Source organism: Grampus griseus (genome assembly GCF_964374135.1).
Source record: "Grampus griseus genome assembly, chromosome: 7".
In the NCBI taxonomy this organism is placed as follows: Eukaryota; Metazoa; Chordata; class Mammalia; order Artiodactyla; family Delphinidae; genus Grampus; species Grampus griseus.
In genome coordinates, this window is record NC_139001.1 from 5762007 (window position 1) to 5834095 (window position 72089).

A 72089-nucleotide genomic window follows, 5' to 3' on the forward strand; every position below is an offset into this window, starting at 1 on the left:
ACACCCCCAATTCTTTGCATCAGTCCTTATCTGCTGTGTTTCCTATCCTGCCTGTCTCTCGGTAATTTATGGGCAAGCTCCAGATTGGAAATGAATCGGGTCCTTGCAAAGCCCCTGCCAGGCTTGAGCTCTGCGGGTGGTCTGTTCTGCAGAGTGGAGCAGAGCGACTGCCGCCTTCTGCACGGAGAACAGACCTGCTGCTGGGGTGGCTTTGGAGGCGATGAGCTTTCCTGGAACTTCATTGCAAGTTTCGCTAAGTAATCCGGTTGTCCTCTCAAGCCTTCGTCCTAAGTCTTCTTGTGATTTCTTCACATTGTGTTGACCTTTGGCAGAAATCAAACCTCGCTGAGCTCTTCCCTGCCACGGCTGCTACCTATCCTTTGTGCAGATCCAGGTATGAGGTTCAGCTCATTTTCTTGACTTCTAGAACCATCTGTTTCTATGCCTGGCTTAAGTGAGCCCTGGGACTTCTGGTTTCTAAAGTCCCTGACTACTGTCACCAACCTGGACTCCTGTGTCCTCCCACCTGTTTGCTCTCTCCTTTCTCCTCTGCTAGGGTGCTCTCCCCGCTTGCAGCAAACCCCCAGATCTTTCCCCCTTTTAATATGCAGAACGGTTGTGCTCTCTGTTTTTTACCCCGAAGCGAGGCTCTGAACCTTTCTCTGCAGCCCACAGACTGCTCAGTGTCCTCTCTACGTGATGGGGCATCCACTTCAAGTGGTCCTCTTTGCCCCTCCTTTACCAATGTCCTCAAGAAGAAGGGGGTAGAGAGACTTAGTTCCACCGCTATGTGGATTATATTCTCGATTCCCACCGTCTCAGCAGACAGGGCTGTGGTTATCAGCTTCAGGTTTCGTTTCAGATAACAAATGTTTCCTTCCATTACCATTAACGTAATCAACTTTGGAAGTCTTGAAGGCGTTTCCTGTTCTCCAAGGAAGTCTCTAGAACATTCCAAGGAGCCTCATTGGCCCCCAGCACTGCCACGGAGTCAGAGGAGGCCTTCTTGCTGCTTCACAGGATCAGGGGAATGGTCATTTTTGTGGGGTGTGTCCTTTGCCACTTTTACCCAAGGCCAGGAATGATATCTAAGAGGTTAATATTTACACTCTTGGTCAAGGTTCCAGGAATACCATGTCGGGAAAAATAAATTCATAATTGTCTGAGAACCACTGTGGTTTGGAATCGTTCTTCTGGACTCCAGGGGTCAAGTTGGATTCTCTAGAGGTTTCTTTAAAGGAACTTGGATTTGTGGCCATGTCCATCTCCACTCCTTAATCCAGCCAGTATTTATTGAGCACATGCTATGATCCAGGAGCTTGGACATGCACTAGAACACAGCAGGGAATGACATGGAGTCTTTGGCATCATTGAGCTTAACAGCATCGTAGGGAATACAGATGCCAGAACAAATTAATACAAGTGTAATGAGAGTTACAACACAGAAAATTCAAACCACATATTAACTGCTCCCTTTAAGGAACATGATATGTCTTCCTGTCTGCAAATAAATTTTAAAGCATTCGTCTAGGACTTCAACACACCTCAGGAGAATTGTTCCTGGGTATTTTGTTTTTATTGTTATGACTGTGTATGGAATTTTCCTCCCATTACATTTTCTGCCAGGTTATTATTGGTGTAAAACAAAAGCTTTTGATTTTTATAGATTTATTTTTGTAAACTGGATACCTTATTAAACTCTTTTATTGTGTTTTAAAATTTGGTAATAGCTTTTCTACTGCAAGAAATTTTCACAGACCTCTGGATAATGTTCTCTTTCCAAAACTGCCTTGTCTCTTCAATTGCATTGAGAGTAAAAATTGTGTATTAAAAGACACTTTGGAGATAATTCTGTCCCGCTCCTTGGAGCAAGTCCACGTCCTAGGGGACATTTGTTCTAATTCATCAGAATCGTGCCCTTCCCTGTAACTCCTTCGTCTCTTGTACATCTGGTGATTTTCCTGCTTTGAATTCTCATCAGAGAGTGTTTGTTCACAGCAGGGCTTTGAGGTGGCGGATTTCATAGATCCTGTGTGTATGTGTTCAAATCTTCAGTCTTAAGCGAAATAGGTGTTGGGGAGTGTGGGTTTTCATGACTATGGAGGTTAGACCCATAGCACTTGTGTGAGCGTGATTCTCGCCATTTTATTTAAGCAGCAACCTCTGTCATCTTTACCCTAAACTCTCACTCCCTCACCTGCTTCTCTGAATTTCCAGATATTCATCAGTCGCTGTCTCAGGACCTACTCAGCTGTTTGTGGCCTCTGTGAGAACATAATCCTCACTACGGGGGACTCAGACGCTCAGTTCATTCCTGAATTCCCAGGAGTTCAACCAATGCTTGGCCTTCTCTGGGCTCTCAGTAAATATAGGTGAAATGAATGAAATCAACAGCCCCTGAGTACCTGCTCAGTGCCATTTACTGCGGGGGTTCTGGAGATGGCCGGTGAGCAATCAGACGTGGGTTTTCCCCTCTTGGAGAGGCAGGTTCTTGGCCAAGCAGTGTAGTGCTGGGGCCCCCAGAAAAGTTTCCTGTCCCTGTGTGGTTGCAGAGTATCCTCACTTCTGCCTCAGAGACGGCTAGCAGCAGAACTGAGCTGGTTCGGGGTGAGGACCCCAGAGCCCTTGCTGTGCTCAGTGCGTCTGTTCCCCACAGATCGGCCGCCATCTTGCTCTAATGGTTGGTCCCTGCTGCTCTGCGTTTGGAGATTTGAGGGCAATGTCGACAGAAATAATCAATAAACAATCTATAATAGGAATAGAAAAGAGTTTCATTTGAGCCAAACTGAGAACTGTAGCCACAGGAGACAGCTTCTCAGATAACTCTGAGAAATTGCTTGGGAAAAGCATGGTTTTCAGCACAGTTTTATATCTTGTTAGAACAAAGGACAACAAATAAGTCAGGGATACATTACTTCAAGGTTTCAAAAAGCAAACAAAAAAACAACCAGACAGTAGCCAGACCATATGGCCTTGGCACCTGGGAAGGGAGTTTTATCATTGAAACAGGACCAGCATTGGTGTCCCAGGAAGGGAGGCATTTAATCTTTATTTTCAACACAGACATTCTTCACTTCTGGTCAATGCATCATTTTCTTTAACGATTAAAGCAGATGTACAATGTATGTTTGAGAGGCCACAAACAGGCTGCTTTAGTTAGCATAAAATTCAAGTTAACTCATGTATAAGCCAGAATGACTTCCCCAGACCTCAATATGTGAACATTTCTTCCATTAGCATCCTGTCCAGTTACTGTCTAGGTGGACTTCACTCTCGAAGGTGTGGAATCAGAGTGGCTGGGATACCCTCAACCTACTTCTATCTCTACCGTATCTCATATCAATTCCAGCTTCTATCTACATCTACCCCACATCAAACCCTCAAAGTCACTAGCTTGGTTATATAGTGTTCTGTTTTCCAGCCCATATACTTTTCATATATCTAAGTCTTTGGGGACATTAATCATTTATTGGGAATTTTAGGAGAAAGGAGAGTTCAGAAATTGGCTCCAGTTATCTTCAAAATCTCGACTGTGATAATTAATGGTGATTATCAGATATGTTTCTTCAAATTGCTAGTGGAATAATTTCATTCAATTGCCACTACCGTTTCTTCTCCCCTCTTCTATTTTTAAGGCCAAGATTATCTCAGATACCATATTTACTTGATTCAAAGATGCACATTCCTTTACATCTCACGTTTGAAATTGGGATGCATGCTAATTTGGTGGCTTCCTACAGTCTCTGTTGTCCTGACAACAGTTAGGGTATCTTTGTCATTGACTGCACAGTTGTGAAGTGAAACTGCATTTACTTCTGATGGACTGTTTGGACCATGGTGACCTCCCAGTGTTTCAGTCAACAACACATTAGTTGGGCACTTGAAAAAGTAATTTAAGCGCTGGTTGTTGCCTGACAGCCTGTCATTGACACCTTCTGGTGAGATCCAGAGAGTTCCAGTATTAAAACCTGCATAATTGAAAGGAAAACCCAAGCATTAAAAAAAAAAGAAAAAAATGTTTCAGCAACATGAACATTGATGACACTAAACTGGAAAGAACTCTGTAAGTGTTAGACTGTAAATGTGAACAAGTTTTAGGAGTACCTTAACCAAATTATGCCCCTTATAGGATAAACATCTAAATCTAAATAAGCCTTAAAGAGTTTTTTCAATAGCATAAAAATTCCAAGGTGCCAGAAGACATTGTTTCACAGTTTAATTGACACTTTCTTTCTTTCTGTCTTAATGATACATAAAATTATGGCTCATCTTATAATTATTAGTATCTTAGATTTAATGGAATACATGATACATAGCCATAAATTATATTTGCCGAGATTTGAATGATCTCTCCCCTGTTTTTTCCTTCACACACCCCTCTACCCCGTGCTAGAATACTTATCTAAGGAATAATGCAGTTCAAATTAAGAGATCCATCTTCCGTCAAATTGGAAAACAAGTGGATGCCCTCATACATGCATGTTTTTATATCTAGACTTATTTATTTATCCTGATTGGAAACACAAGGTTTCTGGATTTTTAATTACTGACCCGGTCATCTTCGTGCCAGCACCCCATGCTCCAGCCTCCCTCAGGGAGCTGTGCTGAGATCCAGATGTGCTGTGCGTATCCGGGGGTTTGTACCACAGGAGAGGGACTCCAAGACTCTGAATCTTGAAGCTGATATAAGAGCTGCAGGTACAGCTGCTCGTCTTCTCCCAACCCAGAGAGAAAGAGAACTTGTGTTCTGGGATAGAAACAAACGCTCTGCTCTCCAGGAGAGAACAGGAAGGTCTCCAGGTCCATTATCCTTTGGAATGTCTACACCTGTCTCCAGGGGCCAGAGAGCTGTCAATCTCCCCAGGGGTCATGACCTTCAACTTCCAATGCTCATTGCTATTCAAACATCTTCCACTAGGGTTGCCACTACTCTACTCAGAAAGCCGTGACCATGCAGAAACATGAAAATAGTCATTGTTTCCCAACAATCATACTATTTTTATTTACAGCGATTTCTAAAGAATAGTCCTGTGGATGGGGGGAAGGGGAACAGGTAAGCTCCACTGCGTATTGGTTTAAGTGAGACGGAGAAACTGCAAATCACCAAAAGTCTGTAATGAGAGAATGAGAGCGAGCTCTGCATTTGTTCAGAGGAATTTTATTAACGCCCTGACTGTGGGTAGAAGCTAATACCTTAAAGGGACTGAGGATACAGGATAGACCCAACTATGGGGCCCAAATCAGGTGGGGAGTGTCTTGCTTTTCCTGGAAGGAAGGGGGAAGAGAGGAGGGAAAGCAGTACAGAAATTCAGGAGATGGTCTCTGTGTGGTGTGCATGGGACTGCTTCTCTGACAAATAAAATCTTCAGTACACGTCAAACAAAAATCACAAAACGCTTGATGTGAATGGAGTTCACAAGCGAAACTGCTGAAGAGGCAGGATTCTGTGTCTCAGGGTCCGTTGGTGCTAGCCTGTGAGGTCACAGGGACACAGAGGAGAGAGAAGCAGGGAAATCAGGTGAGGGTTCCAGCCAGTCACATGCTATGGCGCTGGGATGGGTTAAGTTCAACCAAATCTCTCAGGGGTAGAGGCCCAGATAATGTGTGGGTTACATTTAATAAGTCTACTTCTGTAGAAGGGTGACATGATTGATTTGTTGTCTCATGCTTTGAGGCACAATTTTTCTGGGTCCTGTTTGTCAGCACACTGGGGCGGTGAGCCCAGGACTATGGACCCAAGCCTGTCCCAGGCCGCTGGTCCTTCTCAGTCTCGTGGACGCAGGTTATACCTTTGCAGCCAAGCATCTTATGTACGGATCCTCCTGTTCTTAAGGCAGTGCAGGGGTCAGGCAAGTGTCTCCTACTAGAAAGACAACTCAAGTCCCAGTTTCTATTAATAACGATGGAAGAAAATGTTCTTTGTGGATAAAGTGTGTACGTATCACATAGTCTTCATTCATTCCCTCACTCATTCATTCAACCAGGAGACACTAGGCATAAATGATGAATTCCAAGTCCTCAATTAGCTCGCATCTGGAGAGGGACCGAGAGGAAGACAGGTAGAGCCACAGGCTCCCTGTACGGACGTAGCAAGCGCCAGCAGAGGCACGTACGAAGTGACTATTTCTGCCTGGAGTCTCGGCGAGGCTCCGCTTAGAGCACAGCCTTGCAGTGTGGGCTGTGTGCTGACTGCCGGTGGGGAAGGGGCAGGTTGGCATTTTAGATTGGAATAAAACATGGGACGGGACAGACTGCCAGGGCAAGGTGGGACCCCTCTGTGGAGGGATGTGGGGGATGGGAGTGAGTTGTGTCATAAAACAAGAGTGCCTGCCCCATTTTTATTTCTGCAGGACGTTATGATGAAGGTTAATAGCAATGGTCTTCGTGCTTAGGATCAGGTCATAATCCTGCTGTTGATGAAGTGCCCAGGGTACATGGTGGTGGCAGGGACCACGCTGGTGTTCCTCGACTGCATCTTCCGGGTCTGGTACAGGGCTTTGCACAGACTCAGCATCCAATGAATATTTACTGAAGGAAACAAATGAAGCCTTTAGTAGTCTACTTTCATGTACCAGCAATTCTCACATGCATGCTAGCCTAAGTGGTGTCTGGGTACTATCTGATGCTCTTGAAGATATAAGAATTCCTTATTGAGTCCCCTGGTGCATATAAGTTAGGTTTCCAAGTCGAGAGATCACATCATAATTTTACACATCTCAATAAAAAGGCAGACGTGAGAGGAATCAACGGAACGTGCTGAGTGTAGTGACTTGAAAATCGTCCAGTTGTTCCATTGTTTTGGACTTTGTATCTGTTTTATAGGGACAAAGGCGTTCCCTGAACTTCTGGAAGGAATGTGCATCTTCTTGCCAAAAAGCTGACGATAGTCATGACATTTCTAGCAATTGAACACATCCTGGGCTGAATCCCAAGGTTCAGGACATAATCGACTGGTGGTCAGCTCTGTGCTGTTGCAATGCTGAGCTTTCCCGGACACCCCAAAGGGCTTTCCTCTGGATCAGTTGCTGACCGCCATCCCTGGAGGCTGCATCCTCCGACTGTAATTCTGCAGAATCTATTCCCACCACTCATGAGACAAATCTCTTGGGTGAAGCGGGAAGACTTGAGAGCTAAAGCTGCTGGGGTTATTCTAGCAAAAGTGTTTCTAAGATATATATTTATATATCATGTTATACATGTCACATTTCATATATATCACAAATATCATATATATGTGCACATACACAGTTAAGTGTAAGACAGCCATCCACCCGCTATGATTCTGAGGGGACCGTCCTGAGCCCCCAAAGAATAACCACACTTGCTTTGCTTGGCAATTCTGTACTGCGTTTAGACATTTTATTCTATAATCAGAGTTATGGCTTAAAATTTAAATGCCCTCTGACCCATTAATTTCACCCCAAGGCACATAACAACAGTTGACATGGAAAGACATTCCTGGAAGGATTATTTTAAATGAAAAAACATACAAAGTAGCCAGGTGCCCAGTGAGGAGAGACAAATCATGACATATCAACACATTGGAATATGTACAATAATTTAAAACGGTTCCAAAAATTTACAAGTAGGAATATTCGTAATATAATCTTACATGGCAGAAAGCAGCAACTCACATAAAATTGCGCTCACCACAGGATAACAGTTATGTAACACGTACACTCACGTGCACATGTGAACACACATGCCCAGCTTGATCCTGAGCTTACATTGACTTTGACCACGAGGCTGATGATGTCCTGCACCCCCCCTTCCCATGCTGTCTATTTACCTGAGTAATTGGCAAGGCCAGTGAGGAGGGAATTTGGGGAAGAGGTGGTGCAGGCGAAAATGTATGGGGTTATTTTCCCAAAGACAGATGACAAAGTACAAAAGAATTGGGGAAAAGACATTTTTCTGTTTCCTCAAGGAGTACGGCAGAGGTCCATGGCTGAGTGCAGCCTGAGGAAAATGCTGTTGCATGTGGCCCCTGGAACTTTGGGGGTATGTTAGGGGCTCCTTGGTGACGGACGTGGTGTCCTCCCAAGTGGCAATTTACTTCCTTGCCGTTCTGGAGGTGAGGAATTTAAAATGGGTCGGCAGGCTGTTCTCCTTCTCCAGGCTCTAAGGGAAAATTTGTTTCCTTGCCTTCCCAGCTTCGAACGCCCCTACATTCCTTGGCTTGTGGCCGCTTCCTCCGTGGTCAAGGCCAGGAGTGAAGCATCCTTAAATCTCCCTCTCTTTCTGTCTCTCTGTCACCTCTGCTTCTGTCCTCACACCACTTTCTCTGACTCTCCTGCCTCCCTCTTATGAGGACCCTCATGACAACATTGGGTCCACCTGTATAATCCAGCATAATCTCCCTATTCAAGACTCTTAATTTAATCACATTCGAAAAGTCTCTTTTGCCGTATAAGGTGACATATTCACAGGTGCTAACGATTCAGACATTGACCTCTGCCCCCACAGCCCCTCGTGTTGAGTGTAGGATACTGCTACTCCACTGGAGGAAATGACATGATACACAGGAATATCTGTGGATGGCTTGTCTTATCGACTGTAGAAGAAAAGCACTGATGACCATTCAGAACTGGAGGAAGGGACTTCCCTGGTGGCGCAGTGCTTAAGAATCCGCCTGCCAATGCAGGGGACATGGGTTTGAGCCCTGGTTCGGGAAGATCCCACATGCCGCGGAACAACGAAGCCCATGCACCACAGCTACTGAGCCTGTGCTCTAGAGCCCTCGAGCCACAACTACTGAGCCCACGTGCTGCAACTACTGAAGCTCGCGCGCCTAGAGCCCGTGCTCCACAACAAGAGAAGCCACCGCAACGAGAAGCCCGTGCACTGCAACGAAGAGTAGCCCCCACTCGCCGCAACTAGAGAAAGCCCACGCGCAGCAACAAAGACACAACGCAGCCAAAAATAAATAAATAAATAAATAAATAAAATTTATTTTAAAAAAAACTGGAGGAAATGTCAACCTCTTTAGAAACAGATCTATGGGAGGAGGCAAAGGAAACCTACTTGTGTTGAGCACAATAAACAAGACAATGAATTCCACTAGAAGACTGAATTTCTCGAGAGGTTTCATTAGGGGGGAAAAAAGCCCAAAGAGAAAAAACAGCTAGTTCTCACTTGGGCAATTTTTTTTTCTTTTTTGAGATCTTGTTTATCTTAAGTCGGAGCCACCAAAAATGGGGATTTTGAGTGAGTCCTAAACAGTTTCTTCTTATACATAGAGCCCATGAAGACAGAGTGCAAATGGGCTGTTTGCTGGTGCGTCCAGTCACATTCCCCCCAAAGATATACATAGATTTCTGTGCGAACATAGATATTCGAATGCAAATGGATTCATTTAATAGATGAATGTTCTCATATGTCAAGCTCTGTGTTAGGTTTGGGGGATATATACATGGATAAGACAGTCCTGACACCTCCCCCATGAGGGGTTCACTCTGGTGGGGTGGAGAGGCAATGAAAAATGTACAGATAAATATGCATTAGTTAGCACTTTGGGGTTTTTTTGTTGTTGTTTTTAAATTTTTTAAATTTTATTTTTTTATACAGCAGGATCTTATTAGTTATCCATTTTATAAATATTAGCGGATGCACGTCAATCCCAATCTCCCAGTTCATCCCACCCCCACCCACCCGCTGCTTTCCCCTCTTGGTGTCCGTACATTTGTTCTCTACAGCTGTGTCTCTATTTCTGCCCTGCAAACCGGTTCATCTTGGATATTAAGTTCCTAAAAGGTAGGGCAAGAAGCAAGGTGAGCAATGGTGGAAATAATGCTAGTTTACCAGGAACGGTGTCACCTGGAGTATGACGACATAGGTGAGATGTGGGGACAGGGCTCGTATCCAGGTGCACTTCCATCTTGTTCACAGGTACCCGTTTGCTGAGACTTTGGGGGAGCTCTGGGTGGGTGGTCAGCACCTGGGCATCACCTGCTCCCCCGACCCCTTGTCATACCTGGGAGCGGGGCTGAGGAGGTCTGATGATCAATCATCTCAGGATTACTCAGTTCCCAGCGGCTCTGCATCTCCCCCTCCTGTCTCACGCTGAACAAGTTGCCCCAGTTTTTCACACTGAAATCTAATCGTGGCCAAAGCAATTTGAGACGAAGCAGAACCACCCCACCCCCCACCGCCGCCCTGCTTTTTTTTTTCTCTACAGAAACTGGATTCTTCAGTGGCATGTTCTCTCAAAAGAAAGCTCAATTTTTCTTGAATATGAAGAAAAATTATGTGATTGTATTTGTGAAGCCTGTGTCTACAGCTTATATTGAAGTAGTAAAGACCTAATACTTTACAAGGGAAAAGAGGCCATGGTGTTCTCAGCATCTGTCCAGATTACAAAGAACTCATCGCTTTTGGATCTCATTGGATTTGAACAAGAAAAACAACTTGAGTTAATGGAAATTATATAGAAACAGTTACAAATATTTAAGCATGGACACACTCTTAGAGTTTCTATCCTCATTTCTCTGCTCTATTATTAATAAACCAAACTCCCTTGGTACCCCTCTGCTACCAAGTCATCCACCTTAAATATTGTTACATTTGATTTGTAAAAAGAAATACTTCCAAAGTTATTGGACTAAACTACTGATGAACTCAAAACACTTGGTCTGCCCTCGTGACTGCATTGAGGGTTTGTCTGTGTCTTTTCTAGAAGCTTGTTCTTAGCCGAAGTGTATGAGCATCTAAACAACCACTGAGGCTTTGGGTGAAACTGAGACAGGCTGGGACCTGGGACCCTTTGCTGCAGTGCTTGCACCTGGATAAACCTCTCCTCCGGCAACAAAATACAAGGAAACTATATGGGACCAAAAATAACTGTGTGCATGTGCAGTTGGGGCAAATTCTGGACAAAAGATACAAAGAGACCAAAAATAACCCTACTGCCACTTTTGAAGAGCCCGGAGCAAAAGCAGGGCGCTGAGCACGCCCCCGGCACACAACACCACCTAAGGGGTGGGCAAAACACCCAAGCCACCCCTCTGGCCTGACCCCTGGACACACCCCTACCCTCACACCCTATAAGAAACAAGCTCGCCCCGCCCCCTCCAGGAGTGGGCAAGCAAGGGAACCTGTTGTTTGTTCTCGCTCCCCGTGCTGTAACAGGGGCCCAAATAAAGCCTTGCCTGAATTTCTTGTCTGGCCTCTAGTCAATTTCTATTGATTGGGGAAGGCCAAGAACCCTGGTTGGTATCAAAATGACATCAGCTTAGACACCAGTTTTCAGCCTTGATGCACATTCGAAGCACCTGGGACCTGGGAGCTTTTTAAAAGCACAGCTGCCCCAGCCCAGATGAATCCATCCTGAACCTCTGGGGACGAAGCCGGGCACCTGCAGGTTTTGAAAATTCCCCCAGCGCTTCCGACGCACAGGGAAGATTGAGGACCATTGGAGTAGAAGATGCAATTTTTCAGCTAGATGATGATGGTCTATATCCTAGTCATCTGTAAACTCAAAACAAGCCAGTACCACTAGAGAATCTAGGGTAAAAAGGAAGAAACATTGGTACGATAACAAAGTGAAAATAACTTTTACATTCTGCTGCCTACTTTCCTTTTGGATCAAATTTATTTTAGGGACAGACGTAGCAAATTTCCCAGGAAGACACTTGTACTGATTTCCACGAGGTTTTAAGAACCGACATCACTGTCCATATACTTAGAAAGTCCACCCTGGTCTTTGTGGAGAAACGCAAACCAGGCTCATCCTCACCAGCCCCCAGCGAGACTCAGTCTCTCTGTCTCCCCTCCCACCACCAATATAAGTCCATTAGGCCGTTCACTAGTGAGTGGGGGGTACTTCCCGGGAGGGCTTGCATGACAGGGGTGCAGACATTGGAGGGAGAGCAGAAACGGATGCTCAAAGGCCCCAGAGGGTCCTTGCCTGGGCTGGCCCCTTGCCCTGCTGCCCCCTCCAGCTTTCCTCCCAGCTCTCCCTCCCCCTCAGGTGGCATCACTTTCCCTCGCCCCCCCAAAGCAGGTGCCCAACCACAGGCAGCCTCAGGGGACGTGGCTGCCCCCACCCACCCCCTTAGAGGGAGCTGAACACTGACCGGCCTCTCCCCTTCCCACGCCAGATCTGCAGATAACAGAAGTTTCACCGCTTCACACACCCACCGCCCCCCGTTTATGTGTCTGAGCTTCTCTTTGCCTCTGGCCTTTCCCCTACTCCCAGCCTGTCTGGCTTCATCCATCCATCCATCCATCCATCCATCATAAGTTTGTCAAACACCATGTGTCCACACTGTGCACGCTGGGCATGAAATGAGGGGTTGGTGGCAGCAGCAGGGCTGTCCTTCCGCAGCTCACCTTGGCTCAAAAGGCAGGTCAGAAATTCATCCCATAACCCCATGAACAAAGGTGAAACTGCGGCAGTGACAAGGTCTCCAAGAAGAGGGATGTGGTCTTCCCAGGACTTCTAGGGAAGGTCCTCGGGGATCAGTGCAGAGCCTTGAAGGAGGGGCGTGTCCCGTGGGACAGCTGACTGCAGGTGGATGGAGTGGGAGTGTTTGTCAAGTGAGTGTGTTAGCGAGAGGAAGGGTGTGTGTACAGGGCTGACAATGCAAGCATGTGAATGTGTGCAGGCGTGTGGGTGTGCAAGCAAGTGTGCACGCTGCGGGAGCGAGCACACAAATGCAAGTGTGTGAGTGTAAGGATGTGTGCGAGTGTGTGGGATGATGTGTGTGCAAGAGTGTGTGGGTGCAAGGGTGCGTGTGCAAGTGTGTGAGAGGATGCATGGGCAAGTGTGTGAGCGTAAGGATGCATGTGCAAGTGTATGAGAGGATGCGTGTGCAAGTGTGTGAGTGTAAGGATGTGTGTGCGGGATGGTGCGTGTGCAAGAGTGTGTAAGTGCAAGGGTGTGTGTGAGTGTGCGTGTGCAAGTGTGTGAGTGTTCGTGGGTGCGTGTTTGCACATATCTGAATGTGTGGGTGCACGTGGGAGTCACATCTGGCTGGGCAGGGCCAATCAGGGAGCAGTGGCTGGTGGTGGGGTCAGGAGGCAGTGCCAGGGGCAAGTTGGGCTTGGTTTAGGGTGGTGATGGGGGATCTGAAGGGATCCTTCCACTGGGGACTTACCCGGAGCACCCTTCGCCTCCTGCCACAACAGGCAAAGTCTAGCCGGCAGGGACCTGGTCCCGGGCATCTTCTGAACCCAATTCCAGGCGAATCCTGCTCCTTGGGGTGTGTGAACCTTGTTCTCTGGCTTCAGTTTCTTGGGCCCAGGGGTGGGTGGGCTCCAAGCACTGGCCAGCGCCCCCTTCTCTGCTCTCCTTGCCAGCGTGTCCCCATGGGTGGCGGTGAACCCTCACGGAGGTGTGTTGGCTTCCCGGGCAGCCGCTCTCTGCTCCCACGTTGGCCCGTGAGCTTTGCTCTAAGTGCAGGAAACAGGAGGACACGAGCCCAGGTCCCCTTCACCTCCGAAGGACGATACAGCTCTTCCCCCACCCCTGTGGCCCCACCTCCTCCATCCCTTCTTCCCAGGGCCGTCCTGGTCTCTGCTTCTCACCTCCTCAGCTCCGGCCCCTGCAAACCCACGGCTTCTTACAGTGTGGCATCGGCCTTGACTCAAAGACTCCACTTGCTGGGGTCACAGGGACCTTGTGGCCAGGGTCCCCTGCCTCTGGCTTCTGGGCAGGCTGGCCACGCAGAGGCCCTGGTGGAAGATTATAGAGCATCAGGGGAGGGGAGGCGCCGGGGATGCGTCCTCCGCTCTGCTCAGCCGATCCCACCAGACTCAGCTCCCCTCACCCCACTCAGCTCCCACTGGGCAGCGCCACCAGGCTCCCTTCCCACAGCCCCAGCTGTCACCTCTGCCCCTCCAGCCTAGGGTGACAGTGACTTCCCATGCTGACCCCTGGGTTAATCCCTAGCCCCTCTGGGTCCTCACCTCTTCCCTCACCCCCATCACAAAGTCCCCTGCATTGGTTTCTCTCTGTTTGAATTGAAGACCCTGCCACAGTCTTGTTTATCCTGACGCTGCTCTGAGGGATCCACCTTTAAGAGATGCCCACGCATCTCTCCCTGGATGCTGCGTCACCCTCTGACATCATCTCAGCTCTCCCCTCTCTGGTACGAAACTTCTTGAGAGTATTAACACTACTCACTGATCCCCGCAGTTCTCTGCTGAAGTGGAGTCAGATATGGTCACCCCAACCTTGCTGCTCCTTCACGCTTAGCTCACTAGCCCTTTGGATTGCTGGGACATTTTACTCATGCCCCCAGGAGGAAATAAATGAGCCCATCAGAACGGCACAGAGTTCCCAGACTTTTATGAAGCTTTCGTTACAGTTCGGTTTTCTGACTTTTCCAAGTATGGTTATGATAAGAAAAATAATTGTCAACATGTAACACCTTTTCTGCACAGGGTGTGTGTTAGCACGGCTCCGAGTGCATCATGTGTATTAACAGGAAACATTTAATCCACACATCACTCCTGTTTACAGACATGGGCTTCTCCCCATCCCTTTAAAGGAGGAAATGGAGGCCACGACGGTTCAAAGGTCAGAGAGCCCACTTTTGGGGCTTTATTTCAATTTCTCCCTTCAGCGGGGCTCCTGCTTCTGCCATGGTCGCGCTCACCTGGTGACCTATGACCTTGTCTAGCCTACAGGTGTGCACTGAGGGAGTGAGTGGTGGCAGAGAGAGTCTCGCATCCCAGTCGGGTGGGGGCCCGGGGGCGAGTCAGGAGGGGCACCTCTCACCCAGGGCTGTAGCATGTGGAGTTGGTGGGGAGTTACTTTTAATCACCTAAAGGAATAGAAAGTGTGAGCTGGGGGAACACTGCAGCCAGGTCAGCAAGCCAACGGGAGCTTCCTGAGGCATGCAAGGCAAGCCCGGCGCTGATGAGCAGACAGCTTCGGCGGGCGGGTGCGGAGGAGTCCATAGTTACTCCCCGCTGCTGTAGGGTGTCCTCTGTGTTCCCACAGCGGCTTTCCTGACATTCTCCGACCCCTGACCTCTGAGGAGCAGGGAGGGCAAGGGTCACAAAAGGCACTAGGCGGCTGCCTGGGGGTGCTATAGGCAAAGCACTTGTCTCTGGGTGCCGTGGCCCTTGTGCAGTCCCTACCGTCCTGTGCCAGCTGTCCCACATTCTGGAATGTACCGTACCTCCCCCACTTTCCTCGTGGTCAGTCCACAGCCACATCTCTGGCCTCATCTCCTGCCAAGTATGCCCTCACTCACCGTGTCCCAGCCTCTTGATTTTCCTTTACCCGGTGTGCTCCGCTCTGCAGTTGCTGTTCCCCCTCTTCGTGGAATGCTCTTCCGCCACCTGCCTTTGTGGCTCACCCCTCACTTCCTCCTGGTTTCTCTGAATTGTCATATTATCGGAGATGCCTTACCTCAGCTGACACAGAGGCCTGTGGAGACTAGAAACCTCCCATCCCACACTCTCCACTCTCCTCTGTGCTGCCTTGCTTTTCCCGTCGCCCTTACCGTATCCCAGGAGATTCCATCCTTACTGGCTGCCTTTCTTCCCCCGTGGGGGCAGGGATTTGGGGTCTTTTTTTTTTTTTTTCCACTGCTGTATCATTAAGGCCTGGAGTGTACTAAGTACTCAAAAATATGTTTTTCTGGCAAAAATACAAAAAGACAGATGAGAGAGAGACGACTGTAATCCTGTTAGCAATAAAAGAAGACTATAAATCATAAATTCATGAATAGGCGACCAGTGGAATAAACTGTGGTAAATCCTGGGAATCCAAACAGATTCTGGGGCTAGAAAAATGCAGGATGAGTCTAGAACTTGTCATAACATCAAGTAAGGAAACCATCGGACTTCCCTGGTAGCACAGTGGTTGAGAATCCGCCTGCCAATGCAGGGGACAAGGTTTCTATCCCTGGTCTGGGGAAGATCCCACATGCCACAGAGCAACTAAGCCCACAAGCCCCAACTACTGAGCCCACGCACCGCAACTACTGAGGCCCGTGTGCTCTAGAGCCCGCGTGTCGCAACTATTGAGCCTATGTGCCGCGACTACTGAAGCCCGCGCGCCTGGAACCTGTGCACCGCAACGAAGAGTAGCCCCCGCTCGCCACGACTAGAGAAAGCCCACACGCAGCAATGAAGACCCAGTGCAGCCAATACACACACACAAAAGTAGGAAACCGTCACAGGTTACTATAGTCATGTCAAAAGAACTCAGGAGTGAAAGAGGCAACAGCTAAGCTACAGTGACAGAAAGTAAGTCAGCGTTTGCCCGGGGGCCCGGGTTTGGTGGAGGATAACCCACTGCAAAGGGAAGCGAGACCAAGAGCTCGCAGGTTTTCTTCCTGAAGTTCTAGGTCCTTCTGTGGGAGGCGAAGGTGCTGGCGAACCTGGACCACAGCTTAAAGGTGATGTGTCTGGGGAGCTTTGTGATAGGCTGGGCAGGTGACCACCTTTGGGTTTCCTGGTGTGGCCAGCTGGGGCACAGCCCGGACACGGGAAGCAGAGATGGAAAACTGCCCTGCATCAGCTGCCGTCTCTTCTCTGCCCTCCTCCCAGATGACTGATTTGTTTTCTTAGCTCCTCTTCTGTATTTTGAATGGTTTACTTGAACTTGACACTGGATGCCTCATAGGTTTTCAGCGTTCCCAAATCCCAGGCTAATTTCTTGATCTGTTTCCCCTGCCCCCTAAATGTTAAAATTACTTTAGGCTTCTCCATCTCTGGGAATTGTTGCCACCTTCCTCTCAGTTACTCAAATCAGGACATGGAGCTAACTTGGACTCTTTCCTCTTCTTCAGCTCCCAACACCCAGCCCATCAACGTGGGCTGTCAGTTCTGCTTTTGAAGCAGGTCTCAAACTGTCCCGTTCTCTCCCGGTCCACCAGCACCGCCCACTTGTCTTTTTGGACCATGACAATGGCTTTCAAATTTGTGTCGCTGTGATCCACTCTCCAGGCAAAGCCCGAGTACCTTATAGAACAAACCAGACTCTACCCTTCCACACCCTTAGTGGCTTCCTGTTGCACTTATTTAAAACCTCAGTGTGCCTTGCAGGGCCCTGCAGACACCCCCATCACTCCAGAATCACCATGTATGCTAGTCTCTTTTCTTTTGATTTCTTGAATATTCCAACCTCTTCATCTGCCAGAGGGTCTTCACTCTTAGTACTTGGAATGTTCCCAACTAGAGTTGCAGCCCCACCCGAACACATACTCCATCCTCCAACTCCTGTGGACCCCTAAGGACTCAGTGTGACGTCAGTTCTTCACGATGGATGCCTTCTTCCCCGTCCCCCTGACCTCAGGATAACTCAGGGCTCCTTTCTGTCCTTGGACACCACCGCTGTACCTTCTCATCCAGTGCTCACTTCTGCTTCTAGTTATACATGAACTTACGGGTTTATTCGTTAATGCTTGTCACCCCACGAGACTGTAAGGTCCACGGGGCCAGAGTCCTGCGAGTTTCATTTCCCACCACTTTGTCCCTCGTTGAGGATCTCAGTAAATATTTGTGAAGTAAATGAATAAATGATATCACACCTCTGATATCATATCAACCTTCTCGTTAAATGCTTTTAAAAGCCTCCGATTTCCCATAAGGCTCTAACTTGAGTCTGAAACCCAAGCTGCTTCCGTCCTGGCCTCCAATCTATTTTTCCAGCCTCTTATCACGTACTTTCACCACACACTCCACCGCCAGTTCCACATTAGCCTAGCCACAATTTTCTTGGCCTCTGCAGCTCCATTTTTCCTATGAAAACCGTTATTGTCCTTTGAAGGTCATCTCCAGCTCCACCTTTTGTGGTGACGGCTTGCCTGCTTCTAGAAGTCTGTAACATTTGCTTGTAAAGCTTTCACGCTCCTGCTTCTTTCTGCTTTCCAGTAAATCAGGTGCTTTCCTATCTTCCTTTTCTGCTGGATTGAAAAGAAAACTCTCTTGCTTGTTTTTATATATGTCATTTTAAAACTCTTTCTATGTTCTTCTAAGTTTGTAACTCATAGGAGTTGCTAGAGATGCATTTGTCAACTTAATGGAAGCATTATTTAATTACAGTATTGTCCTCTGCAGTTAATAAGCTTCTGTCAGATGGATCTTTTAAACTGTGTATATTTCTCAGTATAATGCTTTCGCAAAGGGATCCACCTTAAACCTTGCTAAGGACTGAGTCCCCTGGGGGCTTTGCTATTAATCATTCAGTAGTGGGGACCTGTCCACAACAGCTTTGGGGAAAAGCAATGAATGTAGAGAAGCAAAACCCTGCCCCCCACACACAGCCTGGTCTTTGAGTTGTCTTTGCAAGTGGAAACCATGGCATGACTCCAATGCTGCAAAGATAGACTATTTCCCTTTCTTTTACATTATACTTTAGGACCTAAATATAAATATTCCAGCTATTCATCTCAGCATGATTTGGTTATGGAAACATCATCAGAATTGTTTAAGAGGCGGAGGAGGCTTCTATTTTGGTCCTGACACAGGAAGTTCAGCCTTTGTTCATGTTTACAGTTTGATTTATGGGAGGTTAAAAATTCATAACGCAGGAGCTAACCTTGAGCAAATGTTGTTTTTTTTGCGATGAGCCAATTCAAACGTCCTCTCGGCTCGGGTTTCCTGTTCAAAAGGTTTAGAAATTGAAGCTTAGCTGCGGCTGATCTCTTTTATCTACTGCAAATCATTCGGCCTCTGTGTGTTCTGGGGTCAGCGAGGGCTCAGCCTGGGTGGCACGGAGTGGAACTGGGAACCATCCCCTGTTCAGGAGCAATTCCTGTGTCAGGTGCCTTATGTTGTTATCTTATTTAACCCTCCGGGAATCCCATGATGTATTTTCTGGACTTTCCAGAAGCAGGAACTGAGACAGGTGTATCTCCTGCCTGAGTTTGCCTCGTGGTGAATGGCCAAGCTGCTGGGCGTGACCTCAAGGCTGTGCGCTGGTTTGCGGCTGCAGCTGGGACAACAGAGAGGTTGCACCAGCCTGCTGCCCGGATGCTGAGATGCTCAGAATTCAGGGTGGCCTTTCCTATCCATCCAGAGACTCCCAACTGGGGGTGGTGTTGTCTTCATTTTCTTCCTGACAACGACACACCAGGCCCCTGTGCTTTATGAAGGGTGGACACGTGAGAGCATCCGACATCCAAAGGGTGGCTACTCCTCTCACTGTGGCTGGCGGACAGGTGACACCCCTTTCCCTGCGGACACTGTTGTGAATGCTTCACCATCCCTTCCACCCGCCCAAGGCTCCCGCTGATCCCGGGTGCAGCCCCAGCTCACACAATCCTCCCAGCGTCCGGAAAGAGCATCAGAGCCTGATGGCTACCTAATCGGTCCTGGGACCCCCTTGTTCACTCGGCCCCTGCCATCCTGCCTCCCGCCCCTCACATTCTGCCCGGAGGGAGCCCTGGGACACAGCGCACTGCTCCAGAGCTCGGGGCCTGCCAGGTCCTTCGTGTGTGAGTTCAGGTCCCAGAGAACAAATACAAACCACACCTGGTGTGAACTGTCTCCTAACTCTGGACCACAGAAGCCATGAGATAAGAAACATCAACCAAGAGAAACACCAATGTAACAGACAGGGCGGGAGACCAGGGCGGGGAAAGGGTGGCACAGGGGTGGCAGAAAGACACGTGTGAAGTTTTCCGTGTCATTCCTGGGCTAAGTCAGGAGGTGCTGGCCCTCGCTCTGGTGCTGCCACAGCAGAGGGATTTGAGGGACCCTCTGCAGATTCCTCTTCCTTCCCTGTAAACGAGGACAGAGATTTCATGGTTCACGTAGAGCTACCTGACCAGGCCTGATAAGTTCTCTTCCACTTCGCATTAAGATACCTTGGGGGCTTCCCTGGTGGCGCAGTGGTTGGGAGTCCGCCTGCCGATGCAGGGGACACGGGTTCGTGCTCCAGTCCGGGAAGACCCCACATGCCGCGGAGCGGCTGGGCCCGTGAGCCATGGCCGCTGAGCCTGTGCGTCTGGAGCCTGTGCTCCGCAGCGGGAGAGGCCACAGCAGTGACAGGCCCGCGTACCGCAAAAAAAAAAAAAAAAAAAAAGATACCTTGAAAATAAAAGCATCTTACAGCTTTGAAAATGAAGGCCCCCACTGGACCTGCAGTTTGGAGGGACTATTTTTATTTTTTTAAATTTTTTCTTGAAGTATAGTTGATTTACAATATTGTCCAAGTTTCAGATGTCCAGCACAGTGATTCAGTTATACATATATATTCTTTTTTTAGATTCTTTTCCCTTATACGTTATTACATAATATCGAGTATAGTTCCCTGAGCTATGTAGTAGGTCCTTGCTGGTTATCTATTTTATGCATAGTAGTGTGTATCTGTTAATCCCAGCCTCCTAATTTATCCCTCCCTCCAGCCCCCTTTCCCCTTTGGTAACCATAAATTTGTGTTCTGTGCCTGTGAGTCTCTTTATGCTTTGGAAATAAGGTCAGTTGTATTTTTTTTCTTTCAGAGTCCACATATAAGCGATATCATATCATATCATATCTCTGTGTGGCTTACTTCACCTAGTATGATCATTTCTAGGTCCATCCATGTTGCTGCAGATGGCTTTATTTCATTCTTTTTTATGACTGAGTAATATTCCATTGTATATATATGCCACATTTTCTTTATCTGTTCATCTGTCGATGGACACTTAGGTTGCTTAACAATTATTTTTTTAAACAAACACTTTATTTACTCTGTTAGTTAATAAACATTTAGTGAATGGCTACAAGGTTTCAGGCACGCTGATAATAAATAAAACTTTGAACAAAGCCAAACAGGTTTATGTGGAGCTCACAGCCCAGAGGTTCAGAGGAGATAAACAGGCAAACACACACCAGCAGGACAGGTGGCCTGGTGACGTGGGGACATGGTGTCTCGGTGAGGGACACAGGATACAAGTGGGAGGTCTGGCCCAGGGTCACAGGACGGCTTTTCTTGGAGAAAGTAAAATCTGGCTTGAACCTGTGGCTGAAGAGGATTTACGCTAAAGAACAGCGGGAAGAAAGAACACTGATCCCAGTGAAGAGCAAGCCCGATATCATAGGAGCCAGAGAGGGCATGGTGGTTCTGAAGGTCCAAATCACGTCCAGTGAGGCTAGAGTGCAGGGTGGGGTGAGGGCTGCAGTGGTTGAACACGAAGATCGCACAGCACCACGGTCCCTGAGGACCAGGCAGAGGCGTGTGCATCCTGATCACGCTTTTCTACAGCTCTTTGCTCAGTGCCTGGCACATAGTAGGTCCTCAGTAGGTATTTGTTGAATGAAAAAATGAGTTATGTAAAAATGGCAGCAAAAGAGAAGAAAAAAAAACAGTTTTTAATTTGAATTACTAAAATTAGCAATGGCAATATAATTCAGTATAGATTGATAATGCAAAATTAATTTAACAAAGACTAGGAAATAATTGAGAGCATAGGAAAAGGATCAAGGTTAATATATGTTGTCTTATGTAAGAAGGAGCCAAGGTAATTGCTTTATTCTTTTTTTTTTTTGCGGTACGCAGACCTCACTGTTGTGGCCTCTCCCGTTGCAGAGCACAGGCTCCGGACGCACAGGCTCAGTGGCCATGGCTCACGAGCCCAGCCACTCCACGGCATGTGGGATCTTCCTGGACCAGGGTACGAACCCATGTCCCCTGCATCGGCAGGCGGACTCTCAACCACTGCACCACCAGGGAAGCCCTGCTTTATTCTTGACTTAGATAATTAGGGGATTATACATTTAAACAGATATTTGAAAAACAATTAAAAGTAGCCATACTTTTAATACTTTTAAAATTAAAAGTATTGCAAAATGAAAAAGGAAGCTGCAATAAAGCAAGGTGAGAGACATAGGTCAAAGATTTCAGTTATGATAATAAATATTGAAAGTTTTAACTCTACTGTTTCAAAGAAAAGTCTTGTGACAGGAAGCAAAAATTGACTACGTGATACAAGAGATAGACATGAAGGAGAGCTCTTTTGCAATTTAAAATAAAGGACAAGGCAAAGAGAGAGTGAGGCTAGCTTACATAGCAGAAAGGAAGGATGACAATTTCAACATCAAGAAAATAAAAACACTAATTCAAAGAGGTATATTCACCTCTATGTTCATTGCAGCATTACTTACAGCAGCCAAGATATGGCAGCAACCTAAGTGCTCATTGATAGATGACTGGATAAAGAAGATGTGGTATATATACATATACACATATATATACATATATACATATATATATATATATATATATACACACACACACACACACACACAATGCACGATGGAATACTACTCAGCCATTAAAAAAGGAACGAAATCTTGCCATTTTCAACAACATGGATGGATCTAGAGGGTATTATGCTAAGTGAAATAAGTCAGACCAAGAAAGACAAATATTGTATGATCTCACCTATATGTGGCATCTAAAAAACAAAACAAATGAACAAACATAACAAAACAGAAACACACTCATAGATACAGAGAACAAGCAAGTGGTTGTCAGAGGGGAGGGGTGTGGGGGGGAGGAGTGAACTGGATGAGGGAGATTAAGAGGTACAAACTTTCAGTTATAAAATGAATAAGTCACAGGGATGTAATGTACAACATGGGAAATACAGTCAATAACATTGTAATAACTGTATAGTAATAGACGGTAACTAGACATAGTGGCGATCATTTGTAATGTATAAAAATATTGAATCACTGTGTTGCACACCTGAAACTCCTTTAATATTGTAAGCCAGTTATAGTTCTATTTAAAAAAATTTATATGAGAAAATATGACAGTAATCAAGAAGCCTTAGATTTCCAATAAGTCGTGTTATGTTGTGAAAGGTAATAATACTGGCAACAGTCATTAGCCTTCAGGTACTGATAAACGTAGTATTGGCATTCGTAAATGAATACTTTAAAAGTCAAGAAGGAATGATCACAAATACAATCATTGGGGAGAATTATCAATACCATCAGTCTATGATAGATCAACGGAAAGGAAATAAAGTTATCTGACTGTATTCATTGCCTGTGGCTGCTGTTAAGAAACTTCCACAGACTCGGCGCCTTAAAAGAGCATGCATTTACTCTCTCACAGTTCTGGAGGTCAGAGGCGGTAATCAGGTTCACTGCTGACATAAGGTGTCAGGAGAGCTGTACTCCCTCTGGAGGTCCCGGGAGAAGAATCTGATTCCTTGCCTGTTCCAGCTCTGCAGCTGCTTCCCTAGGCTTGTGACCCTTTCCTCCAACCTCAAAGCCAGCAGCACAGCATCCTTCTTCACTCATCACTTTGCCTCCCTCTTCTGTTTTGAATCTCTTTCTGTCTCCCTCTTATAACGATACTGTGATTGCAGTTAAGGCCTACCTAGATAATTCAAGGTAATCTCCCCATCTCGAGATTCTTAACTTAATCACACTTGCAAAATCTCTTTTGTCATATAAAGTAATATTCTCAGGTTCCAGGGGTTAGGACGTGAATAGCTTTGGGAGCCATTACTCAGCGTATCCCAATGATAAGAGTAGGAATTAAATGTAAAGATCAAGGTCGCATCTATGGGACTATTTACTTTCCAGCGTTCATGAAACATTCACAAAAGTGAGCATAAACTTGGCTTTTTAAACACCCCAAAGCAAAAAGTATTTGCCGACAGTCTTCTAAAATTCAAAATTTATCATACTTAGAAAGGATAATTACTTAGATATTACAAATAAAGTAAAAGCACTCACAAATAATGAATATGCCACCAAATATTATTTCAGATGATTTAGAAAATCATAAAAATGAGGACGGTACTAAGGCTGTCAGAGGTATCTGGAGAGGTTGAGTTTTAAAACTAAATTATTTCATTACCAGATACAAAAGAAAATAAATAGATAAATAATCACTTATTCCAGGGAATTAGAAAGAACGTGAATTCGATAAAAGCAGAAATTCATAAATTAGAAAAGTGGTGGGATTAATAAGTAAAACAAAAAGTGATTTATTTGCAAAGTCAATAGACGTCTCTGTCAGGAGTAATCAAGGAATAATGAGAAATCACAGCAAAACAAAGTGAGAAACGAGAACCGCTATTACCCCCATTATAGTCCAACGTTGTTTTAGAGGCTCTGGACATAGGCTAGAAATAAAGAACATACACTCGATACGAAGAAGATGAAAGTATAATTATTTACAGCCAATATGATCATATGCAAACACTCTCAGATTATCAAAGTAATACGTAGATTGTTGATAGAATTCAGTGGCTAAATAGGAAAGCAATAAATAAAAATCAAGTCTTTATAGTCTCTATAACCACTAAGAAAATAGAATAATTATTAATATAAATAGTATTATTACTCTTACCAAGAAATGTACAATAACACTATGTTATATAACGTGTCCTGGATAAGACTAACTCTTTTGATGACAGAATTTCCTAAAACTTTACATCATTAAAATAATTCCAAACAAAGTCTCTATCATATGTTTGGAGAAACTCACCAAAACAATTCCAAAGTTAATTTGGAAGAATAAAGTGATCAGGATAAATTTTATATATTTGGAAGTGGAAGTATGATGAAGGGAAGTAGCTTTTACAAATATTAAAAATACTGTAAGGCTGTGTTCATTTGTAGCCCATTTAGCTCTATTATTAGAGAAGGAATCTGACTATATGAAGTTGGCAAAGGTGAATCGAGAAGTTATGGATTATTTAACGGAGAATCAGATACTACTTGTCAGGTGGAAATGCACTGACTGATGAAAAGACACTCCCTGGAGCATGTTAAGGGGGGTGCAGCAGGGTTATCGATGTTCTGAGAGGTTTACTTAGCACCCCTACTCCCCCTTTCATAGAACAGGCGACCTGTAGTTACCCAGGCAAAAACCCTGCAGTCTGATTTCTAAAATAATTGATACTGTAACCACACAGACCATCAGCAGAGAGAACCAATACCAGAGACCCAGCTTTTTTCACGAGCTTAAACAGAGAACCAAGATTCACCAGAAGATAAGGAGATCTAGACCCTCAACTGAGAAAGGCCTGGGCCAAGGAATAAAAAAATAAATCCCAGAAGAAACAGGGTAATTCCGGTTACAAAATGAAAACCAAGAACAATACTCCAATTAATAAGGAGATTTAAATGTTGAGTTCATATACCAAGAACAAGATGATGTGAAAAAGAAAAAACAAGAACACCTTTTAGGGACTAAAAAAATAAAGTCAAAGAAATCTCTCCCAAAGAATAGAGAGAGGGAAAATAAGAGAGAAATGATAGGACGTAAGGGTCATGGAAAGAGAGAACAGTGGAATTATTAGGTAAAGTGTAGGAGTGACTCAAAACTGATGAAGGTTATAAAACATCATATGGAAGGGCTTGCTCCACAATGAATCATAAATGACTTCACCCTAAGGTACATCTTATGGCCTCTTTGATCATGGAGCTGATCCTTTCCCCTTTGCATGGATTTCTGAAAATTGCAAAGGTAAATTTTTTAGCCTGTCTCTAGAAAAGTGCTCAGGGATTGAACACTTTTCTTATCATGCCAGATTATCTACTGTCAGCTTATCACCACCACTACCACCACCACCAGCATCACCACCACCAGCAACAACACAACCACCACTACCCCCATCACCACCCCCATCATTATTACCACCACTACCAGCACCACCACCACCACCACCCCCATCACCACCACCATCATTATCACCACCAGCACCACCACCACCATCACCAGCAGCAGCATCACCACCACCACCTCCACATTGTCACCATCACCACCACTACATCCCTACCACTGCCATATGTGTCTAAGTCTGGAAACTACATTTCCCAGAATCCCTTTCCTTGTGCAGTTTTGGTTCAGAGTTTACCCATGAGAAGAACTCATGCAAGACTGTAAGATTTGGAAACTGAAAGTGATAATTGCCAGTTCTGAGCCTAGGCCTTAAGAGGCATCGCACATTTCCATTTGCCTTCCTGTGCTTTAGTCATAGCAGAGAGAAGAATGTGCCCTAAATGGCCCTGGGTCCCAGAAGGAGGATGGGAGGCTCCTGGAGCAGAACCACGGGAGCCTGAAGTAAGAGCAGCCCCTAACTGACTCATAAACTGAGTGAGAAAGATGTTTTTAGGTGAATGCCACTGAGATTCTGTCATTGTTCATTACACAGCAGTCTTGCAGCACTTGCTGACTAATACAGGTACACAGACTTTGTCTTACTTTTTTATCCTTTTCCCCATTATTCGCACTGTTTACTTCCCTTACTTAAAAAAGTGTATTTCATTATATGTATAATAGTGAGATGTCCCAAACACTTTTTGGGAAAAGGTGAAGTATAAATAAAATACTAAGGAAATATTTTGGAGAGTACTACTTTACCTTTTGATTTTCATGAGTGGCTCAGATAATTTTTAGAATGCCACTGTGTGACAGTTCTTAATATAGTTTGGAAGATAGCCATTAAGGAGAAGTCTAGGGTAAAGAGTCAAATGAGAATAATGTCAAATTACTTCGTCCATGGAGAGAGGAAGAATTCTGGAGCAGGAAGCCAGGTGGAATATTACAAGCAGGTGATGTATCTTAAAGTCATGCAAATGAGTTAATGATTGGGTTGACAGTTATCACTGGTACATGGATTTGCGCTATTCTTCTTTCTTTCCTGAAGGATCCCATGGTTATATATTTTTTATGTCAATGATTTTCTTCTGTTTTTATTCTCTGATTCCTTTTATTGCTTTAAGATTCATTTCAGTTATCAAATTCTGAAAGAAGCAATCTCAAAGTCATATCATAATGAAATCTTAAGCAGAATTGTTATAATTTATTACAATTATCTTCATTTTTTTAGGCAAAAGTGCTAACATGCTTCAGAATGCTTTTTATGTATTGTCTCTCATTCTCCAAATTTAACCTTTTACAGCTGTCTGTAAATGGAATTGGAACATCATTAATGTTCAATGATCTGAGAACATAGCATCGATTGATAATGATAGAAGAAAAAAATCAGTCACCACCAGTATGAAACCCCGGGGAAATCAACTGAAGTGGAAAACTACATATTTTGTGCAGAGGCTTGAAAGAAGGGAAAATTATGGCTTTATTGGATCTTCCCTGCATTCTGCAAGCATATAGCAGGCCTGTGTAATTTATTTTCTGAGGCTACTCTGTAAGCTTGTGCCGAGATGCAGTGAGTGCTTACATGAAATGGATCATTAATTCTCCTTCTGTTTTGCTGTATTGAAGCAGATGATAATCATTAACGTAGCAATAGGGGGAAACAACGAAAGCAATCTTAGCCCTTGGGATGGGGAGACACGGCTACAATAATTGTGTGGACAATCTGACGGTTCTTCCTCTTTGCTAAAGGTAACCTTTTCACCTTTCTGCTGCCGCGGTGCCGTCCATCGTAGAAATGTTTGTCCTGCTCCAAGAACCTTTTACATAATCGGGATTTGCGCGAGTGGGTTGGAGGATTGATTGAGAAGGGGCAGGTGAGGAGGGGGTGGTATGTATTGGGAGAGTTAGATGGGGGTCTCAGAGACAAAGCTGAACTGAGATTAGAAAGCAATTTGGAGCAGAGCCTCCCTGTTCCTCCCTACGAGCCTGGGCTGACGCAACGGCTCCACGCACGTGAGTCAACCCAACCAGCTGAGTTACTGGCGAGGGAGCAGAGGCTGGGCTATAGGTATGGCATCGGGGATCCCTGAGCTGCAGTTCTGCATAACAAGTCAGGACATGTGGCCTGCCGGGTATGCAGGTCCTGCCCAGTGGCAGGTGTGTCTGCACTGAGGGGCCAGTTGTGGGAGAGGGGAGGCCCTGCTTCAGTCTTATTGAGGTGTCAATCCAGCTTGCTGCAGAAACATGGTAAGGAACAAAGGGGAAGAGGCCGGTGGCCAGGGAGCTGGGGCTTTAGGAACCACACAGCAGCCCACACAGCAACAGCCGAGGGCTGGGGTGGCCAGATAACAGGATAGCTTTCCTGATTTTCTCTCCACCCTTGTGAACTTGACCGGTGCATGACCGGTGCATGGATTCAAGAGTGAGCTCTTGAATTCTTTGATCCCTGAGGGAAGGGGTGGGATTCCTGGAAAAGGAAAAAAAAAGTGTTCGTACAGAATAAGAAGAAGGTTAGAACCATTTAATTTTAAGAATAAAGGTTTGGCCTAATATGTAAGCCAGGCTGAGGCAATGAGATGTGTCTGTTATGGAGACTATATATTAATGAAGTACAGCAAAGCCTTCCAACACCTGGTACTTTTCTAATGCTGAGAGGTTCTGGGAATGGTTAATAAAACACACTGCTGAAAGGTTATGTCAGAAGAAGAGGATTTATATAATATCCTCATATAGATAGAACAAGAGTCACATTCAGAGTACGGTGAACGGTAAAGGAAGTTGGGGATGTGCTTAACTGAAGTTAGAGACTGAATTAGCTAGCTGTTACCACATAAGAAATTACCATGAATTCAGCACCTTAAACCTACAGTCTATCCTCATGATTTGCGGATTCATCATCTGCTAAAATTTTAACACAGATCAAATGAAATTTATTTGGAACCTCGAAAAATCAATCATCACTGTGCTTTCACAGTCATTTGCAAACATTTGCAGAGTGGGAAAAATTTGAGTCGCTGGAGGCACACGTTCCCAGCGGAGGTGAAAGGGGGCTACGTCTTGCTTTCTTTTTCAGCTCTCACACTGCAAACAAGAGTCCTTTCTGTGGTCTGCTTAATGTCATGGTTTTTGCATTTTTTGTGCTCTTTGTTGGTAATTTCGCTGTTTAAAATGGTCCCAAGCAGAGTGCGGGAGTGCTGTCTAGTGTCCTGAGCACAAGAAGGCTGTGATGTGCCTTGTGGAGAAAATATATGTGTTAGACGGGTTTTGCTCAGGCCTGAGTTATTGTGCTGTTGGCTGTGGATTCAATGTTAATGGGTCAACATGTATATTAAACAGAAACACACATAAAACAAGGTTATGCTGCTGATCAGCTGATGAAAATGGTGTGACCAGAGTCTGCCAAGAACCTACACCTGTGTTTCTCCGGAGCAACAGCACGAGTTCATGTCTCATGGTGACGTCATAGAACACAACCATCGTGAATAATGAGAGTCAACTCTACCTTTATTCTCTCCCAGTTCCTGTAGGTCAGGCAACTGGGCAGGGCATAACTGGGTCCTCTATTCAGGGTCTCAAAGGCTGCACCCCTCTTAGGAGCTGGGGTGCTCTCCAAGCTCACGTGGTTGTGGGCAGAATGCAGTCCTTGTGGATGCAGGACTGATGTCCTGTTTTCTAGCTGGCCATTAACTGGGCTGCTCTCAGCACAAGCACCAAGAGGCTGCAGCAGTTCCTTGCCACTTGGCCCTCTCACAGCCTGGCAGCTCACTTCTTTAGACCAACAGGAGAACCTTTTACTGTAGTTGCCTGTGAGGGAGTCTCATATATCGTAACATAACCATGGGAGTGATTATTTCATACAACATAACCTATTCCAGAAGCAAGTCACAGGTTGCATCCACAATCGGGGGAGGGGATTACATAGGTCGTGACACATTGGGGGGTCACACGGAGGTGTGTTTGCTACAGAGGTATATCAAAATCTTCCAGAAGATTCCATACAAACATGGGGAAGATGAGATGCCATGGTTTACTCAGGAAAGATCTAACAATTCTGAAATTAACATTGATAGAAGATGCATCATCAAGAGTGCACGTTGATGGGGAAAGATGCAGGTTGGACACTTGGGTCCTGTCCAGCTCTGCCACTAACTACCTGCAGTCAAATCACTGGACCTCAACTTTGTCAACTCTGTATAGTGGGACCTGGGGTTAGAAATCCATGGATGAGTGAACTGCAGATATTTTTAAATGATTAAAGCGGTGAACTCAAAGATTTCAGTCGGTCCACAAACCATTCAAACTGTGGGAAGCCCTACTCTGTCCTATTTCACTTTGCTAAGAATTCTTCAAGGACCCCTGGTTCAAGGTACAGTTTCAGTGGAATGGAAGTGTAAAGGCCCCAAATTATGGAAATAATTATATTCCCCTTCAGCTAGGTCTCCATCGGTCCACACTGAGCCCACAACCTGTATATCGCTACCTGACAGGCCCACGGATGAGGAGCTTAGAAAGGTCTGTTCCGGGAATTGTCTGGAGGTCCAGTGGTTAGGACTCCGTGCTTTCAGTGCCGAGGGCCCGGGTTCAATCCCTGGTGGGGAAACTAAGATCCCATAAGCCACACAGTGAAGCCAAAAAAAAAAAAAAAACAACCAGAAAGGTCTGTTCCAGGTCTGGAACCTGTGGTTCAATAAGAATTGGGGTGAAGGGTGGGCACAGGGACCAGAGTTGTTCAGTTATGTGTTTACATGTCATTACGGGTAATCGAAGGGCACCATCATTGTTGTCCTAATATCTGTGTGTCCTTGTAGTGCCAATGAGGCAGCTTAAGTTACTCAGGCTTCCTCCTGGATCTAGAAATAAAGACAGGAACTGGATTTTGGGGTGTCCCCCCACCCCCAGCGCATTTGTGTGTGTGGCCTAATTAAGCTCCATTTGGGAGGCATACACATCAATAGGTCTCTTTCTCTTCAAGAATTGCTTTCAGACTGCAGTCCTTTTGTTTTGTTTCTCTTTCGGAGTCCAAAATCCATTAGCCATTGGAGCTCCTGCTTCTTCAAGGGGCCTTCAGACACAGACTGCAGATGGCTGGACAAAGCATGGTCCTTGTGCTCTGGGCCGGATTTGCCCCGGGTCTTCCTCTGATAGAGCCTCTTTCACTAACATTTGCTTTTTCAAAGCCATCTTTCCTAAACAAAGGCTTCTTTCTATATAGATGACTCCTAGTAACCCTTTTTTTTTTTTTTTTCTGCAAGGATATTTGTTTCTAAGCCTTTACAGAAACAGTCCTAAGTCTAAATTCAGTCCAGAGGCAAGAGATTCTCTGCAGAGAATTAACAGCATCTCAGCCTTGCCTGATCAAACCAGGCTTGATCTCTCAGATTCAATGTTATTTCTCTGCAAAACAAAGAGGCTGAGTTAGATGATCGCTGGCTTCTTTTTTTCTAGTCTAAAATGCTAATGTAGGGAAGTAAACTTGCTGTACCTGGACTCCAGCACTTCAAGTCACCAGATGTGCTTACTCAGCATTCAGATTCCTGGGCCCCAGGGAAACCAGCTGGATCAGAATCCCGGCACGGGGAATCTGTATTTGTAGCGAGCCCCCCAGGTGTCTCCACGTGCCGTCACATTCAGGATCGACTGCACGGCATTTGTTTAGAGAGCACGCTGGAGCAGCATGTTTCGGCTTTGCAAGAATAAGCAATCCATTGAGAACAGCAGGAGGAAAACCTGCTAATTCTGCTGGTTAAACAGTCTCTGCCTTTTCTTCGGGACACAAGTGTGTTGGTATTTGGCCCAGGAAGAAAATACAGCAAATAGCTATGGACAACGGTGAGCTCTTACTGGCCTTCCCTACCCTCCCGCCCACCCCCTCCCCGGCCCCTTTTTCTCCAGGCTTCAGCCCCAGTGATGAGCAAATACAAGTTCAGGAGGTGCTGACCACTAAAAGTAGGACAACTGCAAAAAGTAGAATAATTTATCAATGCATGCTGCCCTTCTTCATTTTGACAACCATCCTTCTTGCCAGTCTATCTGAAGGTGATTGAACCACCCTATTATTTAGCCTTGTCCTACTGAGGGATTGGAAGTCAGCCTTCCTATTCATTTACTCAGTTTTCACCAATGAGGACACACATCAAAACTCTATCAGGAAAGTAATAGGCATCACTTATCACTGTGTTGAGGACTGATGGAGGCTCGGTGACCATCCTGCCATGGGGAATTGAAGGAAGTCAATATTTGTTGCATTGTCCTGAAGCTATTTCTCATGGAACTCGCTGGTTTTGTACCTACTCGGATTAATGAAAGACACTTGAAGTTCTGGCACCCTTTATTTTGGAGGAAAGATAAATAATGAAAGGACTCACCTGCAGCCGGCCTGATGATGACATCATGAAGGGGCAGTGCTGGGAGGTGATGGGACTGCTCCCTTCTCTTGGGTTGTTCAGATGCGGGCTACCTCACCTCTAGGAGGTGCCAGGTGTTCACAAGCACATCCAGCTCTCCCAGTGGGGTCATGCTGAGACCTCAGTGTGGGCCATACTGTATTCTTACAACTTGGGGGGGGGTCTTCTGAGGTTGTTAGCTTTCCCAGGGAACCACTGGGGGGCAGGATCTGCGCATCACCCCTGACGTGAGGTGGGGATAGATGCTGCCTTGCAGTATGGCATGTTTGATTTGCTTCCCAGGGGTGTCTGTTTTGTTTTGTCCTCCTGAGCACTGCTAAGAATGGTGATAAGTGAACAGAAAACAATCTAGTAATTCGGATTAGATGAGCTCGATCACATGGAAACTCCTACAAAGCTTCTCAAGAAGGGTTTTACAGTCTCGGAAAATGAGTCTGAAGTGTATTTTGGCCTCACTCAGACGCAATCCTCAATTCTATATCTCTTCTGTATGACAAAATCTTTGGGCTTTCCGAAGAAAGCACCCTCACAGCTTTAGAACAGGACCTTCCCAGGACACCTCCTCATCCTGTTCTTAGAAAGAAGTGGACGGTGAGCTGGTGTCCGCAGTCGCCCGCCTCTACTCTGGGCTGTGGGTGGAGCATTCTTATCTGAGGTAGGGGATCAGGGCTGGTATTTGTGGGGTTGGAGGTGAGATTATAAGATTATGGGCCAGTGGGCCCAGAAGCACCCTAATTCCACCTCTCCCCTTCCCAAGAGGTCTCTGAGGGGGGCATATACTCAGAGGTCAATCTCAGGGGATCAATGTGTCATTAGCTGTAGCTCTGATCCCACATGCTAAGCTCCAACAGAGTCTTTGGGCTGAGAAAGTGTGAAGCAGATGATGAACCAACCTTGACCTGAAAGATTAGGCCAGAGAAACCATTTCATTCTGAGGCTGAGACGTTGTTGGCCCTGGGTGTCCATCTCAGGCCACCCAAACGTCAGGGATGCTCACATGTGAACTTCTAACCTCAGCCACCTGGGGAGAAGACAAAGGGAACTTAGAAAAGCCAAGGAGAGGTGGTCTGGGAATTCAGCCAAGCTAGTAAAAGGAAAACTCCCAAAGAGAAAATCCATACCTTGTGCTTGACCTTTAACTTCTTGCTAAGGTCTGAGGGATGATTTCATTCACTTTACCCACCTCTCCCTAGATAAACGTGAAAAGCGGGGATGGGGAGGGAGATGGGGAGGAAGAAAGGCTTGAGCCAACAGTCTCTCCATCCTTGTTTTCTCTCTGAGAGGTCAAGGGACTTAATACCAGTCTTGGGCTCAGCAGGAATGTTGCTTTTCCTGTACTCTGGGATGTGGACATAGCAACGTTTCAGGGGAGACCTGCCCACACGTTCATGGGATGGCCTCCCCAGTCCTTACCGACATACCTCATATCCATAAAGGATCGGTGAATGCCTTTTGATCGTTTCACCAATAGCTTTCATGTCGGCCAGGATACACTTTCAGATAGGGCTGCCTGATGGACATCTATGCATGAAGTGAAGACGAGCCCTCTCTGCTCGTTGCACTTAGCCCCAGCTCCACAGAGATCCTCCAGGATGAGCTCCAGAGTGGGACTCCCAGCACATGACAGCACAAGTTAGATAGCACAATTCTGCAAAGGAAAAATGACACGGAAACACTACACACCTATTAGAATGGCCAAAATTTGGAACACTGACAACACCAAATGTTGGCAAGACTGTGGAGCAACAGGAACTCTCATGCATTGCTGGCGGAAATGCAAAACGGTATGGCCACTTTAGAAGACAGTTCAAGGGTTTCTTGCAAAACTAAACATATTCTTATCATATGATCCAGCAGGTGTACTCCTGGGTATTTACCTAAAGGAGTTGAAAACTTGTGTCCAAAAAAACCTGCACATAGATGTTCATAGCAGCTTTATTCATAGTTGCCCAAACTCAGAAGCAACCAAGATGCCCTTTACTAGACAAATAGATAAATAAACGGCGGTCCATCCATACAATGAAATATTACTCAGCACTAAAACGAAATGAGGGCCTCCCTGGTGGCGCAGTGGTTGAGAGTCCGCCTGCTGATGCAGGGGACACGGGTTCGTGCCCTGGTCTGGGAGGATCCCACGTGCCGCGGAGCGGCTGGGCCCGTGAGCCATGGTCGCTGAGCCTGCGCGTCTGGAGCCTGTGCTCCGCAGCGGGAGAGGCCACAACAGTGAGAGGCCCGCGTACCGCAAAAAAAAAAAAAGAAATGAGCTATCAAGCCATGAAAAGACATGGAGGAACCTTAAATGCATATGACTAAGTAAAAGAAATCAAATGTGAAAAGTCTCCGTACTGTATGATTCCGACTATGTGACATCCTGGAAAAGGCAAAACTATGGAGACAGTAAAAAGATGATGCATGGATTTCTACACTAGCATTCATGTATTTTCCTCACTGCAGTGCCAGTCGTTAACCTTTATTCCATCCCATGTGCCAGTTTTGATGTCAAAGGGATATATCAAAGGAAGGCAGTCCCTGTGCTCACAGACTCCCTTTACAGAAGCAGAGAAGGAAAAACACCTAACACGAAAAATAAAATCCATCCAGTACTAATTTGAATTGTAACTTGCCACAATATTTTCCCTTATTCTGAAGTATATTTTCCACGGATTTTTGTGTGGAGGTGAGATTCTGTGCTCATTGTGTTTTATTTCCCTCTTTATTACAAAGTCCGTGGTTACTTGTGAAGCACTCAGGGTTTGACGTTAATCACCTCTGCAAACATTTCCTGAAACATTGTGTGCACACAACCCGGATGACATGGGCAGCTTCTCTGCCCTTCCAAGAACCAGTACAGGTTGGTTCATATCCCCAGCTACACGGTCTAAAGAAGTTCACTTCCTGCCCAATGGTTTCTGTAAATTCCTAATCTTGCTTCCCTATCACCTTGGGCCAAATACCTCATCCTTTTTCTTGGAAGAAACCTATTCCCCAGAGATGTCTTTGGAACTGGAATTTCTTTGGTTGAGAGACGTCGTACCAGGGACTCATTGGGTTAGCACTGCTGGTCCACGTCCCTGAAATGGCGCTGGGAAAACAAGCTGCAGATGACCTTGACAACGCTTCTAGGTCATTGGTGCCTTCACTTCCTTGCCTGACTCTGCTCAGTGAGAGTCTCAACATGTCCACCCCATGTAAAGTCGGCTAATTGTTCTGTATTTTTTTAATTTTTTGTAAATTTATTTATTTATGGCTGCATTGGGTCTTCCTTGCTGCATGCAGGCTTTCTCTAGTTGTGGCAAGCAGGGGCTCTAGGCACGTGGGCTTCAGTAGTTGTGGCACATGGGCTCAGTAGCTGTGGCTCGTGGACTCTAGAGCGCAGGCTCAGTAATTGTGGCTCACGAGCTTAGTTGCCCCGCGGCATGTGGGATCTTCCCGGACCAGGGCTCGAACCCGTGTCCCCTGCATTAGCAGGCGGATTCTTAACCACTGCGCCACCAGGGAAGTCCCCGTTCTGTATTTTAGAAGGTATTCAATACCTGGTAATGTAATGTCAGCAGGCATTTTGCTGCCAGCACGCAAGTGTAAATGCTGGATAATGGAGAGATATTTAAAGACCTTCTAAAGATAAAACTAGAACGTGAGAGCCAGAAAGAAATTTGGAGTCAGCATGTTGGATGGTTCTTAAAATACAGGTTTGAATTCAAATTGTCTGAGAAGGAGTTTCTAAATTCCACATTTTAGGCCTCAACCCAAATTTGATTCGGTCGGTTTAGAGTAGGGCCCCAGTAACTACAGTTTTTAAAGGTTTACAGGTGATTTTGTCGCATACTCTTAGTTCCAAATCACTTAGTGGTTAAAAATTCCTCAGTCCACACATAAAGAAACTGGACACTTAGGAAATGAAATGACCTCACTAATGTCAGGCTAGCTGATACCGTGAATTGCTGCTTCCTAGGGGCCCCATGAGATGCGACAGCCTGTCCAGCCCTCAACCCCACTTCAAGCGGTGTCCTGCTCACAGCAGGTGGGCCCTAACTGAGAGCTCGTATGTGGCTGAACTGGGCTGAGAATGTCGGGAAAGGCAGGGCCAAGCAGAAAGCACCTGTTTTCAGACATCCTGGTTTTGCCAGTGACTAGCCGTGTGATCTTGTACAAGGAGCTTAAGCTTCTGATTTCATATTCTTGTTTGTAGCAACAGAGCTGTTGAGAGAAGGAAGTAACACAGTCACCTGAAGATGTTTAGGGCGGTGCTGGCCATGCCGAAACTGTTTTTATTTTTGTTACAACCCAGTGCTCTTTCTGCTAGTATGTTTTGCCTATAAAATTTTTCATCTTTGTGTGATAAAACTTCGAAGACTCAATTGAGATGATGTGACAGCAATGTGACAATGCTAACCGCTGTCTGGAATTGCATATTACACAGGACACAGACTGATGCTTTCCAATTCATGAGCCAATTTCTCATCGTATCTAATTTTACTTCCCTTCATTACTTCAAGAAATTTCCCCTCGAACCGCCAAAGTGAGAATCAGACCCATTTAGTTTTCCATTTTCTGTCTGTAGAGTGCACGGCACTTCAATTTTCTCCCCTTTTACGGCTATGATCATTTTTCTTACCATCTTAATCGCCGTCACACTCCGTAGCAAAACATTTGACAATTATAAGTACTCACGTAGGCAGGTTGGAAAACGCTGACGTTTCAACACTGTGGCTCGTTTGCAAGATTTCTGAAGGCCTTTACCTGTGTTAGGAATTAAAGAACGGTACTTACAGAATTCCAGAATGGTACTATTGGACCTAGTCTAAGGTTTGTTGTCCAAGTGACCAGAATGAAATTGTGTCGATCCCTGGTGAGGTAGGAGCCTCCTTTTTTGGCTAAGGTCAAAGATCAGACACTAACATGCCAGTATTTTCCCTCCTGAATTTTGTTTTGGTTTTTGTTTGTTTTTTGGCCGCGCCGTGGGACTTGTGGGATCTTAGTTCCCCACCCAGGGATTGAGCCCACACCTCAGCAGTGAAAGCGAGGAGTCCTAACCACTGAACCGCCAGGGAAGTGCTCTGAATTTTATATTATACATTTTCAAAAGACCAGAATTCTAAAACCAGATTCTTTCGATTCTGCTTTTTTTCTGGCGATCATGGGAATAAATGTTGCCCAGTCGCTATCACGGGACCCACTTCTGGGATCCTGGGCAAAGGTGACAAGGGGCCGTTCTCTGTATTTTCATTCGACTTCCTGATAAAACGGGCCTGGTGTTGTTCAAAGCCAGATGACAGTTGCCCATCTCTGTCACCCTGCCACCACGCTTCCATAACCAGAATTCCCCAAATCAAGAACAAAATCTCTATATAATAATTAAACAATAATAGGATGAATTAAATGATAAATGGATAATTAAAATGATGGGGGTATTGTGGGTAACTACAACAAAAATAAGTAAAACTCTACAGAGAAGGGGTGACCAGAAACCTGAGACCACAGGCAAAGGGGCAAACAAGTTTGTATCAAAGATGAGAGGTCTGTAGCCAAAGTATTGAAACAGTAAGCTGAAGGTAAAATAAAAAAGCCATGAACTGGGGTTTCTCTGGTGGCACAGTGGTTAAGACTCCGTGCTCCCAAAGCAGGGGGCCCGGGTTCGATACCCGGTCAGGGAGCTAGATCTCACATCATGCCACAACTAAGAGTTCGCATGCCACAACTAAGGAGCCCACCTGCTGCAACTAAGACCCAGTGCAATTAAATAAATAAATATTTTTTTTAAAAAAAACCATGAACTAATTGAGAAACCAAAACCTGCTTCAAAGAGGTCAATATAAACAAAATAACATGCCAACACCAGAAGCTCAAAGAATAGACTAAGTAAAATAGACACATTGAATTAAAACTTTGCAAAAGAGAAAGACAGAGGTAAAGTCATCAACCCAGGCCAGGCCAGGCTCCGTCCCACGGCCAAGCTCTGCAAGGGGCATGGGGTTCCCCCTGGTACCTGGGCAGCATCATGGTCAGAAATCCCAAAACAACCCCACAGGCAGGGTTAGGGGTGGCCTGCTTTTTAAAAAAATCATGACGTTGTCAAACTATGTGTCCATGCTGCTATCAAAGCAGACAACTTCCCAAGCCCTGAGATTAAAATGAAAAATCCATGCATAAAGGATAACAGCAGACACGTGCAAAGACACACCGGGAGCTGCGGTATCAGCCTGTCTAAAGAGGACAGTGCCCGTGGGGCAGCAGCACGATCCGGGGGCGCTTAGATAAAGGAACCTGAGGAGTTTAACTCAGCGACCGGGGCAAGTCACTTGCTGCGGTACAAACGTGAAGTGATGGTCTCTTTTCCTGTCATCATTGCTATCATTTCTCTTTGAAACCCAGCAGCTGGAGCATTTCACACCTGCAGCTCACCTTTCATTCAAAATCAGGACTGGTGGTCCCAGTTCACGGGACCGGGCTCTCCTCTAATGACTCTCCAGGCCCTCCTCCTGCCCCCACCCCAAGGCTTCCAGCAGCCGAGCCCTAACTGTGCTCACGTGAGTGTTGCCCTGCGACCATGGCAGGGAAAGGCCAGTGAACCCCCAAAGTTGTGCTCTTGACCTAAGTGGGTTGATCTTGGGTGGGTGTGGCACCAGCCCTGCACAGGCTTCGTGGAGAAGCACCCGCTGCGTGCCCCTCTCCTCGGAGCGCCACCATGGCAGCCAGGGCTCTGGCCCTTCTCCAAGGTGGGCTCCGTGCCTTGACTGAGTCCCACACAGTCCTATGACTTCTACCCCTTTGAAGCCGCAGGGCTTCCCCGGGAGACACCATGGGAACCCCTGAGGCCCCCTTTGGTGCTCTCCGAGAGACACAGGGGTACCGAGACCCTTGACATCTTCTCGGCAGGCACATTCACGACAACGCCTTCACGCCCTAATCCTGGGGATGTGTCTCACCTTCAGGAGTCTTCAGATAAGAGGCTTGCTCCGTGGTGTATACTCACATATGCCGCCCAATGTTGGGGTCCGATGCCCAGCGCTCCCTTCCCTGTCACAGCTCTCCTCGGGTGGCGCTGAGGTGGCATGGTGAAAGCCAGGGGCTAGATGCCAACCTCGCACCCTCATACCCCACGCGGAGCTCCCGTGGATTCTGCGGCCCTTCCCCAGAGCAAGGAAAGGGTGGAGATGGTCCCGGAAGGACCACCTTGCTCTCCCTCTCTATTCTTTCTTGGACAGAAGTGAGGGGGAAGCTGAGGCACCATCCCCCTCTCCCATCCCCCATGGGTTCAGGCCACTTCCTTCCCCTGTCCTCCTGGGTAGCGCCCGCGATGGGGGAGGGAGCTCCACAGACAGAGGAGGGCAGAGGCCAGGCCTTCACTGCACAGTTGCCAAAGTAATGGCATCTCAGGAGGCCTTTTTGTTGACAATCAGTTGACCTTCCCCTGGCAATTCGCACATGCCCATGTGTGTCTCAAGTTCCACACTGTCTAAAGTCTTCATGGTTTGTATGTTGAGTAACAGAGCTACGCAAACCATGTGCAGACTCCTCCTTCTCTTTGGGGCACAGTGGGGCTAGCCTGCCGTGCACGCAGCACCTCAGCTCGCAGCTCCTCCTTCTTCCTCCCAGTCCTTGCAGGATGGGCTTCTCGGCATCCTCAGCTCAGTGCTTCCATCCCTTTTCCATAAGCCTCTCCTCTGAGCATCTTCCCCGAGGCAGCGTTACCTGCCCCATCCCCCGTTTCTTTGCCCCGCCCCTGCATAATTCCCTTTTAGTGCTCATCGTGTTGCCAGTGATCGTTCAGTCATTCATTGAACGGATCATCACCCACCTTCTCCGGCTAGAATGGAAGTCCCACAAAGCAGAGACCTACAGAGTCATGGTCACTGCATCTTTGGTGCCTAAAACATCGTCTGGCACACAGAGGCTGCCTGGTGGGTGTTTGTAAATGAAGGAATGATTTTCAACTCTTTGAGGACCGAAGCTTGAAACCAGATGAGATAGTGAATTTACAGCAGGCAGGCATGGACAAGAAGAGAAGCTTTATGAGGTGCACGCACCTGTGTAAGTGGAGGGAGGGGGCAGGGTCTTGGCAGGCTTCTGTTCACTAAACCCTCAGTACGTGCCTGGAGGCTGTGTGCAGAGCTGCTGCAGCGGCTTAAATAGGCACAGAGGGTGAATGTATGTTCTCAGCTAAGGCTGCTGGATGTGTTTGGATGAAAAGGCTGTATCTGTCATGGTCGAGTGATGCCCTCGCTGATTTGGAAATACTTGCAATCTACTTTTGGGATAAAGTGGGATTATAACTAAATACATCGATATACGGGATTTCTAAAATTTATGATAAACCCTGGGATTAGTGTATATTCATTGAATTCTTCCGTTCTCATTGACGGAGATGTATGCTGAAAAAGGTATACATAGCGTGGCAACCACAATGGTAAATCACTGACTGCAAGGACTTAATTCCACAATAACTAAAAAGCAAATTGGAGGCAAGCTAAGTTGGGGAAAAAAGCAGGAATACTTTTTTTCTCAACATGAACTAAGACAAAACATCTTTTGATTAACTCTCGGTTGGCCAGAAACCTATCTTAACCTCATATGTTTATTTCTCAAGTTTTCCTATTTACCATAATTTTAGTATATAAGGTATATGACCCCAAATGTAAAAATCCAGTGTTGTCATTTAGTAAGACAGGACATTGGATAGCTTTTTCTGAGGACAAGGGTTTGTTGTTTTTCACCGGAGCTGGGATTTGGTATCACAGCTCAAAGTTTCAGACCTCTCGGGAATTATAAACACCCCCGGAAACAGTTGTGCTGTTTAATTAGCACCATCTGACTCCCAGGAACAGGCAGCAAGGAGCTGGGCGGCCCAGCCACCAGCCGCGCAACCCCTCCTGCACCTACAGACTGGCTGCTGTCCTTGCGTTAATGTTAAGTCCTTCTAAAGGTCAAGTGCGTGCAGGAGACACGTTTCCGGGCATCCACTCCTCACTCTGTGGTTCCGCTTGCGTGCGCTGGGTGCTCAAATGCTTCCCTGAAACTTCTTCGTGCAAATGCTTTATATGCGCGTTCTCTTTTACCTTCCTCCGCAGCCCCCGGTCTTGAATTGACAGGGGAGCCTGCGGTGGAAAATTGGTTTTTAAACGACGATATTCCAAGATTTCTGCGGCGGGGAGCCGCAGATTTCTACCCCCGGAGAGGCCATCTGTTCAGGATGAGCTCCTGCTTTCTCCTCCCAGACAAGGTGAACTTGCAAGTGCAAAGACTAGCTCTTGAAATATCTTCAAACGGACGTCTGACCTCCGGGGCTGCTGTCGCCACAGCTATTCCAGCCGTCCTGCACTTTCCATCACGGGAGGGGCAGCAAGCAACGTGCAGAAGTAGTGAGGTTGGCTTTTTTTTAACTAACGCAGATTTGCTGGAGAGTTTCTGGAAAAAAAAAAAAAAATGACTCAAAGCACATCAACCGGAGAAGGTCCTCACATACTCTGCTGCTCTGCTGTTAGGTGCATAGCTTGTCCTTAGGCTTATGTCTTCTTAAGAATTCACTCCTTTTCAGTATGAAATGCCCTACTCTATCCCTGATAATTTTCTGGCCCTGAAGTTAGGAAATTTATCTGAAATGAACAGAGCAATTCCAGCTTTCTTCTGATTAGTGACAGCATAGGCTATCTTTATCCACCTGTTACTTTTAGCCCTAATTTTTGTATTTAAAGTGGGTTTCTTGTAGACAGAGTATAGCTAGGTCTTGGTTTTTTTTTTTTTTTTTAAATCCATTCTAACAATCCATCTTTTAATTGACCTACTTAGGCCATTCACGTTTAAAGTGATTATTGATGAATAAATGATGAGAAAGTGCGTGTTACCCATCTTGGCATAGGTGTATATATCACTTCCCCGGGCGCCACCATATGGAGTCTTTGGCAAGACTTTTGCCTCTGCTATTCTCCTGGGTCGGCTGAGTTGCCTTCCTCATTTCCCTATAGAATCTGCATGCAGCACTGATTGACTTTAGACCCCTGGCTTAAGTGGTTGGGGATCATGGCTTTTGTTTTTACCAGGTCAGCAAACATATGTATTTTTTTTTTCTTCATCAAGTATAACTATATCGCAAAAAGGAGAGGAAAAGTCACAATGAGAGGGGACAGAGGAAACTTCCTAGAGGAAAAAGATATTGCAACTGTCAGAAATGGGATAGAAGCACAAAAATGTATAAAATCAGTTACAAAAATTGTGAAAAAAATTAAGTGATTATTCCTATAGTTGGATTAACACGTGCCATGTTTGTAACTGTTTTCCGTTTTTCGTTTCTTTCTCTCCCTCTGTCTCCCCTCTTGACCTTGGGCTTCCCTAAGCGTCCTTCTCAGAGAGCTTGTGTCCTCAGCTCTTTCCTCTGTCATCCACTGTTATTATCCTGGGGGCCTATTGGTGTGGGGGTGGGGAGGAGTGTTCTATAATTTTAGGATTGAATCCCAGTCTCCCAGTGGACCTGGGTCTCAGTGGACCCTTGCACTTATCGCTCTAGTGGTGTGGCTTTTCCCCTGCCCCTGACTCCTTCCCCTGGCTGGGCCATTCTCAATCTGTTCCTGTGAAGCCCTGACCCGTGTTGTCTATGTTTTCTTCCCGCCTTGGATGTGAGACAAGAAAGCTAATGGGGACTTGAGTGGGAGGAATTCATTTTCCACAGTTGCGATAATGTTTCAGAAGCTCTGGCAAAGTCTTTTTCCTTGGGGAGGATGCCTTCATTAAGAAATGTCTGAGCATAGTTCACGATGCTTACTCTTCCCTTCTCCCCGCCAAAGCCAAGAGATCTTTCTCAGATCTTCACCGTGAGAACCGGTAGAGTTCCGCAGCTAAAACCCACAAAAGTGTGAGAGCCCCCAAGCCCGCAGCCTCCAAAAGTTTCTCTCTCTCCCGGTAGCACATACGCAGCCTCCAGCAAGTCATCAAAATTCCCACTTAAGCATCCTATCCGTTTACTGTTCCAGCAGCTCCTGGTCCAGAGAAGCTGAGCTCACCTTCAGCCCCGGGATGCTCCTGTTTCTCCAGATCTAGGGTGGCAGTCTGCCTTGCAACCTCAGTCCTCGCACGGGTCCAAGGTCAGGCATTCCTTTTCCGTTTGTCCAGCATTTTCTTGTTATAAGGACAGGAAGGTGATTTCCAAGTCCTTGTCAAGAGCTGACACCACGAGTCCCAAGATAACCCTTGTTTATTTTTTGTCAAACTTCCTCCCCATTTTTACTACATAGTTATCTCTGGATTTATAGATAGTAATGAAACTTCATACTGATTTGGGACAGGAACCAGGCGCTACTGCAAATGCTTTATATGAGCATTCTCTTTTACCTTCCTCCGCAGCCCCCGGATACTCCCATTTTCAAATGAGGAAACACACCCTTTCACATATATGTCTTACCCAAAGCCATGGGATTAGTAAGGAGCAGAGCCTTACTGAGCCCAACAGTTTGACATCAGATGCTATGTTCTCTAATAGGTAGTTATGAATGGACAGACTGTGGACAGATGCATAAAGAACTGGATACAGAGGTGGATAAATAAAAATGCAAAAAAGAGGTTGCGTTTAGTTCTACGGAGAGATTTGTAAATTAATATTATATTTTAAGCGTTTTCAGAAATTATTACAAATCCTTGATTAAGGAGAATTCTTAAGTAGTTAAAATCATAATTCTAATACAAATAGATAGCAGTCCCATAGGAGAGTCATTTTGAACTCACAGATGGAAAAAAACAGTGGATAACAAAGAGTCTGTGTGGACAGGAGACATCTCGTCAGTGGGGAGAGGGACGCTGAAAAAGTGCTTGGTGTTTTAGACACAAAACCGGTTACTATTCCTATAGGGCAATTAAACTCTAGCCTTCAGGGTCATCTTGTTTAATGGATCAGTCATTATACCTCATCAGTTTTCCTCAGGTAACCTGTCCATAACGAGCTATTAATCAAACCGGTATGTTCCCTGAGAGTCGACCTTCAGACAAGCTCATCAGAGAATCATTCAGCCTGATACTGAAAGGCAATGAGGTCATCTTTTGTGCCTTATTTCTGAGTTTGGAAGACTTTTCCTGTGTATCAGGAATATGATTTTAATGGCCTTCGTAAAGGTGCATAACAGGGGTGTTACCACAGTAGAACCATCTGGAATCTTGCCTGCACAGGACACTGCCTCAGACCCTCTGGTACCTGGCCTACTTCCTCTTCCTGCTGTGGAGAAGAGAGGTCGGCCCCCACTATTCACATTCCAAGAGGCTCCTGTAAGGGAACTTCATGGCTGGCGGTGAGATGGGGTCAGGACTCTGCTTCGTGTCGGGGTTCAGCAGGGAGGGGACTAACCCTGGCTTCCCTGCCTCACGTGTCACACAGCACAAGCGACCCCTGACTGTCAGAGCACAAGGGATCCTGGACTCATCGCTTTAAGCCACTGTTGACTCGTGTAGGGGAAACACTTTGCTTCCTCTCCCGTGTTCTTCCTCCTGCCCCCAAAACGAGAACTTCCGCCCAGCTCCTGGCTCTGAGAAGATCTGGAGTGAAATCTTTAGTCCTGCCGCATCCCTCAGAGTGGATGTGCTTGATTGGCTCATTTTACTCTGGGATGTGTCAGAAAGGCAGACCAGCTTTTCTCTCCCAGTTCCCAACCTGTAAGACCTGGGGGAGCCTGTATTTTGTTTCTCTCCACCAGTGAGCAAACGGCAAGGTCCTGCCCAGGGAGATCCAGCTCTGCTCCCTTGCGTGCAGGGTCTTCACCTGCAACCTTGCCGGACCAGGAAGGCCCCGCTGCCGACAATTGAAGGGAGAGGTGTACGACCCTCCATCCTGGGCTCAGGACGAAGGGGGCTTCCAACATAGTTTAAAGAGGGTTTGCATTTGGCCCTTGTTAGGCTCTGCTCAGCGGGTGAGAGCTCTGCTTGGATCCCACCTCATTCCTGGCGTCCGTCGGTTGAAATTTGTAGAAGGAGGGTGTTGGAAAAATAGCACCTGAAACCTCCCATGAGTTTCCATTACTTCTCCAGAGCCAAGACCCCGAGAGCAAGCCTGCCTGAGATAGAGTAAAATGGTGATTCTTGGGTCATTTGCAAGCCAATCATGCATAGCTTTCAGCTTGGGGTCCGATGACAAAAGACTCTCAGGAAGGAGATTTCTGTGGTCTGCCTGTTAATGAAACAGGGGATTTTGTGCTCTTGGAGGGAACATGGGACTCATGTAGCATCAACGCTTCATCTGTAGAATCAGAGAGACTCCTAAGAGCCAACTGGGCTTGAGGAGACGTGTAAGGTAACCTAGCCCTCAGGTGCACCACTGCATATTCCGTACTGCTCATCTCCATGGAGTCATCACTGAGCAGGCCCTGTCCTACTGAGGCCACATGCACCTCCCTACTCTTTGTTCACCGAGCAGCCCCACCAACTGTCCTGAGTTGATGCAAGAATTGAAACCCCTTTGCCATCCCTATGTAGTACAATCAACTTGTTCTGCAGAAGAGAAATTCGGAGATCTCATGCACAATACACAGCCATGCTTCTCTCTCCCAGTGCAAGGATTGATTTAGATTGATTTCACTAACACTTTTGCTTATATTTCTGGTATGACCAGGGAGTTAATGAAAGTAACCAGTCCGCATCCAGGATCTGAAATTATAGTATCTTTCTCTCTCTCATGAAAATGACACTTTATAAAATTGTCTTTGTCTCACTTTTCTTAGAAGAACTTGCCTTATTAAATGGACAGAGCCCTGGGTTCTTGGGAGTATGGAATTCAAGCAGTTAGTCTGCTAGAATTTGGATGCGATTGGAGATGGGGTTTCCTCCAAGGTACACACGGGTTCTGTAAGCTCTTCTCCCTTTAAGTCAAGGTGGTGCTTCCTGGCCTGAAGGTCTGGGCCTGGAGCAAGGTGATATCTAGAAAGAGCCACAGGTTCTATGGTCTTTCAGAAACAGGAGATGAACTGCTTTCAGAGAATCAATGCTCTGGCCACACAGTTAAGCCTTTGCCTGAGAGGACAGGTTTGTTCTTGATTGTTGTTCTTGAACTTGGAAATGGATTCATTCACACTCAGGAAGAGCTGGGAGAATATGAAGACTTCTCTTGGCTGTTTCTAGCGAGCTCACTATTAACAAACCACTCCTCCCAAGTTCCCCGTGGAAAATAAATCTTGGAATTAGAATAAATGTAAGGAAATTCCTCATAGGAACTCCCCCAACCATAGCATCGCCCTCAGTCCTACTCTCAGCCACCTTGTCTTCTGTGTGGAACCACCCTTAGGGGGTCTCTCTCCGCCGGGCAGGAGCGGTAGGCATTGGCAGCCCCAGGCTGTCAATCTCTCTTTTAGGTTTGCACATCAGGACTTAGAAAAGACTGTGATTGGCCCAGCTGCGGTCACATGCCCTTTCTTCACCAGTCACTGCAGCCAGGAAAATGGGCTACTCTGATTGGTCAGGCCTGGGTCATGTGGCTTCTACAATGGAGAAGAATGGGCTCATCTCATAATCCATAAGGCATGGGCTCCGCGTAACAGGGCTTCTCTTACCAAGAGAATGGGGAGGGGTGTTGGACCACCCTCTCTGAAAAGAGACATCGCCAATTGTTAATGCTGATAAGTGCAAAGGGATGTGACCTACCAGTTTCTCCTGAGCACAGGACTTGCATAACCCCTTGTTCCTGTAAATATAAACCCTGTCCACTGAACCCACTGAAAATGGATTGACCCTGTGGAAACTAGCATATAAGTGTAACTCAGCTCAAGATTGGCTTCAAACCCTTTGTCATGTTTTTGGTTGTTATATCACATATATGCCTGGGGCTCCTCTATCCTATGCAACGAAATCCAAGGTCTGTAGGAGGGTATGGGGATATATATTTAAAACTGAGGGAATCAAGTCACGTGGAGGGCCCAGGTCACATGGCTACTTAGTGGTAGTGTGGACCTTGGTTGAAGGCTGCTGATGTCCATTCTAGGACCACATCCTTTCCCTCTTTCAGGACAAGAGTATCACAGCTAGCTTCTCTGACTTGATAGATAGTGCAGTGACAAATCGGGCTTAAACCTGCCATAAAGACAGCTTGAGACTCATTAGAAGAAGTTGGAGTCGAATTGGAAATGCTGATTTCCAGACATCCAAGCAATTCATGCTGGTGGGCATTTATTGTGTTGCTCTAGAGGCTGCTGAGGAAGGAGGGGACTGAACACTGAACAGTCAATGTCAAGAATGACCCCAAGAAGGACAACATAACCATTTCCTCCCTCTTCTTTGCTGGGGCTAAATGCTCCCGTCCGTCAGAGGTGCCATGGATGCTTTTAGGGTTAAAATGAACTTTTAACACTGATATTGGGATTTATAATAAGAAACATATATTTGGTCTTTGTCCCTCTCCTGGCACAGAGCTCCGAAAACCTCTGTCATTTTCTAAGTGATGAGAGCTATAAACGTGTCTTCTGTTACATTAATGAGGTGACTTTTGGAAAACACCTGGGATGGGGACGGGTTACCAGGTAAAGCTGGCCTAGGGGGAGAGGAGAGGGGCTGAAGGTTGAGTTCAATCACCAATGGCTAATGATTTAATCAATCATGCCTATGTAATGAAGCCTCTATAAAAACCCAAAAGGACAGGGTTCAGCGAGCTTCCAGGTGCGTGAACAGGTGGAGAGGTGGGAAGAGTGGAGCTCTGGGAGAGGGTATGGGAGCTCTGTGTCCTTTGCCCAGACCTTGACCTGTGCATAGTTTCCTTTTACAATAAACCGGTAATCTAGTAAGTAGAGTGTTTCTCTGAGTTCTGTGAGCCGCTCTAGCAAATTATACCCAACACAAGGGTTGGGGGGGGTTTGTTAACACTTCCAATTTATAACCGTTGGTCAGGAGCACAGGTGACCCAGGTGACAACCTGGGTTTGTGACTGGCAGTCTTGTAGGACTGATCCCCTAACCTGTGAGATCTGACGCTTTCTCCAGGTAGACAGTGTCAGAATGGAATTGGAGTGAGGATAGCCAGTTGGTATGGGAGCATTGCTTGCTGGTGGTTGGAAACCCTACCCTCACCCCACGTCAGAATTGGTGGGCAGAACCCTTAAAAACTTAGTTCTTGCCCAACTTCCACTTCTGTGAAACTGGAGTAGGTACTATTCTGCTTACCAAATACAACTAAAAACGCTGGACACTATATATAAAATACACATAAAGGAGATTCTGAAAGGTGGAGAGAAGGAAGACCAGAACCAATTTCCCAGGTTCCCTTTTTGCCTCCTATAGCCCAGATTTGGGGCTGAGAAGCCAGTAATTTGGAAAGGCGCAGACAAACAAAATCCCCAACAAAAGCCTATTTTCTCTGGCCAAGGGACCAGGAAAGGGCAACCTATCAAGACAGAAAAGGCTCCAACACTCCCTCAGGGTGGTTTCAGAGAAGGCTGAGTAAGAAGCTGGACTTTCCTTCCCACCCAGAAGTAATGAGGAGCCCAACCCTCTCCCCACTGGGAGAGTCAGGGTTTTCTCTACCATCCAGTGGTAATGATGCCACCCTCCCCTTGGTGTCAGTGAAGCCATAACAAGGCATTACTGTGTCCCAGCCAGGGAGACATCAAGGGAGACCTGCAAGTGCTAGAACTCCCTCACCTCCAACAGTAACAAGGAGCCCTCCCCCCTCAGGTATCCAAGGCAAGGTAGCACCCCTGCTTCCCTACTGGTGCAATGTCAGAGGAAGCCAGCAAAAACAGGTTTAACTAAGACACAATGGCTCAGAACATACTTCACTACACATCCAGGTTTCAATGGAAATCACTCATCAAGAGCCAGGAAGACTTCAGATCGAATGAAAGTAATCAATAGATGTCGAAATCGAAATGACAGGTTCGTTCGAGGTATCTGACATGAAAATGGTGGCAATACCAAACGGATGTGGGGAAACTGTATCACTCACACATTGCCGGTGGGAGTGCCAAATGGTATATCCGCTCTAGAAAGCAGCTCAGGAGTTTCTTAAAAAGCTAAACATGCAACTATAACCTATCAGTTGCACTCTTGGGCATTTATCCAAGAGAAATGAAAACATACACACAAAAATCTGTAGACAAATAAATGTTCATAGCAGCTTGATTTGTAATAGCCCAAAACTGGAAAAAAACCCAGGTGTTCTTTAACATGGAAATGGCTGAAAAAACTATGGTACATCCATGCCATGGAATATACTAAGCAATAAAAAAAGAAGAAACTATTGATACATGTAACAACCTGGATGAATCTCTAAGGAATCATGTTGAGTAAAAAAAGCCTATCTCAGAAGCTTACACACCATATGACTCCACTATGTAACATTCTTGAAGTGACAAAATTATAGAATGGAGAACGGATTCATGGTTGCCAGGGGTTGAGGAGTAGGAAGGAGGGAAGTGGGTGTGGCTATACCAGGGCAACATGAGGATCTGGTGATGGAAATGTGCATCTTGGCTGTATCAATGTCAATATACTCTTTGTGATATTGTATTATGGTCTTGCAAGATGGTACCATTGGGGCAAACTAGGTAAAAAGTACACAGGATCTCTCTGTATCATTTCTTACAAGTGCCTATGAAGCTATAGTTATCTCAGAATAAAAAGTTTAATAATTAAAAAAAAACCCTAGCAACCTCATTCTTCTGCTTTCAGCTAGAGTGGCCAGCGAGGTTAAGTAGTTTGGATATTTCTAGAATCTAGCATGGTACTCCTTTAATAAATTGAGTAAGTGTCTGTTGAATTTAGATGCCTGGTGCCAAGTGGATCACAAGTCAGAACAGTCCCAAAGGGCTTGGTCTACCGAACCACCATTGTCCTGTATGCTGTCCCATTCCCCTGAGTTTCTGTGGGGACAGATTAGTGTGAGGTTATGGTTTAAGATAAAGATTCTTACTGGTTTCTATTTCTTGGGCAAGTTACTTGAACTCACTTGTCTCATTACTATAAAATATACATAACAGTACCTAACTTCCAAGGTTTTTATAAACATTAAATGAGAAAAAGTGTAGAAAGATAGATGGTGTTCACAGAGATCAGGTCACAGGTAGGATAATTATTACAATAGAAAAAGGAGGGCAAAGTTAGTAGAAATATAAAATCTGCTGGAAAGTATATATAGTGGAAAATTGTTCTTTGTTCTTTCTTTCCCTTTATGTCTCCTTTGGAATAATCAACGATTATTCCCTCATTCTTTTCTATTAACATTTTTGATGTACCTTCTTTTATTATTCTTTCAGTGGTTAACATAGAGATTATCATATACATCCTTCACTTATTAAGATCTAATACGTATCAGCATTTTTATCCTTTCCAGCATAATGCAAAGACCTTACAACACTTTCAATCCGTTTACCCTACCTGACTTTTGTGATATTGTTACTACGGATTTTGATTTTATATTTTAAATCCCACGATACATTATCATTTGTTTGATACAGTAAGCAATATTTTAACATTTACCCACATATTCACCCAGTGCAGTGCTCATCATTCCTTCTTGTTTTACTGTGCTTCTGCCTGGAATCATTCGCCTTCTGCCTAAAGAACTCCTTTTAAGATTTCTTTTAGTTTATATCAGTTGGAGATAACTTCTCTCAGTATCTGTTTCTCTGACTTTGCTTTTATTTTGCCTTTGCTTTTGAAGAATAGTTTTGCTTGTACATAATTCTACATTAGCAGTTGTTTTCTTTCAGTGTTTTCAAGATGCCATTCCATTGCCTTTCGGTTCCCACTCTTCCTGTTGAGAAATCAGTTATGCCTTATTACTGTATCTTTGAAAGCAATGCAATAACAAAAATCTTCCCTAAGATCAATAATTTGTTTAAATTTACATGTATAAAACCTGAAGTTCTCTCACATGTTCTAAATTTGTAGATACATTTGTTAAGATTTCAAATTAAAGTGAAGGGTCTAAACTAACTCATCAATCATGTAATGTAAATGAGCGAAAGAAGGTGATCACACCAATAAACAGCATTCTTTTAAATGATACAAGCGTATTAAGTTACCCATCATGTACAGATTTGGTTTTGTCTTTCTTAAGCCTTTTTATATTTAATTCTAAATCTTTCTAGAGTTAAAAGATTTCTGTCTCTAAAGAAGACAGTTAAGATCCTAATAACTGAAGTTGCTTAATTCTAAATATTTCTCGAGTGGACAAATGTATAACGCTAAGGAAATGTCATCCAGTAAACATCCCAGTTAGCTGAGATAATTTAGAACCGGAGATTGTATTTGCATAAGAAATCTATTGCTGCAGACATACCCACTCATTGAGCCAAAAGAGGACATTTTCAGAGCCACTGGATCATGAGCTACAAACTTATAAAGAAGCTGGTCTCACAGCTCACGTAGCCTTTGTAGCAGGAGTTAAGATACACACCCACATTACTTTTTTCTCATTCGAATGTCAGGTGTCAGCAGCTCCCACTCGAGATGATTACTTGCCTGGGTTTTGTATTTCTTTTTAGTTTCTAAATACATTTTAAATCAAGCTCTACAGACCTTTGAGCCTTGTAGGATTCTAAATTATGTATATATGTTTTCTACTTGAATTTAAAGACATTTGAATTTGGTGTAATCTTATGTTTCAAAAAATCTTAGAATGATGCAATACTGGTGACTATTTTAAAAGCTACTGGCTAAAACAAACCCACACGGCTTTGTTTGAGTTGTGAGTCATAGTATTCGAGGTCATTCTCACACCCCATTCTCTCCATCCCGCCTCTTTCTCCCTTGCACTTTGGGTGGCTTCTGCCTGAGAGGCTCCTGTGATGGTGGAAGAGCCCTGGAGGGGAAGAGGGCTGCCTTTAACCTTCAGGAAAGGGGTAATGGGACATTAGGAGTTTTATAGGTTGTCCTACAGAGGCCCCTAGTTGTAGGAAAGGAGGCAGGCTTCTGGCAAGAACACTCTCTCCAGGAATAAAGGTGGTGAACTTGGGTGAATCACTCAACGTGAGAGATGGCGTGCCAAAGAGTGTGGAGCTCCTACAGTTATGTCACTTTTATGGTCTGTCACGTAGACCCTCTTGTTCTATCCCCTTTATGGAACTTGGCTGTTGAGGAGATGAGTGCTGAAAAGGAGTGTCACGTTGTGAAAAGAGCACTGAACTCATAGCCAAGGAATCAGGATTGGAGCACTGTCCCCATCATCTGACGACTCTGCCTCCTTGGACAGGTCACTCAGTTTCCAAGTTAATATTGGTTAAATTAAAAATCTCACAGAGTGAGACACAGATGAGGTAGAAACATGAAGGATCTCACCCCCAAATGCTGTATTTGTTCATCCTTAGACTCTTCCACTGGATTTAGATATGACAGCCATTGACTTGCAGTTGACCCCCATTCCCTCCTGTGCTGAAAAGTGATTTTCCCCAAGATTGCTCCGGCAGACCCTGCTCTGAGCCCTTTACATCAGCAGGGGAAGCTTAACGGAATCCGGCCTGTTATGAATTGCATGCTTAATGCTTATTCTCGAGTTAGGAATGAAGGGAGAACGGTGCTCATTCTTCAGCGGTACCCCAAAGCTATTAACATATGTCTTTGCAGACTACGCTCCATGAAGGATCCCTTCTCTGCTTTGCCTTATCTGTCTTGTCTCCAATATGAATATACATGTCCTGGTCTCTTCCATGGCCCTATACCAGCCGTCCCCTGAAGCTGTAAGCCTTTTTCTTTCCTCTCATTTCCTGTTCAAGGTCTTGTAGGAATAGTGGAGTTTACGTACAATCATTTTTCAGCACTCACTGAGCCTTGGCCTTTGCTTCTACGTCTTAGCTAAAGGTGACGCCTCAAGATCTCAAGGATCTTTTCTTCATTAAACCTTGGTTGGCCCCCCGAAGCCTTGGAGCCTGTAACCAGACTTGTCTTCTGGAAGCTCTCTCTCCCTTTACACCTGTGGCTTCACATTGTCTGGGCTCTCCAGCACCTCTGCTACAGCTCCATCCCTCTGTCTAATGTACACATTCCCCAAAGTTTGCCCCATGTCCTCAGTTTTTTCTTTTGCTTCACTCTCTTTCTCAGGTAATCAAATAGTCCCATAAGTTCAACAATCACCTCTATTCCAGTGGCTTAAAGGCTGTATCTTCATTGTCTTAATTAACATAAAATATGCTCTATAGAGCTGCAAAGATGAAAGAAATGAGACTTACAGCACACAGGAAAAGCAAGAGACAAGGGAAATATTGTAAAAGAAACGATTAAAAAGAACATAACAGCAAAAGAAATTGAACGTAAATGTGTCTGACAGCCCTTTAAAAAATTTTTAAATAGCAAAAGAAATTGAACGTAAATGTGCCTGACAGCCCTTTAAAAAATTCTTAAATTGATCAAAATGCAAAATCCATTCATATATATTTTATTTATAATTAATTTCTTTTTTTGCGGTACGCGGGCCTCTCACTGTTGTGGCCTCTCCCGTTGTGGAGCACAGGCTCCAGACACGCAGGCTCAGCGGCCATGGCTCACGGGCCCAGCCGCTCCGCGGCACGTGGGATCTTCCCGGACCGGGGCACGAACCCGCGTCCCCTGCATCGGCAGGCGGACTTTCAACCACTGTGCCACCAGGGAAGCCCCCGTGTAGATTTTTTTTGCTACTGCATTCCCAGTGCCTAACATGGTGCTCGACACACAGTAGGTGCACAAGACCTGTTTGTTAAATTAATTAATTAATTAATTTAAAAATACACTTAAACATAAGCTGTAATGTGGGTAAGTTGTCTAGAGACAATTGCCCAAATTGTCTAAATTAATGATATCGTGCATTTCTAGTTCACTGAGCTTCTTTCTTCAGAGGCCTTTCAAGCACACCCGTTACACCCATGATGCCCAGGTCTGGTGGGTCTTTAATGAATACAATGAAATCCAAGAATGTTAAAACAAAAGGACCAACGAGGCATTGCTTCCATCCAAAGTCGCCAAGGAGTTCTGAAGGCATCAGTCTGACCAGTTTTGAGAGGCAGGTTTATGATACATTCCCATTTTACAGATGGACACGTGCCACCACTGAGTCACATCGTTTTGTTGACATTGATTCTGACTAATCCATCGCCTGAACTTCGATCAGCTTCTAGAGGAAAAAGAAAGTTTTCTTCTCAGCCCTCAATACTTCCTACCCTAGAACATTTATTTCATTGGAAGTAAATGAGCTCAAGCTGAACTTCATATAAACTCAAGGCTGTGTCTTCCTTTCTTCTCACCTCAGTAGAACCTACCATATTTGCTTCGTCCAAGAGGAGACATCCAGGAGAAGGTAAGACGCCCTGTGCTTTTCCTCAAAGCCCCAAACTGAAGTAGTCCGGCCAAGCCTGTGTGGTACCCACAAGAGTCCTCTGGCCGTGACGTAATGGGTGCTGGGCTCCATTTATCCAAGGGCTGTGATTGGGTCATCCCACCACCATGATCTCAGGCCTCTCATCCCTCCTTGCAGAGCTGGTCTGAGGAATTAATGAAATCATAGAGGCTAAGTTATCTGCATACTCAAGAAATGATAGCTAGTGTTACCTTTTCTTCTAAATTAGGTTGAGCTGAATACATGAACTTAAAGGTAACGAGCTTTTGCAGAAACAGTGGAGGAAGACGAGAGAAAAATAAAGAGGAGCATGGATCTTTTACTGTTAGAACCCCAGCAAGGAGAGGGTTTATATAGAATTGTAGTGACAAATGTTAGGCTGTCCATCCCATCACCAATTCTTAATTTTCCACCTGTTTTCTTTTTTTAGAGTCAATAATTCCACCCCTAGCCCCACCCCTGCCCTACCTCTTTCTCTGTAAATGAGCATGTTGTCATACCTGGCACTTCTACACCATCAATGAGAGTTATTGTTCAGAATAGGTAAACACGTATTAAATTGGTTTCTAATCTTGGGAGAATTTAATGTTCGACAACACTTTTTCTTGGATTCATCTAAGACCAATCAGGGGACAGAGCTGCAAGTTGAACAGAAGTCTTCTGGAATATTTATACAAAAGAGGTAAGGTTTTTGTTAACTAGACACTGCAAATTTGGATTGCAACAGTAAAAGTGTCATCCAGACTTGCTGGTGCACTGCTTGTTTTGTCAATTTCTCATGAAATTGGTTTGTATTTTTGAGGGAAAATGGGGCAGAGTTCTCAGGTCTAGGCTCACCTGTGGGGGACAGGTAACCTCCTGGACATCCGTCTTACTATCAAGAGGCAGCCTGTGATAGAAGAAAGACTGTAACATCCCTCCTCCCTTAATGGAGGCAGGTTTGTGAGTCACCAGCAGTGGCCCCCTGGGGAAATACTTTCTCAGAGATGGCGTTAATGATGAGAGAGGTAAATAGCCCTGGGTGTTTAACACAAGGGGAACAGGTTTTCTTTGTTTTGCTTCACCTTGTTTGCATGTACCTATCCTCAGGGATAAAATGTTTTTCTTAGTTCAGTTTCTGTTTAAATTGGAATTGGATGTGTTTGTCTGTGAAAGGAGCTAGGGGTGCAGGATTCCATTTCCAACACTTCTCCTTCTACCTGGAGGCCCATCTCAGGAGGGACATTAGCCTACTGGATATAAAAGTCCATCCTGTTAGGGACCAGGTTGGTAGCCGGGTCAGTGTCTCAAATTCAGGCTTCTATGTTTGGACTGGAGTGGAGAGTCCAGCCTGGGACTTTAGGCTTAAGTGGATCTTCCCACACCCCCTGAGAACCTAAATTTTGGGACAAGAACTCTGCGCCTATAAAGACAGAATGAAATAAATGCAGAGTTTGCCTCTGCAAAGAGACCCCCAATTCAGTTACCCTAAAAAAGATTATTTTACCTGAAGTGAGCAGACAGGATAAAGGGACACACACTATCCCAACTCACAAGAGACTGATGTACAAAACCAGAGTGATTCTTTTGGAATTTACAATGAGGAAGTTGGGTGGAACATGATTTATTCTTCACAACCCGCCATCTCTTCTCAACCCAACCGATCCCATTCTTTATCCATTAAGAGCTGGCACCAGCAGCAGTGGCAGTGGGACAGGAGCCCAGGAATTGGGAGTGATTGGGTTGTTGGTGGGAGAGGGGATCCAGCCTCTATGGATGGTGACTTGATAAAGAGGCTGGATCAGTTTCAATCAACAGAAGAGTATGAACTGCTTATGGAGAAACACACGCAGCCTTGATGCAAGAAGGCTAAGCAGTATGAGAATCTACTGTATAGGGTGGGGAACCCTACTCAGTGCTCTGTGGTGACCTAAATGGGAAGGAAATCTAAAAAAGGGGGTATATGTGTATACGTATAGCTGATTCACTTTGCTGTACAGTAGAAACTAACACAACATTGTAAAGCAACTAGACTCCAATAAAAAGTAAAAAAAAAAAAAAAGAAGAAGAAGGCTAAGCAGATTCTAAGAAAATAAACACATCTGCAAAATATTCAACCATGGTCAATTCTAGATACCGGGATGCTTTAGAACTGAGGGAAAAAACACAAGCCATGAATTATGTATGCATGGGTAATTGTGGAGACAGCGTAGACTATGACTCTTCTTATACCTTAAATGTACAGAATTAGAGACTCTTACAGTATTGGAAGAAAACCATGAAGCCCACAAATTAACCAAGCCTGTGGCTTTTATGATGACTGTCAAGAGTTAGGACACGTCAGTGTTGGGAAGTGTTCCGCACGTGTATGCAGTTCTCTCCTCTGCGGACAGATCTGTGGGTAATCTCACTCCATTCCCAGACCCCGCCTGGCTCCTCTGACAGTGCTGGATCATTTTCGAGAAGCCCCAAGGAAAGGCTCATCTGTGATCTTACTCATCTCCCTACGATGGTCGGCGAGGCTGGGATTTTTCTCACAAGGTGCCGGCTACACACTTGAACGAGACATTTCCGAGACTTTTAACCATCCCCACGGTCTCTCCTGGCTTCCTGTGCACGCTCACCCACTTGTCCTGGAGGATGCTGTGCCTGGGGCCAGAGTGGCTCTGGGTAAGCCTCTTCCCTGCTGTCAGTGTGGGAACCAGGCTTTTCACTGGGGCCTAGAAGTCATTAAACAAAATCCTTCTTTCCATTTGAAACAGATCCTCATGGCGGAGAACCTCAGGTTATCAGGGGCAACCAGCCACCTCTGTAAACAGCTCTGGGGAAAACTGCCTCTGTGGGTGGAAACAAGGCTGCTGCGTGTTTTTGAACATCAACATCATCTGTTCTCAGCTTTCACTCTTTGTGGTGGAAGTTTCCAAGCTGTGCACCCTGCAGACGAGGAGTTCCCCTTTCAGTCCCTCCGCGAGCTAGAAAGGAGATTCAGAGCCAGTGGGCAGTGGGGTCTGGCCCCCTTCCCACTTTGTCACTGAGCAGCTTCTGATTTACGTATCACACCTCTGCAAAAACCTTTGTTTAAAAAAAAGTTTCAGAGGCTAAAATACATTGGCCAACCTGGGTTTCGAATATGGTGCAAAAACAGACGGCTCCATCTCTCGGGCACTGCTTGTCCCGCTCCTGGCTATTCTGCCCCTTCAGACCATCAGCCTGAGGCATTCAATTGTGATGAGATGGACTTGAAGCTCTCAGTTTGCACACCCATCCATCAACTGCTAGAAACTAAGAGCCCTGCACTGCACTTGTTGTGCCAGCAGAAAGTTCAGTGTGTGGTACCTGGGAATCTGGTATCAGAACATGTTCTCCTTCCTAAAATTATAACCCTATGCTGTGGTTGGAGATCAGCAGTGTGCTAGTAAATGTTTAACAACTGGACCTTTAGTGGGGGGAGAAAGCCTTGATTTGTAGCATTTGCCGATTACTCTGGTGTAAATACTCCTAAAGAGATCAGTTTCAATCTATCATTGAATGAGGAGCTGGGAAGAGAGGTGCAGTAGCACACTGTTGTATATTTCCATCTTAAAGATCCAAAAGACATAAATAACCTCAAAGTGGAGATAATTAACCCATTGTAAAATATTTAGGAAGGGATGAGTTTTGAACATTTGTTACTTTTTCTCTTAATACAATTTACTTAGTTGTACATTTGCATCACTGAATTTGTAATAATGGTAATGGAGCTCACCAAATCCTGGAGCATTTCCCAATCTGCTCTTGTAAGTGGGGGCTGGTTGGTGCTGGCTCTAGGACACCCCTGATGGAGATCTTGTTGTGAAGTGACTAAAACCTCAAGACCCTTAGAGTCCCTCAATTTGAAAGCATGAAACTTTTGGGATTCTGCTCTGGGGAAGCATGAGGGGAAATTTACAGTAACCTGTTACTGCTTCTTAAGAAAGTTGTAGTGGAAACTTTATCTCAAATTGTGAAATAATTTTCATTCTAGATATAAAAATAAATCTATTGTACAACTCTACTGGGCATCATTAGTTCTAAGTTTAGAAGGTTGAGGAGGCCTTTAGGGAGACTTGTAGTGTTACCGAACAAAACTTGGGTCCTCTCACTGAATGAGCAGCAAAGCCAATCTACTGACACCAGGTTGTGGTGAAGGCAAGTACAGTGTTTATTGCGGGCACCAAGCAAGGAGAATGGGCAGCTCAGGCTCAGAAGACTGGAACTCCCCAATAGCTTTCAGGGAAGGGTTTTTTTAAAGCAACATTAGAGGTGAGGTTGTAGGTGTGTGATCAGCTCATGGACATTCTTCTGATTGGTTGGTAGAGAGATAACAGGGTGATGTTTTGGGAATCTCAATCATCACCCTTTTGGTTCCAACCAGTCTGGGGTCTACGTGCTGGTGGTCAGCAAGCAGTTAACTTCTTCCACCTAGTGAGGGTTTTAGCATCTGCAAGACAGCTCAAGAATATGGCTCAAAGTATTAGCTATAGCTCTTGAGGAGGAACTAAAGGTCCTTGACTTTGTTTTATGGCTAAACTATTATTCTTGGGTCTTGCTTGACTGTTTTCCTTTGTTTTTGCATTTTCTCACTTCTCTGATTAACTCTGTTCTTTGGAACTTGGGGAATGCCTAGGAGGCTAAAGCTCTACTACAAACAAGAGGCAGGGGACACGGGGGTCTGTCCCCGTGAAGGCTCCCCAGGGTCCTGCTCAGTTTCAATAGTGCCTCCTGTTCATTTTGGAAGAACGCTATGGAAGCAACTGCAGGTCTTGTCTGTGACCCATGGTAGGTTCCAGGCCCTACTCAAAAGATGTCCTTCCCCTCAGCAAAGGAAATACAAGGAGTCCAGGGGCCTTTGTAGAATCTCAGGGATGGAAGCCAGTTTAGGCTTTAGGGGACTTTCCTGCCACAAAGGCACCTGGGGCCAGCTGCTATCATGCCTGTAACATGAAGCCAACTGTGGGAATTAAAGTAGAGCCTGGACTAGTGGAAAACTGCCATATAGCACAGGGAGATCAGCTCAATGCTTTGTGAGGACATAGTGGTGTGGGATAGGGAGGGTGGGAGGTAGGCTCAAGAAGGGGGAGATATGGGGATATAAGTATACATATAGCTGATTCACTTTGTTGTACAGCAGAAACTAACACACCATTGTAAAGCAATTATATGCCAATAAAGATGTCAAAAACATAAATTAAAAAAATTAAAAGATAAACAAAAACAACAAAAAAATTAAATTAAATCAACACTCTTCCATGATCCAAAGGTCATCAATATTCATAAATTCACATACATATCCTGCTACTTTTTTTTTTTTGCCTGCTTTTTTTTTTTTTTAACATCTTTATTGGGGTATAATTGCTTTACAATGGTGTGTTAGTTTCTGCTTTATAACAAAGTGAATCAGTTATACATATACATATGTTCCCATATCTCTTCCCTCTTGCGTCTCCCTCCCTCCCACCTTCGCTATCCCACCCCTCCAGGCGGTCGCAAAGCACCGAGCTGATCTCCCTGTGCTATGCAGCTGCTTCCCACTAGCTATCTACCTTACGTTTGTTAGTGTATATATGTCCATGCCTCTCTCTCGCTTTGTCACAGCTCACCCTTCCCCCTCCGCATATCCTCAAGTCCGTTCTCTAGTACGTCTGTGTCTTTATTCCTGTCTTACCCCTAGGTCCTTCATGACATTTTTTTTTCTTAAATTCCATGTATATGTGTTAGCATACAGTATTTGGCTTTCTCTTTCTGACTTACTTCACTCTGTATGACAGACTCTAGGTCTATCCACCTCATTACAAATAGCTCGATTTCGTTTCTTTTTATGGCTGAGTAATATTCCATTGTATATATGTGCCACATCTTCTTTATCCATTCATCCGATGATGGGCATTTAGTTTGTTTCCATCTCCAGGCTATTGTAAATAGAGCTAAAAAAAGAAAAGATTATATACTGGTGAACTAAAAAGAAATTTTACTGAGGGATGAACCAAAATATCACCACAGTTTAAAATAAAAGTTATTTTTAAAATAAAAATAAAGTTATTTTTATTTTCAACAAATAAATAGAGCCTGGAAAATTGTATTTATTATTATTTTGTCTCATTATTTTACCACCCACTAATTATTTTCCTTCTCTTTGTAAGATTTTATAGATTTGCTTCTCAGGCTGAGGAAAGGCAGCTTTTCAAGTTCCTGGCCGAGAGATGCTGCGGGTTGAACAGGATTTGCTGCTTCTTTTTTTTTTTGCGGTACGCGGGCCTCTCACTGCTGTGGCCTCTCCCGTTGCGGAGCACAGGCTCCGGATGCGCAGGCTCAGCAGCCATGGCTCACGGGCCCAGCCACTCTGCGGCATGTGGGATCTTCCCGGACCGGGGCACGAACCTGTGTCCTCTGCAACGGCAGGCGGACTCTCAACCACTGCGCCACCAGGGAAGCCCCAGGATTTCCTTCTTCTAAATGTGTTGAGGGAAGGGCAAGGAGTGGCTGGCTCTGAATTGGATCTTTAGCCTGAGGGGTTTTGCATTAGACCCATTGTTTATTCATGAGCTGTTGTTTTTTAAAACTGTAAAGTACATCTATTGCCCTAGGATGCATACAGCACAGAAACTTATTAAGCATCATGGGTCTCTTAAATTCTTGGACAATATGAAAACAACTGTTGTAGGTCAGAGCGTGCTGTGAGGTGACCTTGACTCCATCACCCATATGAAGGATTTCAGGTGCACTCAGGTTTCTCATGACCCACACTCCTGCAAATGTCCTTTTAATTTCATAAAGAAAGTCTTCACCATGCCAATCATGACAGTTTCATTTGGTTGAGCTCCCCTCCCCACACCATTATGCAATTCACTTTAAAATATTTAGATTGACTTTCAAATCCTACATCCCCATCTCCCATCCTCTGCAACTCTAGGAAACCTGGCAGTCAGGCAGCCCTGAATTATACATGAATACAAACAATGATGCAGAACCCAAAATACCTCCTTTCATGATACAAGGTTGAACTGTGCCTTTGGACAATAACAATGTGCTCCAGAGAGAAAAGTTGCAATGGTTTTTGTGTGCGTGTGTGTCAACTATTGAAGCGTGCCTACAAAACCGAGCTGAGGAATAAAGTAGATGATCAAAAAGGGCTCCAGAGTTAGTGGGAACTCAGAGAAGCCATTGGAGGGAAGAGGTATGGTGAATGCTTGTAAATATAGGCAGAGTTAAGGTGTCCATGATTTTAACTAAAAAGAGAATTTAGAGCTCTTTGGCCTGCTTTGAAAATATTGTTCATTTTTAACAATCCCCACTATAACTTCTTTCCTTAGAAGATTTCTTTAATGGAATTTATGTAATAGAATTAAAATCCAGGCTCATCTTATCCAGAGATATTGCTTATTAGAGGCCTCATGTATTTAATTTGTCTTGACATTGATCTGTTATGCTCAGGGCCCAGAGGACAAGTCTGAAATTGTCAGTAGAGTGAAAATCTGATCTAGAACCTTCGATTGGAAAGTATCTTTAAATTCGTTCATGACAGCCTCCTTCAACCGTACACGCAGGGAGCCTGTGCCTGGACACTTGGCAGACAGGGAATTAGTTGGTGACTCTCAGGTAATGGAAGGGCACCACTCAGAAAGGAGGAATTCTCCAGGTGCAAAGGACAGGGGTACTCAGTGACTGCTGTTTAATTTCACTATCATGTTTCTGAGCGCTTGGAGCTAGCTATGCTCTACATTGATTTATGTTTGTGTATTCTTTTATTTCTTCTTTCCCTTGTACATTCTTTCTTTTATTATAACAAAAGTAAAACATGCTCACATGTTCTAACAATACAGATGTTTAAAGAGTAATGAGAATAATCCTTTACCTTCCCTTCCTAGCATTTTCATAAATAATTTACATTTTAATTGCCTTACTGTACAGTTAGGCTGCTTTACTATAACGAATCATAGGTTTCTTGAGAAAACTTACAGAGAAGTTTGTCCTCTATGTACTGATAGGGCATATGTTCATGGCAGCCTTATATAATTTTATTTTAAATGTTTCATAATTTTAAAATGATTTACAAATATAGATATTTAAAATACAAATGTTTGATATCATACTAAATGCATGTTTGTGTCACAACTTTCTTTTTCAGGAAAATAAAGTTTACATTTAAAAAAAAGAAGAAATCTTTTGGAAAAAGAAGAGAAATAAATATTCCAGAAACTTACAATCAATTAGTTAATCCAATTGAAAGCTAAATTGTAGCCTCTTTACAGCCAAGGAAATAAGGAAACTACGACAAGTTTTACATTTCTCATTATGTGATCAGACAAAGCCAGCATGGCTTTTGAAAAGAAACATTTTCTTGACACTAAAACCCATGTAGAATCCATTAAGTTGATCCTCACATATATTCAGGGATATAAGACAATCAATCCATCAGTGTCTTTCACTGTGATTTTGCAAAAGTGGAGAAAGATTCTACATATGATCATATGGCTCTTCCTCCACGACAACAAAATACCAAAAAACTCAAAACTTAATTAAGAAGATGCTTTAAGTAACAATAGCAAATCTGTCAGCTCAGGGAGAGGATGTGGATTTGGGGAAGATTTCAAAAAGGATGTGCTGAATTTTTTTGCTTCTGCCTTGGATGTAGAAAGAAAAGACATCTTGACAACAACAACACACCAGATAATCTGCAGAATCATAACTTTTCCTAACATCACCAGAGAGCTGCGGTTGCAGGACAAACTAAGGAAAATATAAGGAATACTGCAGACACAAGAGATCACATACTGTATGAGTCAATTTATAGGAAATACCGAGAACAGATATATCCATAGGGACAGAAAGCAGACTTGTGTGCCAGAGGCTTGGGGCAGGGGAGAGTGGGGAGTGACTGTTAAATGGGTTTGGGCTTCCTTTCTGACGGATGAAAATGTTTTGGAACTAGACAGAGGTCATGATTGCACAATACTGTGAATGCCCTGAATGCATTAAATGGGTTAATATCACATTATATAAATTTTACCTCCATGTTTTTTTGAATGGAAAAAAAAGATGTAAGGAGGAAGATCTTATAAGGAGAGACAGGACGCAAGCCCTCACTTACCTGGGGCAGAAGCAGTTGGATGCCAGATAAGCCAGACAAAAATAATTAAGCTAAGATATTTAACAACGTGCTCAAGGCCACGCGTGGACCAGTGTGGGAGCACAGGTCCCCTGAGAGCGGCAGACACAAGAGGAATTCCCACCACTAGCCGGCTCTTCTCTGCAGACCTCTCGGGCTGCTCGCCAGAAAGATGGGGGTAGGTCAAGAGACATGAGAAAACTTCCCTCCAGGTGCAGCCTGATGGAGAGGAACTGCAGCCTCTGGGATAAAGACATGATGCTCCACCTGGACCTTCTGCCTGTCTCCACTGCAGAGCTTAAGAGAATCAAACTAGAAACGAACAACAGAGATATGACGCCTGGAAAATCACTGAATGTTTGGAAATTGAACAGCACACTTGTAAATAACACATGGGTCAAAGAGGATGACACAACAGAAGTTAGATTACATTTTGAAATGAGTAAAAATGAAAACCATGTCAAAATTTGTAGGATGCAGCCAAAACAGCACTTACAGGGAAATTTACAGTGTTCAATGCTTAGGTTAGAAAAGAAGAAAAGTCTCAAATCAGTGATTTAAGCTTATACTTTAGGGAACTAGGAAAAGGAGAGCAAATTAAACACAATGCAAACAGAAGAAAAGAAATAATAATGTTAACAACAGAAATCAATAAAATTGGGGACGGGAATACCACTGAGAAGCTTGTTATTTAAATAGTCAATACACTTGTCAGACTGAACAGTACAAAAAAGAAGCAGATATTATCAGTTTTAGGAATTTGAGAAGGGAACATCACATTGTTAAAAAATGGCTGTTCAAACTTCAGGTTGTATATACACATCGGAGGAGAAGTCCTCCAACGAATCGTTCAAACAAAAGCTGAGGAACTGAATCTCCTTGGTTCTGATAAGCCTGTTCGGGGTCACATGTCCATCACTGAACCAGTCATTGACATCAGGGGGTGCAAAGTGTTGACTGGCTTCCTCCAGGACCCATGTTCAGTCCTGAGTCTGAGACGGATTGAGTCTCGTCTATAACCCACGGCCTGAGAAGGACAAAGTGGATGTTGGCTGTCGACAAAGAAGTAGCTCATAGACATGGAAACAGAAACTCTCCATAGATGGGCACATGGTAGGCAGAGACCCTCTCAGAGTTTACAGTAAGGAGAGTTGAGCATTCTTGGGAGGTCTCCTGGTTCCATGGAAGATTGGCTCTTCCACACCAGTTAGAGCAGTGTCAGGACCAGCAGTGACAACCTTGCTGCACCCCAACACACACAGCCCAACCCCAGGGTAGACTGTTCATTTCTACGGCTCCCTGAGCGCTCCAGGTGTCAAACTGCCCCGGGAATGGAGGGCCCCTGACTTTGCAATCCCTGGGAGCAAACTGGAGATGGCGGTACTTAACAGCTGGAGGCAGAAGCTGCGGGAAGAGATTTAGTGTTTCCTCTGTGAGGTGTCCCCTTTCATTGTGTCCTTGGTGTTGGTCCCGGCCACCAGCATAGCTGGGACTATAAAGAGACCCACCTTGTAAAAAGGGCCACCTGACCCCCAAAATGAGATGAGTTGCCTTTTCAAATCTCTCTCCTCTGCCAGAGACAAAGAAGGATGCGTAAGAAGCCTAGGGCTGTTTTTCTCAGCTTCATTTATCAAGCGGTTGCCATGTGAACTATTTTGTAATTAGCATTTCCTTCCCTGTTTCTGGGGATATAATTGTGCTTCAGACGGCATACGTCATCTTTCTGGCTTCATTAGAAAGAGCAGCAGTTTACTTATTAAATGACACATTGCGTGGGAATTGAGTGTTAACTGTCAGAATAGAACTGATTTTCTTAGAAGCACTGTTTCACTCCCAGTATATTGAAAGCCAGAACCTGGTTCTTTTCTCAAATTCCAATTCTTTTTGTATTCATTTAGTAAAGATAGCAGGAAACACAGTACCCGGGCGATATCTAACTTATGAATAACTCAGCCCAGTGTGGTTCATATTGGGAGGGTCCTCTGGAATTGTTGCTCTCAAGGCATCAATAAATAAATGTTGGAATTGTTGCTCTCAAGGCATCAATAAATACCTGTTTGAGGATAAACTCATTAGGAACTAAGATGGTAAATGAGAAGAGGAGGCGTAGTGTATAGCGGAGGGTAAATCAATGGGCCATTGCTTAATTACATCAGACGCGAATTGCTTTTTCTCCTGCCATAATAACCTTTGAAGTTAAACATTTCAAACTAGAAAAATATCAACACAGGAAGGTAGTTGAAAAGAAGTAATGTGTAAACAGAAAGAAAGACAGGTTGGCAATATCGTGATTAAGGGGAATCTTGAAGAAACGGTCAGACAGGGCAGCCTTCAGCTGTGCTCTCCATTGAAAGAAGTATTGGTATTGCCTCAACTTCAGGGGCTGTTAGCTGAGATTTTGCCTCGTGGACAAGTCCAAAGGGCCTCAGCTTCCTCCAGCCACATTCCAAGTGAATGACCATTCCCGGAGTCTGGGAGGTCAGGTAGATGGTGAGGAGGTCCACGTGATGGGATGCAGGGATAGGAAATCCAGCAGGTACTCGGAAGACTCCTCTTGGTCTTCTGTCTTCTCTAGAGCAAAGGCCCACAAATACTGGGCGTCCCAGGATAGAGCTGGGGTTCAGAATCAGTGCTTTCGATTCTGGAAAGAGGCTCTTGCAGGCAGAGCACATTGGGTTCATGGGGGCCTGGAATTGGTGCAGTTGTAGCTCTGTATCCAGCCTGGTCCCCCATGTGGTGTTGCCCAAATGAAACCACCCTGCCAAGCGTCTGGTTCACTATGACACGTCAGCACCCTCACCCCCATGATGTCAGTGGGAACTGTATCTCTGCCCCTGGTGACGTTTCTGCAAAGTATGATTCCTATCCCAAGGGCCATGCTAGCTGGTGGACAGGTGCCTTTAGATCCTGACATCAGTCAAAAGTGGAGGTCAGACGATCTGATGGGGAGACTTGTGGGCTTGACCTGTCAAAGCATCAGAGTCTTGTTCTGAGAACTGCATCCTGGGTCCAAGACATGAGGAGCTGCTTCCTGTGTAAGTCGCCAAATTTGTTCCGTGCTGATGAACCATCCCCTCCCCCTGGAGAAGCTGACAAATGAGCTGTTTGCTGTGTCGCTCTGGGGCCTGTCGTTCCTGACCCATGAATTTTTGCTTCAGCCAATGTTTGCCTCTTGGCAATAGAGATTTAATTCAATAGAGCAGGGGAGACGTTTTAGGCCAACCCACCTGACATTCATTTCTTTGAGGGTAAGCTCAAAAGGATTCTCTTGTTGTTTTTGAAGTTATAAAAAAATAATCGTCAGTCTTGTCTTGGTATCCATCTCTTTTCATTCATGTTGCCCAGAAACTGTAAATCCTCCCTCCTCTGGTTGACAAATCCATTTCGAGGTCAGGAAAGTTTTCTCTAATACCTTTTATTATTGCATCATACTCACATCTAGGGTGTTCTTTGTCGGGAGTGGCTTTTATTCATGGTTGGATCTCCTTAGTTAGTCCTCTGCCTCTATTATCATACTTTTCTCATCTTTTTGATCTCTTTATTCATTTCCTCTGTGATCTCATGAGGTTTTGCTCAAGTTCATCTCCAGCTTTACTGAGTTGATTTCCTTCAGTAATGAACCTGATTTTTTTTTCTCTCAGTGTGAATATAATATCTGTCTCCATTCTTTATATCTACAAGCTTGTTTCTGGGGCTGTTCCCTTCTTATCATCTTTTTAGGGAGAATTAAACCAGACCTATGTCTTCTGGAGTCAGACAGAGAATACTGAGCAGGTGTTTTCTAAAAATTCTCTGTTTAGTAGAATATATACGTCTGTTTCACGGGAGACCTTTTCTCCTGAGGGCATGGAGCTGGGTTCAGGGGTCAGGAACCCAGATACCTTTAGGGCCAGGCTGGCATCCAAAGTGAGTGGAGTCACTGGTGGAAGAACACTGAGAGATGCTCATTGTTGACAACTGTCAACAGAAGCTGAAAATCCCTATTTCAAGGTGAACTGTCTTGACTTTTATTTATTTATTTATTTTTTGCGGTACGCGGGCCTCTCCCTGCGGCAGCCTCTCCCGTTGCGGAGCACAGGCTCCGGACGCGCAGGCTCAGCGGCCATGGCTCACGAGCCCAGCCGCTCCGCGGCATGTGGGATCTTCCCGGACCGGGGCACGAACCCGTGTCCCCTACATCGGCGGCAGGCGGACTCTCAACCACTGTGCCACTAGGGAAGCCCTGTCTTGACTTTTAAATGTTAGGGTCACTCAGTGAGGGCCAAAAGCACCATGCTTCCTGGTCAGGGTTCTGCCCCCAGGCCTCAGTTTTCACTGAAGTCTCAGCAGCAAGGCCTTCTCCCATGGGGCAGAACTTTCCATGAGCTCCCATCTGGTCCCTGCCGACTCATTCTGCAGTAAAGATGGCTTTCCCAGGCCCCTTGATAGGGGACAGGATGCGCAGGTCGGTCCTTCTGCTCCCCGCCCATCTGCCTGGAAGCAGAGGAGTGGTTTCATAAGATGTTGCCTGTAAAATAAGAGTGGCGATGGCGGTGAGAGTGACCACGGATTCATACCTAGCACTTAACGGGTGCCGGACAGGCCAGGTACCTCATCTGTACGGCATCCTTCCTCGTGCAGCGCGCAGCGAGGTGTTTGGGGGTAGTCACCTCTCCCTAAGTGTTCACGATTGTCGTTATCGTTACTAATGCGATTCATATTCGGAAGCCCCAGCTTGTGCTGCTCTGAGATGCGTTTAGTACAACTCCAGGGATACACCTGGCCAGCATCAGTGCTGATGCCCCTCCTTCTTGCCCTCGTCCTCCTCCTTCACCTTCCCCTCCTCCCTCTTCTTCCTGTGAATAGCAGCATTTTTCCCAGGGGGCTGGAGCCAGAGCACACAGACAGCAAGTGGACGGGCAGGCTTTTGACCAGTAACAACAGCAGGCACTGTGCTAGGTGCTGTGCATGAATGCTTTCTAATTTTTGCAAGTAACTTGCAGCGCTGGGAGTGTTTTCTCATATTCACATCCAAAAACGGAAACTGAGACTCTGAGAGATTAAATAAAGGATTTATAACTGGATTGAACACGAGGACAGAAAATTCCATACTAATTCAATGTGGAGGCTGCTGGGAACCCTGAAAGCATCAGTTTGAGTGGAATGAAACCACATGAAGATGGGTTGCAGAGGAAATGAACACTTTATATATGGCAAAATGATCACTAAGAAAGTAAACGAGTGGGCTTCCCTGGTGGCTCAGTGGTTGAGAATCTGCCTGCTAATGCAGGGGACACGGGTTCGAGCCCTGGTCTGGGAGGATCCCACATGCCACGGAGCAACTAGGCCCGTGAGCCACAACTACTGAGCCTGCGCGTCTGGAGCCTGTGCTCTGCAACGAAAGGCCGCGATAGTGAGAGGCCCGCTCACCGCAATGAAGAGTGGCCCCCACTTGCCACAACTAGAGAAAGCCCTCGCACAGAAACGAAGACCCAACACAGCAAAAATAAATAAATTAATAAACTCCTACCCCCAACATCTTATTAAAAAAAAAAAAGAAAGTAAACAAGTAAATTATGGGCTACGAAAACAATTTACGAGGTAGGATGGACATAGGATTCATCATACTAATCTACAAAAATCTTTTATAAAGTGAGGAACAAAAAACTTACAATCAAATATAAAAATAGTCAATGAATATGACCAAGCAATACATAGAAGAAGAAATCAACACAGTCAATAAACAAGTTTGAAAAGTTGAAATTAAAACTGAATGTCTATATATACACTACCAAATGTAGAATGGATGGCTGGCAGGAAGCAGCTGCATAGCACAGGGAGATCAGCTCGGTGCTTTGTGACCACCTAGAGGGGTGGGATAGGGAAGGTGGGAGGGAGACGCAAGAGGGAGGGGATATGGGGGTACGTGTATATACATGGCTGATTCACTTTGTTATACAGCAGAAGCTAACGCCCCACTGTAGAGCAATTATACTCCAATAAAGATGCTGAAAAAAATATGAATGTCTATTTTTCACTCATTGATGAGATAAGCCAGGTCTACAGAGGATAAAGGGAGAGATAAGCTTTCCTTTTGGCTGGTGGGAGTGTGAAATCTTACAACCTCTTAAAAATGTAATCTAGAGCGTATTTTAAATTTTAAAATATTTATGTCCTTGATTCACCAATTCTGCACTTATGCGAGTATCATACACTCATGCTCATAGGATGTGTTAGCTATGCCCTTTCCTAGCTGTGTGATTCTTGGGAAAATTAATTTCAGCCTGCCTTAGTTTCCTCATCAGTAAAACGGGGATAACTAAGGTACTCGTCTCACAGGACTGTTGTGAAAATTCCAACTTCTCCCTCAGTCACTGGGTTCTGGTTCCAAAAACTGGGTACTGTGTAAAGAATGTGACTTCATACTGGTGACTTTCTTCAGTCTCCTGGCCATGGCTCACGAGCCCAGCCGCTCCGCGGCATGTGGGATCTTCCCGGCCCGGGGCACGAACCCGTGTCCCCTGCATCGTCAGGCGGACTCTCAACCACTGCGCCACCAGGGAAGCCCCTGATCATCATTCTTGATCACACTGTTTCCACAAACTGGTTTTACCCTTGCTGGCTACCTACCTATTTTCCCCTTGGGAAGCCATGTTCAAATAAAGATCTCCATAATCTTCTGCCAGTCTAAGCCCTCTGGCTCCCTTTCCAAGCCTGCCGTTGATGATAATTTAACGCACCCGACTTGTGGTGATTAGGTGCTGCCACCTTATCTATTGTTTTGGGTTTCTGTCGTTCCCATTGCTATCGGTGGGCCCAGGTCTAGTGGCATCTCTTGCCATCAACATTGGCAAATGGAGGAGACTTACCTCTGTACTTCTTAGTGTCCCTGGAACCTTACCCTGCCTACTGCCAGCACATTTCTCACTGCACTGGTGACTCATACACCCTTTGGGCCTTCCTGGAAACACGGTACTCTGGTGGGTTTTCTGTCTTATATCCTATATAAGATAGGTGTGGCCTATCCAAAGTCTCTATTGGATGCCCCAAGAGTTCAAGAAAGTCTCTTTACTCTGGCTAAAGGAAACTTGAATGGTCCTAGGCCCTGTGGAAGCTCTGGGAAATTTTTTAAATCACTGCTTGGAAACTTGTTTTTTCAGAAATTGTTCTCACCCAGCCTCATGAAGTTTCACCCTACACACGTGCCTTCAGGAACTCTCCTCCCTCAGAACACACATGAAGAATCACTACAGAGGAACACCCACATTTGGAATGTGGAAAACCCTATAGCACAGGCGTTTCCACTACTGAGCAGAAGATGAAGAGATCCCGAGGGCAATTACCATGGGAAAGCCTGGAATGCACTCTCAATTTTTAAGAGACATGAGGATTTATTCTGGAGAGAGAGTCCCAAGCCTTCCATTTTCCCACATTCCTTAAACTGTGAAAACTCACTGCAGAAAAACTTGTGAGTATAAAGAATGAGAGAATGCCTTTAAGGATACCTCTAACATTAGGAAAAATATGAAATTCCTGGATGCAAAACCTAGGAGTGGATTAGTTTTGGAAAATCTTTCGGCGATTCCTGTCTTTGCTGACTTGTGAGAAGTCACCCGGGAGGGGAACCCTAGGAAGCCCCTCGACGTGAGATGACCTCAGCTGTTCTCCGAGTGGCCACAGGATAATTCAACTCGGAATGAAAAGTGTAAATGTTGAGTGTGGGATCACCGTCATCAGTGTCTCATCCTTAGCGGGGGGGGCTAGGTCATTAATGTTCAGTCTTTTTGCTTAAATATAAACACTCATGTCTCTATCCATACCCTAAAATAAACCTTCAATTATGTTCCATAAAAAGAAAGTTTGATTTTCAGCCAAAGACTCAAGGGGTTGCTTACATAGATTTCCACACCTTATTACCTGGTAGCTCCCCCTCTCAGGTACCCTGACTCACAAATTCTAGTTATTTTGCAGTGGATGAACTCCAGTCTCATGGCCCCTCAACTCAGCCAGATTGTCAGATTTTGTTGGAGTCCCCCTTTCCGTGACCCTCAGTCCAGGGAGAGAGCCTGGGGGTGACACAATCTCCTCACTGGTTGCTCCTTCCTTAGGGCTCTATTCCTGTGTTGTCTGTTGTCCGGAGTCTGACAGCTGTGCTCTTCATGTTGTCCAGGTCTCTAGCTACCTACTGCAGGAGTGTCATTCTGACTACTTCTTCCCTGTGGCCAGAAGCAGAAGTTTGGAGGTTTTCTACTATATATTCTAAATTTACTGGTAATAGGGATGCTATTGCCTTTTAAACACTGATTGTCCTGCAATCCTGACAAACTTTCCTATTAACCTCCATGGCTCATCTGGACCTTCTCTTAAGAATTTTTTTATAAACTACTATAATATATGCAAATAAAGATAGTGTTTCGTCTTCCTCTCCAATTCCTATAATTATTATTTCTTTTTCTTTTCTTATTTCTTTAGCTAAGAGCCAGAGTACACTTTTGAATGGTTGTGATGATAAAGGTTATCCTTCCTTTGTTCTCGACTTTAGTTCTAATGCTTCTAGAGACTATCCTAGTGGTTAGTTAAGATTAATCCTAATCCAAATCCATTAGGATTAGTGGTGCTATAGGCTTTTAAAGTTTCTTCTTGTTCCCAGTTCCATGAGAGTTTTAAAATCACAAATTGGTGTTGAATGTTGTGACTGTCCGAGGTGCATCTATTGCGATTTTCCTTTGCTTTCTTATTATTCTTTCAGTATAGCATACTACAATGATACATTTTCTGCTTTTGAAATATACATTCCTGGACTAAACCTGCATTATGCTTTTTTAATACA